The sequence below is a fragment of the Poecile atricapillus genome, chromosome 23, assembly GCF_030490865.1.
Source record: "Poecile atricapillus isolate bPoeAtr1 chromosome 23, bPoeAtr1.hap1, whole genome shotgun sequence".
NCBI lineage: Eukaryota > Metazoa > Chordata > Aves > Passeriformes > Paridae > Poecile > Poecile atricapillus.
In genome coordinates, this window is record NC_081271.1 from 6,924,085 (window position 1) to 6,984,798 (window position 60,714).

At 52.8% G+C, this 60,714-nt stretch overlaps 1 protein-coding gene across 1 annotated transcript; it reads right to left on the reverse strand.

The window, feature by feature from the left end:
* Nucleotides 1-1,005: 1,005 nt before the first annotated feature.
* PKP1 (plakophilin 1) lies at nucleotides 1,006-48,109 on the reverse strand. Its single transcript, XM_058855870.1, has 14 exons — nucleotides 47,908-48,109; nucleotides 40,173-40,273; nucleotides 28,832-29,247; nucleotides 19,910-20,054; nucleotides 16,749-16,956; nucleotides 15,909-16,086; nucleotides 13,744-13,858; nucleotides 12,485-12,640; nucleotides 12,211-12,387; nucleotides 9,749-9,902; nucleotides 9,137-9,323; nucleotides 4,063-4,147; nucleotides 2,493-2,592; nucleotides 1,006-1,514 (listed from the first exon to the last, which is right to left on the reverse strand). Exons 1-13 carry the CDS (start codon nucleotides 48,107-48,109, stop codon nucleotides 2,521-2,523), a joined length of 2,196 nt encoding a protein of 731 aa, XP_058711853.1. The 3' UTR covers nucleotides 1,006-1,514; nucleotides 2,493-2,520.
* Nucleotides 48,110-60,714: the final 12,605 nt, after the last annotated feature.

The following is a 60,714-nucleotide window of genomic DNA, read 5'->3' on the forward strand; positions in this document are numbered from 1 at the left end:
CCCTGGCAGCCCAGGAGGAAAAGCAGCTGGAAATGATCTCCCTGTGTGGGCAGCAGCTCCCTGTGCTCCAAATGGGGACGAGCAAGGCTCACCTGGACCTGCAGCAGAGCAAACCTGACCTTCAGAGGGGCTTCTTTAGTGGGCACAAATCACCCTGTGGATGTCAGCTGAGTGTCCTGAGTCCCACCAATTCAGGAGCCTGACACTTCACTTCAGACTGCTTTTCCATTTCCAAGCTCATAACCCATCCTTCCCAAGCACCTCCTGAGCCCCTGATGTTTGAAAAGCAGGGCCCTGTTCCCCTCCACCCTTTGAGGAACAACAACCACCCCAGGCAGCAAACACAGCCTCAGCTTCTCACTCCCTGTGAACCTGAGCTGTGTCCCCTCCAGGGGAAGGATATTTTTCTTCTGGAGAGAGGAAGGTTGTGAGAATTGAGTTGCTCTGAAATGAGCTCAGCAGTTCCTCATCACAGCCTCAGTATCAAGGCAGATTAATGCAATTCAAGATCCCAAGAAATAAAACATTTCCAAACCTGACATCATACAAGTGCTCACGTTCCTTTGCACATTAATACCAGTTCTTTACATTGATCAGTAAAAACAAAATATGATTAAAGAGGCCACATCCCTCCCTTCTTTCATTCCTGTGGCAGTCAGTGATTCCAGGGACAGAACACTTGGTCTGTCCTGCTTAACTTCTCAAATACCACCTTTGTCCAGGTACAGTCAGGAGCTGGAATTGTTCTGATGCTCAGAATGGATCAGGACCTGGTAATGTTCAAGCTCTGCAGCTGTGTCCCAATTGTCCTCTCACAAACAGCTCCAGGGGAGGGTGATGGAGGCTTGGGAGAGAATCTGCAGGTGTCAGTTTGCTTCTTGAGATAGAGTTCATGTGACAGGAAAGAAAATGCTAACAATTTTCAGAGAAAAATCCTAAGCAGAGAAGAAGCCCTTGCTCATAACTGTGAGGAATAACCAGCCCTGGGAAGAAGAGAATCCTTGTGTGTATCTATTAATAATGGACAGATGCAAAGGGGAAACTCCACCTAAAATTGACATTTTTTGTTTGTCAATAAAACCATGTTGTGACAATTTTTTAGCATGGCAGTGATTGGTGCATGGATAGGGTGGAGTTGGAATAAAACCCTGCAAGGGGTTAAACTGCACAGTCACCCTGACTTTGGGTGGGAAACAGGGGACCAAGCTGGAGGAAGATCCTGCTCCCCACGTGTGCTCTGTGTGTGCTGCCTGCACACACCTCAACATCACACCCAGAGTTACACAGACACACTCTTGGCAAAAAAATAATTATTGACATCGAGAAAGTATATAAAAGTCCCTTCTCCCCCCTAAAAAGAAGAAAATGCTTAAAAATATCAGTGTCATCCACATGAAATCCACGTGTTTGGTTTGCTTTACAGTTGAGTTGAACTCAGAAACTCTCTACATCTTTAACATCCTAAAGGAATCATGGAAGTGTTGTTCTTCCTGGACATGAACTAACTCCAAATTCTGAAATGGAAAAAAAAATAAAACAAAGAAAAAGCAAACCCCCAGACAATTAAAGCATTCAAGAGATCTTTTCATTACAGCAAACCCCAACTTTTAACCTTTTAGCTGAGCCTGACTGCAGTTTCTCCACTGCCCATAGCTCTTTACCCTGGACTTCCACTCTCCTCAGAGTCCCAGTGAAAACATCCCCACAAAGCAGGAAGTGAAATCTGTTCCTGGGCAGAGGGAAGGAAGGAAGGAAGGGGCTTTGGAACTGTTTTCTCTTGCTTTGATCACAAGGACCATGCTGGAGAAGGGAGCAAATAATTCCCTCTTCATCACCTCTGACACTATCCAAGAGACCTCTGGTATTTTCAAAGTGCTTAAAGCTTTTCCCTTCAGTGGGAATCATGAATGAAAAGTGCCAGATGGGTTAAATCCTCATCTCAGACTGAATATAAACCCATAATGATACCCTGGAAGTTCTGCCCATGGTTTCTGTTCCCAGGATTCTCTATTGGGATTTTCAGTTGGCAGAATGTGGTTCTCAGTTCTGACCTGAGGTTGACAGGTGGATTAAGGGCTCAAACAATTGCTGAGGCTGAAGCCATGGAGGTGCTGGCACTGTCTGGATAACACTGCTCAAAGCTCAGGAGTGAGGGCACTGCCAGGGAGAATCCCAGAGCCTCACCCATCAGCTTTTGGAAAAATGCACTGAATCAGTGATTGTGTGGCAAAGGAAGGGAGAGGCACAGGAAAGCCCAGCAGCTGTGTCTGTCCTGTGACATCTGTGCTGAGCATCTCCAAAATGCACAGCTGGGCTGTGAGGGCAACATCTGGGCCCAGGGACAGCACAGCCTCTGCCCTCTCATAGAAACAGACTGGGCTGGGAAGATTTGGGATGAAAATCTCACAAATGCACTTTTGGGGTGATCAAAAGTAACAACAATCTCAAAGGATTCCTGTGCCCCAGATCCACCACAAGGGCCATGTTCTTACCTGCAGCCTGAATGTGCATGGTGAGGCTCTAAAATCTGGAGGACAGAGTCCTGAAGGTTGTTCCAGCTAAAGATCCCATCATGTTCTTATCAAAGCCTTGCTGGAAAAGCAGAAACATAAAGTGCAGTGAGTGTGTATCAGTTTCTACACTGAGAGCAGCTACTGAGCAAAGTGTGCTTCATTCCCAGCCAACCTCCTCTGTCAGCCCTGTCACCCTCACTGAAGAACTCCATGAAACCACAGAACCAAGGAATGGTTTGGGCTAAAGGGAAAGCTCATCTCATTCCACCCCCTGCCATGGGCAGGGACACCTTCCTCCAGACCAGGTTGATTTTCCTTGCATTGCCTTCCATCAACCCAGAGCTGGACCCCTCCAGGGTTTTGGAGGAAACTTTTATTTAATCATTCACTGAGTATTGTTTCATTTAGTTCCTCACCCTGGAAAAAGAGCAGAAGTCTTTGCATGATGCATGTACACCTGCAGGCTCCCATCCTCCACCCCTGATGTTGACTTACACAATAAACCTCTGTGTGAACACCAGAGTGACTCAGTCACACCAAAATGAGCTGGAACAGGCTGTGAGCAGAGCCTGGCACAAAACTACCCCAGCCCCTGTGCAGAGAGTCCCTGACTGTCAACATGGAAACAGAACCTGGATGCTCTGCTCCAGCTGCTCCCCTTGCAGGGATTCCTCCTTCTCTTTAATTTGGCCCTGAACTCTTTGCAGGTTCTGCTGCTGCTCTTGAGTTGGAAAAACCTGGCTTGTTCAAAGAAAGCCACTGGGACCAGGAGCTGGGAACTGGGAGCTGGGAGCAGCCAGAGCTGGGAGCTGGGAGCTGGGAATTGGGAGCTGAGGCTGGGAATTGGGAATTGGGAGCTGGGAGCTGGGAATTGGGAGCTGGGAGCTGGGAATTGGGAGCTGAGGCTGGGAATTGGGAATTGGGAGCTGGGAGCTGGGAATTGGGAGCTGGGGCTGGGAATTGGGAATTGGGAGCTGGGGCTGGGAATTGGGAGCTGGGAGCTCCAGGTGGGACCTGGACTGGGGCTGGAGCTGGCTCAGTGCATGTTTGGCTCTGCACTTTCCCAGCTTCTGTTGCAGGGAGCAAAGCAAACCCCAACCCCTCGTCTCCTCTTGGTTTGAAAGCTTGCCCTGACTGCAGGGGGATGTAAGCACAGGGCAGGGTTATGGACACAGAAGAAAATGGGAGGAAAGAGAGGAGGGACCTGCTGGGACCTGCTGGGCTGCAATGAACGGAATCCCCTGAATGAGGGTGAAACACCCAGAGAGCCCCAGCCCAGAGCGAGGGGACAGTGCTGGGGACCATTCCAGCACCATCCCAGGGAGGAAGGTGCCAGACAGACACGTCACCATCTGCTCTGCTTCCAAAGGGGGTCCCAGCAGTGACCCCTGCACCTGCTCAGGTCCCAGGCAGGTGCCCAAGTGCCGTGGGCTGCTCCTGGGTCCTGCCCTGCTCCCCTCTGGATCAGAGCCTTTAGCAGATCCCCACTTCAGCAAGGGAACAACCCAGGGCTGCTCCTGACTCCCAGAAGCAGGAGTGTTGTTCTTACCTGCTTGAGCACGCTCTGGAGCTCCCTGTTGGACCAAAGGTCTGTCAGGAGAAGTCGAGCAGCTTCAGCAGCCTTTGGACAGGAGCTGGGAAGATGAAAGCAACAGGAGGATTATGGCAGGCACAGAGCAGCACCCCACAGACACTGCAGAGACAAATCCAGCCCCAGCTGGAGCCTGGCTAGCCACAAACAGGACTGGAACAGCCTCCTGCTCCCTCAGCAATATTGTGTGACAACAACTGTGACCAGAGCAGGGCAAATGAAAGAGAGAGAAGTGTCTGAGTGGGAAAGTGAGCATAAAACTGAGCTGAGTCTGAAATGTGAGAGAGGAAAGAGAAGGGAAACGGTGCCAGCCCTTTGCTGGAGTCTGCAGGGACAGTGTGGGTGGATCCTCTGGGAGGGGGCAGAGGAGCGGGCTCGGAGCTGCCTGGAGAGGACGAGGGATGGGAGCCTTTGCAACAACATCTGCAAGGAGCCCAGAGCCCTGAGTCAGCACAAGGGAACAGATACCTGCTCACGTAACAGCTCGAAACCGTGACTCACTGCAGGACCTTTCATAGCTCTGGAACATTTCATACCCAGATATCCCCTCCCTGCTGGCTCCCATTCCCATCTCCTGGCTCTGGGACATTTCTGCTCTGGGTTCAGGGCAGCAGCCCCAGCCTGTCCCACCCAGGGCCATGGTGAGGAACAGGACCAAGCTCCCTGTCTGATACAGCTCCACAAAGCCTTGTGTCCTCAAAACATTCATCAAATAGTCCCAAAGCCCGCAAGAAATGGGGCCAGTGAGGAATCTGGGACATCAACTCCACACTTGGAGTGTGGGAGGATGGGGATGGAACACATCCAGTAAGGTTTGGGGCATTTCTGGGGCACACACAGCAGCTGTTACCAAAGAAATGATGGAGTTTAAGTTAAACTTCAAAGGTGTTGTGCAGCTCCTGGTGTTGTGTAGAGGGCTGGAGGACAGCCAGAAATCCGTGAGCAACGCTTTGGGACAGAAAAAAACAGGTTTTATTGCCAAATCTCTTCTCTAGTTATAACCAGAGATTGGTTATGCTCTGTCTACAGAATGACAATGTTTTAAAACATTTTTTGCCTGAAATGTTGTCTGTGGCTGAAAAGCCATTAAATCCCTACAAACCCAAGGGTAGCTGTGATCAGATGGGCAAAGCACAAACTGAACTCTCCATGATTTGTAGTTTCAAGTTGTTTCTCTCTTCCTAAGCCAGAGTAATTTTCTCCTATTTTTGAAATAATTTACTTCTAATGATACTAAATATGTACTTTTTGCCACTATGTCTCTAGAGAACACCTCAGAAGTTTTGTATTTTCAAGCCAAAATTACCAGCATCATTACCTGAGTCATTTATGAATTCAGGCAGAAGGATTTTAAACTCTTCATCTGAAGGACTGGCACTGACTGTTTCTTACAGCACTCACTGCTCTCATTTAGGTATTATTATATTGAGAAGCTCAATATGAGCTGGTGGAGCGGTGATGTGATAAAGTAGCACATCCCAAACAAAACAGTGTGAATATAGTAGTGGATAACACAGAGCAGAACACCAAGGACAGCTGATCTGGGGGAAAAATTCCTTAATAACAAATTGCCTGAAAAACAAAGTTGATTTTAAGTACAGTCTGTGTTTTACAAATAGAATTATTCATGAGAAATTGTGGAGAGGCAATGAAGATGTCCCCTGGTGGTGATGGCAGGAGTCACCCAGCTCCAGACTCAACAAAACAAACAAGACACAGTCAGAAGGAGATGGTGGGGAATGGGGAGAAACAGAATGGGGGCAAAAAAGACAAGAATCTTATCCATAAATATCGAATAATGGGGAGAAATAATCCTTCCTCAGAGGAAAAAAAGTTCAAAGAACTTCATGTGTGTCACTGAGAATGACAATGAATTCCCACAACAAGGATTTCTTCAGATTGTGAAGAGATTATAAAATTGATATCAAGGTGCAGTCTTTGGAAGAAATGGGAAATTTGGAATGTGTGGATGGGAAGGACTCTCTGGCACAGGGAATAATCAAGAGCAGACCTGAATTCCTCGAAATATTAATTTTGGTGAAACGCTGTGGTGGAATTGAACTGCAAAATAAAACTGCAGCAGTAAAGGTGTGAAAATTGAAGGAACAATAAGAAACAGAACTAAATCCATGGTAAAGGGATGAACTGCAAATATGATGCTCTAAAGCACAGGGAGAGAGAAAAAAGCTTTGAGTGCAGCCAGTAGTATTAATGAGGAGAAATTTAATTTAATTAGTGAAATTATGTTGCTTGAAAATGAGTAGAGAAATGTTTTTCAGACAGCTGGAGAAGAAAAATGAAAAGGAAGCCAAACACCCCAACAAATCAGATCCAGTGGCTTGATTTTCAGAAACACCATCAAAAACTGAAGGAAATATTCAATATTTTGGCCACTTGGATTAAAAATGATGTAGACTGAAGGAACCCCATTTGTCCATGAATCCCATGCCATAGAAGAGAGCATCTGCAGGAGACACAATTCCTCAACTGGGATGCTCCAGGAAGAATAAACCACATCCATCAGATAAACTGCTGAACACTTTCTGCCTTTCAGTCAGAATCCAGCTATGAGAAACACGAGGAGAAAGAAACGTGGGAAGGGAGGAGAACATGGGAAAGGGCAAGATCCATAAGTCCCTGGGCTGGAGCCTGGAGTGCCTTGCTGAGCTCTGAGCTGAGGCTGTTTGAGCAGGTGGAGCTGCTGGTTTGCCTTGACAGCCCAGCTCAGAGCAGGGCAGGGGCTGAGGGGGGCAGAGCAGACACCAAACCCAGCCTGGGGGTCAGGAATGTCCACAGGGAACTGAGGCAGGCTGACAGAGGAAACTGCAGAATCCTGACAAGGTGCAGGGTGTCCCTGGGCTGGGTCAGGAATGTCCACAGGGAACTGAGGCAGGCTGACAGAGGAAACTGCAGAATCCTGACAAGGTGCAGGGTGTCCCTGGGCTGGGTCAGGAATGTCCACAGGGAACTGAGGCAGGCTGACAGAGGAAACTGCAGAATCCTGACAAGGTGCAGGGTGTCCCTGGGCCCTCCCTGCCTTTGGGTCACCCCTGAGCTCCCCTCTCTCTCTCTGCTGCCTGTGGTGCTGGGGAGGAGGAGGAGGAGGAGGAGGAGGAGGTTGATGATGTGTGACACATTCAGAACCACACTGGGGATCTGGGGGCTTCAGCCAGCCCCAGGAGAAGTGGGGAATTACTGATTTCCACTGTGGAGGGGAGAGGCTCTTTCTGATGTAGGACTGAACAAATCCCACCCTAATTTTTCGTGTTTATTTTCACCCTGTGATGCAGCAAGAGTTGAAAGTCTCTCCAACATCTGCTCTACTGGAGCAGCCTGAAATAATATGGCTTGGGACAAGTAAGATTAGTCCTGGATATTCTCTTTTTCCCTAAGAATCGAAAAGCATAAAAATCTTTGAGGACAAAAATGAATGATGGAGGCAAAGGAAGAGCTCAAGTTTTGGACATTGTAAGAACTGGGGAGTTCCTTGGGAGGACTCTGTGATCCAGGCAGGACTGGAGACACCTCCAGAGTTTGGTAATTCCTCACAGCTCAGGAATGAATTCAGTGAGTGCTCACCTCCAACAAAGCTCATCCCCAGCAGCCAAGGCAATTAAAGTGCTCCCAGCCCAGCTTGGGCAAGGCTGTGCTGGAGCAGCAAATTACTGAGCACTGCTCTGAGGGAGCCACAGCAGGACCTCAGCACCAGCAAACACCATTCAAAACAAGGAGGGCTTAGGAGAGGGCTGGGTTTCATGGTAATTGGGCTCGTTGGAGAGTGGAAGCAAATAAAAGCAGCAAATAGAGTGATGATCCTTGGCCCAGGCCCAAACTAAACAAGGAGGTTCATGTAATGACTGCGAGTGTCTCTGACCTGGAACAAGGGCTGGATTGGAAGAGCTTTATCAAAGGATGATGAAGGCATGCAAATGGATTTTCACAACAGAAAACAATGGGTTACCTGTCTAAGGCATTTTAAAACAAAGACAGATGGCAGCAGAGATGAAAGCCTAGGAAGGAGAGAACATGGTCAGAGATAATGGAAGTTTAACATCACTTTGGCCAGAAATGAACACAGAACTTGGCAAGGCTTGACAGGCTTGTGCTGCAGGGAATATGGATAACAAACAGGACAGAAAACCAAGTCCCAAAATAGAATGAGGTAAAATATGATGAGATTGCTCAGCTGGTGTAAAATACAGGAGTAGACCAGGGAGGTACTTAAAATAATTCCTGTGTATGTTCTCCCAGAGCTGCATCTTGAGGAGGATGATTTAACAAAAAGATGAACAGATTTGCACATGAAAGTCCAGCACAATCTTTGTGTACCTGCAGTGTTGAACCTCAGACCTGACCTTCATGACAAGGTTTGAGAGAGGTCCAGGAGCCAGGAAGTCACTGACACCCCCTGCTCTGAGGGGTGGAATTTTTCACAGATCAGAGAACCCCAGAATGGTTTGGGTTGGAAGGGACCTTGAAGATGATCCAGTCCCACCCCCTGCCATGGCAGGGACACCTTCCACTGGCCCAGGCTGCTCCAAGCCCTGTCCAACCTGGCCTCTTGGGCACTGCCAGGGATGGAGCAGCCACAGCTTCCCTGAACAACCTGTGCCAGGGACTGCCCACTGTCACAGGGAAGAATTTATTCCTAATATCCAGTATTAATGTCTCCTCTTTTAGTCTGAAACCATTACCCCGTGTTCTGTCACTACCTGCTCATGTAAAAAGTCACTTTTCTCTTTCATAAGCTCAATAAGTACTATTTTTAAAAGAATTTGAGATGTTGGTGCTTCAGTTCTTTTCAGAATTTCCTAAAATTCAACCAGAAAGTTTCCAAACATCCCTTTGCAAACCCCACTCTGATGGCTCCTGCCTGTTTCCAAGAAACCAGTGCTGAGGGTTTCTGCCCACCAGCATGCCCAGTTTCTTTATGAGGAAGGAATAATGCTCTGTTTTGGCTCCAGAGGGTGTTTGGAAGGCTCTGGGGTCAGCCTGGCTCTGCCCCTGCCCCTGCCTCGTGCCCCACACTCACCCATTCCGGCACAGGCTCACTACATTATTTAGCAAGTTGCTGGACAGGTAAGACTTTCCCAGGTGGGGGTTGGACATGATGAGGTTCCTCAGAGTGTAACAAGCTGAAGTCATGATCTCTCCATAGCTGCTGGTGTTTCCAGACTGGAACGACAGGAGACGGGACACATCTGGGAGCACCTGGTGAGCTAAAGAGGTGGAGGAATGTTCCAATCAACAATTAAACACAATCTGCCACAAGTGAGTTATGCTATTTGTGTTAACACCAAGCAGAGTTATCTCTGCAGGGAGCCACTGGAGGTGTTGCACAGCAATGGCATCACGGGGGGATTTTTCCAAGACAAAACGAGGGCTGCAGGCCTTTGGAAGGGCCACAAGCACTCAGGTCAAATCAGCTCCCAAAGCACTGCCACCCTCGTGGTCCTGCAGGATTGTCACTGTCTGTGAAGCACAGCATGTGTCCCACAGCACTGCTGACTGTCATGGGGCCAGAGGAAGTGACACTGCCCTGCCCACTTCTGGAGCTTGGCTGTCTCCTTGTGGGGCTTACAGAGCGAGCTGGGCACATGCCATGGAGCTGAAAGCTGGGATCCAGCACGGGGGAAGGACTTACCCATGGTTTTGTGGAGCACAGGATGCCTGGACATGTTGCTCAGCAGAGAGGCCCCAGACCGCACGACCTCGGAGCTGTTGGACTGGAGCAGCCGAGCGATGCGGGGCAGCCCCTTCTCCTTCATCCCAATCAACTGGCTCATGGCATTGGACATCTGAGGGACAGCAGAGATGCCCATGACTTCCAGTGCCAGGGGAAAACAGCTGGGTGATGCTCAGGGCTGGAGGAATGTGACTGTACCATAAAACGAGCGCTGCACTTTCTCCTGCTGCCATAATCCCACTTACCCTGTCAATTTTACCTCTCTCCCCCACAGTTATGGGAGCCTGGAGAAAAGGAGGCTCAGGGGGCACCTTCTGGCTCTCCTCAACTCCCTGACAGGAGGGTGCAGCCAGCAGGGGATCAGGCTCTGCTCCCAGAGAACAAGGGACAGGACAAGGGGAAATGATGTCAAGCTGCCTCAGCGGAGCTTTAGATTGGATGTTGGGGCAATTCTTCACCAAAGCAGTTGCCAAGCAATGGCACAGCTGTCCAGGGCAGTTGTGGAGTCACCATCCCTGGGAACATTCAAAAATATGTGGATGGGGCACTTGGGGACATGGGTTAGTGGTGAACATGGCTGAATAGTTGGACTTTGTGATATTAGAGGGCTTTTCCAAGTTGAATGATTCCATTATGCTGTGACATTTGAAAAGTCAGCCTCTCATCTGCTGTGATGCAGCTGGCTCTGCTGTCCTCTGGAGCCCCAGTGCAGCAGTTGATCACTCAAGTGACATTCCAAAAGCTGGAGAAGTTTTGCTTTCATGTCCATGTTGCCCTTCACAACCCCCTGGCAGCTCCCTGGCCTGGCCCTCCACAGCTCCCTGCCATGCCACAGTGGGCTCTTGGGGAGCAGGAACAGAGAGTGCATGGCTTTAAAAAACAGTCTGAGGACCAAAAATATTCAACTCAGATGTGATCTTGTGCTTGTAAAAGTAGAAGATCTCAGGATGCAGCCAGGGCAGATGAGTTCAAGCACATCCCCTGAGCAAACTGCCCTTTTTGACGGCACTTAAACTGAACTTCTCAGCTACTGCCCCACCAGAAAGGCTGCAGGAGACACATGGCCATGAACAGTGACATGGGAATGGAGAGAAGAGGCTGGAAAACATATGCCCTGTTTCACATTCACACCAGCAAGACTGGGGTGTGGAAAGAGGTGGAGGAATGCTCCAGTCAACAATTACAATGTGGAAGCTCATCCCCAGATTCCTTTTCCATCAAATGACAGCAAACTCAGCAACTCCAGCTCCAGCTCTGAGCTGGAGTGAGACTCTTGAGGGGAGGAGCCACTTCTGCACATCCAGACAAATTTCAGCCATTCCATTCCAGGAGGCTGAATTAAGTTGCACTGTCAGAGCTGGGTTTGGTTGTTTGTCCCTTGTGCAATGTTGTAGATTGCTGAATTTTTTTTCCCCTGGAGCACAAAACTCCAGCCCCATTTCTCTGACCAGCTCTGCCCATACATGACAGCCTCTTTCCACCTTCTGGTTTGTGCTGCTGCTTAGTTAAACTGCCAAAAGTCAAGGTTCCCAATTATTTAGCATGGAAATGGTTGTGACAAAAGGCCATCAGAGTTGGCAGGTTAATGCCATGCCAGCAGGGAAGGCTCTGAGTGAGTCACCCGTGTCTCTGGGTGGGACACTCCCCACACGTGACACACCTCTCCTACCTATGGAATCATTATCTCTTTATCTCCCCATCCATCTTATTTAAACTGGGAGTGATGGAGTTGGGCACAAACAGACAAGTCAGGGGCTGTCCCAGGGGAGGCAGCCTGCAAGGACGTGCCCGGGGCAGTGACGTGGGCCCCGAGAGCCGCGGCTGTGACGTGTCCCCCACGGTGCCACAGCATCACCCAGCCCCTGGCACCTCCACGCTGCGTGCCCATGGGTCAGGACATATGTCACAGCTATTTTACAGGCAGCTCTGAGGTGTGGACAAGCCACAATCCACAGCACAACCCACCCTGTCATTAGAGCCACCTCCCCTTGGAGCACAGCACGGGTGGTGGCTCAGCCCTTCCTTCCCCTGCCTCTCTTCACATCTGGCCATGGGTGCACATCTGGGCTCACCCTCACTGCTGCCCTGGGGGGGGTGCCAGTGCCAGCAGCTGCTGGCAATGTGACCAACAGACTGGGGAAACTTGGGAACCCGGTGTATGGGTCTGGGACAGATCCTTGGGATGCAGATTGTAGCCCCCCATGAGACCCTGAGTTTGGAGTTAATAAACACCCCACTGGATCAAACACTATGGAGAGACTGGCTGTGCTGCCCTGAGGTTTAAGGAGGACATTTCTCTGTTTCATGGCTGAGAAGTGACCGTGATCAGTGACCTCAGAGCTCTTCCCAGCCTTCCTGACTGATTCCATGGAATTGCTGACACATTTCGGTGCACACATGAAGGGGAGGGAAGCTCTTACCAGCCCTCGGCTCGCAGTGAGGTTCTGCAGAGCTCCAGCACAAGCCTCCAGGGTGGCATCCTTCTTGCTCTGATCCATCAGGGACAGGTAGGTGCGGATGGCATCTGAGTGGTACAGCCAGCTGGGGCCTTTGGGCTTGAAATCCTCCTCGGGAAGAGGGACCCCATACTCATCATTCTGCAAAGACAACAGGGAGCTGAGATCCTGCTCTTCCCTTGCAGCCCCTGCCTGTGGCTGAACACCACATTCCCAACCCCTCTGTGGCACATCCTACCTCCATTTTGCCACTCCTGCTGTTGAAACAGCCCGTCAGAGTTTTGTCCATGTAAACACTCCGGGCCATGTGGTTGAGCTGGGTGTATTTGTTGGGAACCTCAGCATCCAGGCGGTAGGAGAGATTGTGCAGGATGCAGATGCAGTTCTCCACAGACTGAAAAATGCAAACATCACATTAGGCAGAAAACTATGGGGCAGCACCAGAGAGGACATGGACTGGGCCATAATAATAATAATAATAATATTAATCAGCTTTATATAATAATAGAATCAGCTTTTTAGCACCACAGATGCTCCTTAGCCTGGTTCAGGGAGTGAGGGATGGAAGGGAAGGAGCTGGAACAGATGTGAAGAAAGGATCTCAGTGAGCTGCTGACCCAGAGAACTTTGGGAGGCCTCACTTGCCACAGACAAGTTGGCAAACAAGAAAAGAGAATGTGAGAGTGGCTGGATCACACTATGAAATTCCAAACCTTGAAATCCCCCTCTTGCCCGAGGTGATTTCCAATGACTCTCTCTGAGTCACAGCTACAGATCAGGTGACAATTTTTATCAAGAACAGGCTTTAAGGCTCTTTTCTCTGGATGCCAGAGTGCCCAATAGGAAGAGCAAGGGAGAATTTTGGCTGGATACCCATAACCAACACTAGAACCTGTGGTTACATTTCCAAAGAGCTGTGTTTTGTGTGTGCTCCTGGAAAGGGGCTCCCTGCAAAGAAGGGTTTGCTCAATCTGGAAAGAATTCAAAATAACTTTGGTAACTTTGAGGGTTACACCCAAAAGGTGTCTGCAAACACTTTTTTGTCCAAGGCAAGTGCTGTTCACACACAGCCATCAGTCACAGTCAGGGGACTGGCAGAGAGATGCTGAACTTGGTGCCAAGCTGGGGATTATACACTTGAGTCCTGCTGGATGAGGAGATGTGGGGGGTAAAGAGCAAGAGATGGAGATGAAGATGCTGGAAGGTTCCAGGGAAGGGGAAGGTTCTGGGGAAGGGGAAGGGAAGGATCCTGGTGATTCAGGAGCTGAAGTATTTTACTGTTCCTCTGTAAAACTGTAAATTGTAAAGCCCAGCTCTACTTCAGGCCCAGAAAGCTGAGGACACACAACCCTCCAACAGATCCCACTGGGGTTTGGAAGCACAAGAGCAGCCAGAGAGTCCAGCCACCTGTGGTGCTTGTTGGAAAGGGATGCTGAGGCATTGCCAGGGCTGCAGTTGTTAAGTGTTAAGGGCTGGAAGCAGGGAAGCAGCTGGTACCTTGTCATCAGGGCGGTTGGAGGCCACACAGTTCTGGGCGTAAGTCATGACAGAGTCGATCAGGCCGGGGTAATTCCTCATGGTCTGGCGCCCCATGTCTGCAGAGCTCAGGTTCCTGAGGAAGCCACAGACAGCAGGGGAAGGAGAGAGGATGTGTTAACTCTCTTCTGCCCATGGCTGTCATTAAATTCATTTTTTTGGCAGCTTCAGCTGAACAACTGCTCCTGTTCTGGAGGCCTTTGGTGGGACTGCAGCAGTGCACAGCTCTCTTGCTGCTCTCTTTAGGACTGATTTCACCTGGAACATGTCCTGCAAGGAGCTCTGTAGAGAAGACACCCTCCTAGGGACAATCACCAGCAGGAGGTTGCCTCAGAGGCTTGGCATGTGCTACTACACAGACACTGCCTCCTGAGAGGGGTTTCCAAAGGGAAGACTGGCTAAAGTCTGACATCTGGAGTTGTGATCATCAGGAAGGTGCACAGGGTTGTAAGCACAGACCTACCTAAGGTCAGCAGCAAGGTCTGTGTGGGAAACAGGGTGGAGATGCTGGAGAACAGCAATGGCTCTGGCCAGAGGGACTGACACATCTGTGAGGTCAAAATGGCTTCCTGGACACTGGTGGCTGTCAGGACAGGGGAGCTTTTCCAGTGACAAGATATGGGTTTTGTTGTTTTGTTCTGGCTTTTTATTGTTTTTTTTTTTCCTTCCCTATTTTATTGCCTTACAGCTTGCAAATGAAAAACAAAGAGAGGTTGGCAGTGGTTGTGAGATATTCACTGCAGGCACTCCAGAACTGGATCTGATGTTCACTGTGATTTGCAGCCTCCTCATTACCATGGATTCATCTGCAATCCAGAAATGCTTGAGCAGCAATGGCTTGGGCCCAGGGCAAAGCCAGGGCTGTTCTCATCCCTGTGTTCTGATGTGGCAGGGCAGTGACTCAGAGCAGTCCTGGCTCAGCCCTTGGAGCAGGGGCTGTGAATCCAAGCCCCAGCTCCCCTCACTGTCCCTGCTCCTCAGTCCTGCTCCTCCAGGCCTCTGGAACTCCCTGGCTGACCTGCAGCTGCCAGTCTTCTTTGGGCTGTTGGGCACTGCTGCCACAGGCTGGGATCCATCTCAGGAGGCAGAGCCTACCTTCAGCTAAACTCCACGGGCTCTTTACAAGCTGTTGCCATTTTTTTCACCCCATTTTAATGGGATATTTCATGGTGTTTGTAGGCTGGGATGGCCTTAGAGCAGAGCAGCTCATACCTATCGTACCCCACACATCTCGAGCTGCAGCTGCTCGGGGGAGCTGCCTTCCAGGACAGGGAAGGAGGGAGCAGCACTCCCTATCTCCCAGACACGGTTCCCAGCCACAGAAGCCGATGGTATCAGGTCTCCAAAGGCCCTGCCATGATCAGCCTCTTGTTTCATAAGCAGCTCCAGCTCCTGCGAGCTGCATGTCTGGGAAGGGCGCGGCTGGCACTGCCTCCCTCGGGGAGAGCTTCCCTTGATGAAAGCACCTCATTATACAGGGCAGGTTTTTTGCCCCACTTGTTCCCATTGAGACAAGGAGCTCACATCCAAGTGGAGGAGGAAGGTAGGAGAAACAGCAAGTCAGGGCGAAGATCCTCTACAAAAGGGCTCTGGCTTCCCGTGAACAAAATAAATAACTCTGGGCTCAGTCTGCACCTCCTGCTTCATCTCCTGATGAAATGAGCCTGGAAAAGTCCAGGGCAATGGGACTGCTCTCTACTAAAACACTTACCAAAAGAAGTGGGAAAATGCTTGGTTTTCCCACATAGAGAATTCTGTAATTTTTTCACCTAAACCCCAAACCAGTTTGTTTTCTCTGGAAGCCTCAAAACTGGCAAAATCTGTCCAGTTTCCTGGTCTGAGCTAAACACTGCTGGGTTTCACTGATGGGTGCACAAAACAACTTCCATATTTTTTGAGAAGAGACTTAGCAATAACAAAATTATTAAAAATAGAAAGCTACTAGAAAAGTATTTTACACGTGATTTTTTTCTGCATCTTCTCCTAGTCAGGAGCACTTTCTCAAGGAGAATTTTTCATTAACACAATTGTAATGAGCATGAATTCAGCTCATTGTAAGAGGATTTAGATGGCTTCAGCTTTTGCCCACAGACACAGTTGCAGTCAGTCCCTGCCTGGTGACTCACCTCAAACACCCTGTGGCATTGAAGAACACTTCTGGGTCAATAATTTCTCGTGTCCTGTTGCAGCTGCCATCAGACCAGCCCGAGAAAGGGATGATAACACAGTCTGTCAGCACGGGCAGAGCCTCCTGTATCAGCTCTTCTTTTAGCTCATCAGTGGAGGAGAGGTTCCAGAGCAGTCCTAGGAAGGAGGTGGGACACAAACTCAAGCACAGGGTTGTGTGCATTATGTACTTTGTTTAGGTCGGGGTGATTCCAGCACCAAAATCCTTCTTCCCTTCACTCCTCTGAGCTGAGGGTGCAGAGGCTGCCCAAAACCCCAGTCCCTGTCCAACCCTATGGGAGACAGGTAGGATGGGTCCATGTGGAGGTGGGCATCTAAGCATCCTCCCTCCTTCCAAAATTGCTGTTTATTGCCATGCACTTGCAGGGGACAGCATCTCTCCAGGGATCTTGGAAAGGCTTGCACATAAAACCTGGGACACAGCTGAGGGTGACCTGCACCAAAAAACACCCATCAATTCCTCAGGCAAAGGTGAGGCACCAGTGAGGAACCCAGCCAGCCCTGCTGGGGTTGGCAGCTCCCTTGGCCATCCCTGGGAATAGCAGGGGCCAGGTGGGAATGGCAGGGTGACCATAACTGGGAGGGGGACCCGGGGCAGGTACTTCCCCAACAGGCACTAAGGAAGTGAGGAACCCTTAGAGAACATGGAAGGGCCAGGATCTCCTGTGCCTTCTGGTTTAGGTCACCCTTTGGTGCAGAAGGAGCAGGAAATCCCCGCTCTGTGCTAGGGGAGCACCAAGGCTACGGAGCCCTGGCAGAGCTGAGCAGACTCTGGGTACCTGTGAGCTGTTTCTGAATTTCAGTGTTGCCTGTCCTGCGGAGGAGGCTCACACACTCCCTGATCCCGTTCTGCCGCCGGGTTTCCATCTTGTTGGTGGGGTTCTTGAACACCAGGTTCCGGAGGGCTCCGGCTGCCGCCCGCTGCACGTTCTGGTTCTGGCTGCGGAGCAGCTCCACGAGCTTGGCAATGCCCCCCAGCCGATAGACCTGGCCAGGAGAGACATGGCACAGACACAGGACATGAGCAGGGAGAGACATGGCACAGACACAGGACATGAGCATGGAGCACTGGCACAGACACCTCCATGAGCAAGGAGCCCTGGCACAGACACCTCCATGAGCCCTGCACCAGGACAGACACAGGACATGAGCATGGAGCCCTGGCACAGACACAGGACATGAGCATGGAGCCCTGGCACAGACACCTCCATGAGCAGGGAGCCCTGGCACAGACACAGGACATGAGCAGGGAGCCCTGGCACAGACACAGGACATGAGCAGGGAGCACTGGCACAGATACAGGACATGAGCAGGGAGCCCTGGCACAGACACAGGACATGAGCAGGGAGCCCTGGCACAGACACCTCCATGAGCAGGGAGCCCTGGCACAGACACAGGACATGAGCAGGGAGCCCTGGCACAGACACCTCCATGAGCAGGGAGCCCTGGCACAGACACAGGACATGAGCAGGGAGCCCTGAGACAGACACAGGACATGAGCAGGGAGCCCTGGCACAGACACTGGACATGAGCAGGGAGCCCTGAGACAGACACAGGACATGAGCAGGGAGCCCTGGCACAGACACAGGACATGAGCATGGAGCCCTGGCACAGACACAGGACATGAGCAGGGAGCTCTGGCACAGACACAGGACATGAGCATGGAGCCCTGGCACAGACACAGGACATGAGCATGGAGCCCTGGCACAGACACAGGACATGAGCAGGGAGCCCTGGCACAGACACCTCCATGAGCAGGGAGCACTGGCACAGACACCTCCATGAGCAGGGAGCCCTGGCACAGACACAGGACATGAGCATGGAGCCCTGGCACAGACACCTCCATGAGCAGGGAGCCCTGGCACAGACACAGGACATGAGCAGGGAGCCCTGGCACAGACACCTCCATGAGCAGGGAGCCCTGAGACAGACACCTCCATGAGCAGGGAGCCCTGGCACAGACACCTCCATGAGCATGGAGCCCTGGCACAGACACCTCCATGAGCAGGGAGCCCTGGCACAGACACAGGACATGAGCAGGGAGCCCTGGCACAGACACAGGACATGAGCAGGGAGCCCTGGCACAGACACAGGACATGAGCAGGGAGCCCTGGCACAGACACAGGACATGAGCAGGGAGCCCTGGCACAGACACAGGACATGAGCCCTGCACCAGGACAGACACCTCCATGAGCCCTGCACCAGGACAGACACAGGCCATCAGCACATAGCACAGGACACTGCTGGGACAGGGACACCCAGAAGTGCTCCTGCAGTGCCAGGGGTCAGACAGTCTATCCTGGGGGAGCTGGAAAAGCAGAGCCAGGGAACCAGGGCCAGAGATGACAAGTCTAGTTCAGGCCATAGGTCATGAGCACAAAGCTCCTGGCCTGAAGGTTGGAGCCAAAAGCTTAAACTGCAGGAGTGGTTGTCTGTGAGTAATGGCCATGGACAGAGTCCTTTGCTGATGGAAATGTGCTCCTGCAAACTCCCATCCACCTCCACAGTTTGCAGCGAGGGGAAATGCTGCCCTGCCTGTGTGCCAGAGACCATCTAATGACATGCTGTGGTCATTTATCTGCATCCTGAGATCACAGGCTGGGCTCACAGGGATGGTCATGGCCAGTGTCACCACTCTCGAGGTCAGCCAGAGGCAGTGCAGGGAGCCCAGAGCTGCAGGACACCACACACAGCACAGGGAGCTCTGCAGGTGAATCCCTGCAGCTGACCTCTCCAAATGCTGGGTGTTGGTGCTGTGGGATGTGCTCTGCACTGGCCATGATCCTGCCTGGAGCCCATCCTGGCACAAACACCCCCTCGGCTGAGGTTTGCTGACAATGAACGAGCGCCTCTCGGGAGGGAAGGAAAACAAGCGTGTGCTGGGATGAGTCACAGACCTGCTCTGGCACATCCTTCTGGGAAGGATGGGACGGCCCAGTGCTCACAGAGGGTTTGCAACGGTAACAAAGGGTGTGGCTACCCCACAATGGGCCACCTGAACGTGGGCTGGGCACCTGCACTCACCCAGGCACAGCCAGTGCACAGGGACACAGCCACACCAGGCCAGCACCTCCAGCTCCTCTGCTGTGCCAGGACAGGGCTGGCATCTAACCCAGGGTGAGGATAAACTTTGGTGACATCCCTGCTGCAGCAGATCCATCCTTCAGTCTGCCTCCTTTGCTCCACAGTGGCAAAGGAATTGAGGAGTAAGAGCATCAGAAAAATAACCTGTGCTATAAGAAGGGCTTCTTTGTGGTCAAGTATCACAGAATCACTGAGGGGTTTGGGTGGGAAAGGACTTTAAAACTCATCTTGTCCCACCCCCTGCCATGGCCAGGGACATCTTCCACTATTCAAGGGTGCTCCAAGTGCCACTTCCAGGATGGGGCAGCCACTACTATGAATGTGCAAAATTATCTTTGTACATGAGCACTAATTAACCCATTGGCTTAGGTGGCTGGAACAGTCTGGAAAAGGGCTGGGAAAAAGGCTGGCAAAGGGCTGCAGGGTCACTGACCAATGCCCAGAAAAGGTCACAGTGAGACTTAAAGCAGCTTTGTCTGGCTCTGACCCTGCAGCTCTGAGATAGTGAAAGGTTGATGTGGAATTGGGTGCAGCTGCCCCCAGGAGAGCACACTGGATGGCAGCGTCCACACTGTCAAACCCCTGTGCCACAGCAGGTCGTGGTGACAACAGGAACAGTATCCTCCTCTACCCAGAAACTATTCCAGGCATTAAATCCTGACCAGCTGCTGTCGTGAGAAAGTGGGAATTAACAGCTGAAAAATCTGCTTAATTAATACCTGAGCCTGACTAATAAAACACCCTCATAAAAACCAAGGGAACCTATGGATCCTTGGCACTAAGGAAAGCCAGTCCCTTCCCTCTCTTGCAGCATGAGCCCTGGTGTGGCAGCAGAGCCCTGCAGGAGGGTGCTCACCTCTTGCTTGGCAGACTCATCCTGGAAGCAGGTGTGCTGCAGGTAGTACGCCCCCATGGCCTGGTACTTGTCATCAGAGGAGCACAGGAGCTGGATGGCCTTCTGGATGGTCATGGTGCCAGCATCAATCTCATCACCACAGATCCTGTTCCAGAGACAAACAGAACCCTGTGAGTGCTCAGCCAAGGCTGCTGTGTCAGCACTAAGAGTTACTGGGAAGGAATCAATGATAAAATCACATTGCCACACCGAGTACACAGTGCACCTCTAGTGGATTTCTCTGTCTCACAAAAAAGAGAAGGTGAAAGATGGAAAAGACACAGTGAAGAGCACTAAGGGTAATAAATTCCAGATCCAGTTTATCCACAAGCAAAGGAGACAGGAAATGAAAGCTGGATTGAGGTGGTAGATGTCTGATCATGTCCAAAGTGGAAATTTAATGAACAGAGACCCAGCTCACTGTTCCCCAAATAAAGGAATGAGTGGACAGGAGTGAAACCATCTGCCAGATCATGAGGACAAGGTAACACAGCAGGTGGTTTTCCCACAGTGTGGGATCCTTTGATGTGAGAGGTGGTAGAAGCAGAAATGTGAGAGCAGCTGATGGTCTGGGGAAGCTCAGGCAGATTCCTCAAGAAAAGGCCTGTCTGGAGTGATGGGATGGACAAATAGGCAGTTTATGAAATGCTAATGAGAGCTCTGAGACATCCTGCTCCCAGGGGATGTTCACACTGGCTGTCTCTAAGCTCTTATAAAAGCTGATCACTGTCATCATCCCTGTTAGAGGTAAAGAATGTGCCTGCAACTCCAGAGGAAGGATATGAATTCCTCTGGCTTGGGGCAGGACTGGAACCTCGGGAGAAATACAAACATCTGAAGGTTCTTCCACTTGTTTAAAAATCTGAAGGTCCTGCCTTTTTTGGCTTGTTCTTATTCAGTACCATGTTTTAACCACATCAAATTAGAAAATGGTCAAAACTTTCAGACTGATACAGGAGGTCTGAACTGCAAAGTTTGTCTGTGCTTCCAGTTATAGGAATTAATGTAATTGAAAGTTCCTGTCTCCTCTCAGCATCCTTGCAGCTGAATCCTGCAGAGGCTGCATGGGGATCTCAGTTCAAGGCAGTGGTGGCTGCATTAATTTGCAAGGTCCAGGACTGAGGAAAGTCAAATCCAAATTCCTGTTTGGTTTTACTGTCAGCAGTGATGGGACACAAATGGGAAAGGCTTCATTAGCAGTGGATGGAATCCAAAAGGGTGAGGGCTTTCCCAGGCTGTGCCTGGCTGATGATGTTCCCTGGGACTGATGGGGAGTTTTACCTGGAGATCAGGAGATCAGTCCCTGATTGAACCACATTTATTTAAACACATTTTTGCTACACAATACCAGGGAGTGACTCTGTAAAGGGACTGCTCACCTTCAGACACTGCCACAGACCAATAGAACAGTGATTTTTAGTAAGTTCTTTAAATAAACCCATGACATTTGAAGAGTTAAATTTCACCACAGGACAGCAGCACTTCCAGACATGGGATGGACTGAGTTGCTTTGACTGCGCCAAAGAAATGTGAAGAATAAAGGTCTGGAAAGGACACTTGGTCACTACCAGCAGCACTTAGAGTGAGATAAAACATTTATCCTTATGAATCCAAGGGTTCCCCTCCACACAGCACAGAGCAGGGAATAATATGCACAATTTCACACAAAAGGCATCATGAAGGACTCTGGTCTCCACTGCCCTCACTGCACAAAGTTACAGCCAGCCAGCATCACTCATTCAAGCATCTGTGGAGTCAGTGGAAAGAAATCAGTACTTCCAACACCTTGCCTTTGTGTCTTGGACATTTTTCCTAGGAAAGGAAGCCCTGCCCTCTGAAGACACCTCTGCCACTCTTGGTATGCAGGAATGAGAGGCAACAGTCTGGGGATGGACCTTAAACATTCCATATCTAAGGCTGGGTGAACCTCATTCCACTTCTATTTCTACACTGCAATAAAACATCACTTCCTCATAAGACTTTTCATCAGTTTGAACTTCTATCAAAACCTGGCACCGAGGAACTTCCATTAAACTCGCAACGTGGAGACACAAAACTGGAAAGACAAAGGAAACTAAAAATTATGGAGCCCCAGAAATCCTTGGGCTGGATCCAGGATGTGATTTGCTCTCAGGATTTTTTCATGCTCCTGGGACAATTGAGCTGAGGACTGATGGATCCTGTGCCAGAGAGGAGCTTCTCCTTTGGTTACTGGAACCTGGACTAGAGGTGTGTGAAGAGAGGTAGATTGGTAAAAATACCAGGTCAGTGGCCATGTAATCATAGTAATATATCTCTCTTGGTAATTATTGAATCATATGCTTTTTCTTATTGAATCATGTGCTTTTTCTGAGACAGAAGGATGTCCAGCTGCTTAAGGAAGGCAATTCTCTTCACATCCACTACACAGAAGTACAAACCCTCTCCAGCTGGGAAAAACTGGGCATGCAGGTGCAGTTCTGTGGGAGAAGATGGGGGAGGTTCCCTTTTCCCTGCTGTCTCCTCTGCACAAGTTCACAGCAGGTCAGGCCCAGTCACACTGCCCAGGAAGCAGCAGGGATTCCTCCTACCTGAGAACAAAACCACCCTGGCAAAATCCAGCAAAGGGGAGATTGTTCCTCAGCCAGTCAGGGATATTCCCAACCAGATCCACACTGTGGGAACAACAACCTGCACCAAGACAAACTCTTGGACTCAGCCATCTCCAGCCTGGGCAATGTGACTGGTAGGAAGAGCTCCAAAGGTTGTTCTTCCACAAGAAAGAAGCAGACTAGGAAGAGACCTCAGCTGGAAAAGATTCAATGGAGACAAAGATCAGATCCTGGAAAGAAAGGGAAACAAATACTGAAGAGGATGAGTATCAAAAAAAGGCAAATTCCCTCAGATTTCCTGAGCAGATTGGTTTGTGTTAATTCCCATCTAAGTTCCTGTCCTGCTTGTTAGGGTTACAAGTCTCAAGAGAGAAGGAAGCCAGAAAACTCTTAACAAATTCCATTGTTCATTAATAAAATCAGAGTAGAGACTCTCCAAACAGTGTTCAGCACATCCCAGCATTCTACCCCAAATAAAAACAAACCAAAGTGAAGGTGTCATTCATTATGCTCACTTCTGCTTTCACTGTGGGGCTTAGCCCTGAAGAATTAATGTTTTGATATTGATCACCTTTAATTACCCCAAAAGACAAGAGATGGATCAGAAAACACCCTTGGTACATTCCCTATTTCAATAACTCCTGTCTTCTCTCTGCAGGACTCCCAGGGGAGCTGAGGGAATGGCTGCAGGGGACACACTGTCCCTGGGCTTCAGCCACAGCACAGGGACTGCTGCAGCTCACACAGGGCCACCTCAGGGTCACCAGAGCCAAATGTGACACTGAGAAATCCCAAAGGGCTGCCCCAGTCTTTACTGCCACCTCCACAGCTGCCAGCTGAGGCATCCAACACCTGTAACTGAGCAACCCCAAGGTGCTGGGGATCCCCAGGTACCTGGAGAGACACTCGCTGCCACATGATCTCTAATGAGGTGTTCCAGTCTCCTCCTCCACTCCCAGAGAACTCCAAAGGGGAGAGCTCCACATCTCCCAACGGGGCCAAAGGTAAGTGTGGGTTTGCAGGTGGCCATTAAAGGCTCCTGATCCAGATCAGTAAACCCTCACCCCGAGAGTCTCTGCAGACACCCAGCTCCCCATTCCATCCTCCCAAAGGAGAACACCCCCAGTCCTTCTCCAGGGGTGGGATGAGTCTGGGCCCTCAGCATGTCTCCAGCTCACACATCTGGGGTTCCCTGAGATCAGCAAGAGGTTGGATCTGTTAGAGGTAACTCAGGAGCTGTCTCTGAATTCAGCCCCATTGGCCACCAGGCACCTCAGCTCACAGAGGCGTCTCCTGACGTGGTGTGACCAGCTCAGGCACTGCAGGGCCACAGACACCACTGACACCACCTTGCCCAGCCCTGGCTGTCCCATGTGGCCCCTGAAGCTCTAAGCAGAGCTAATACAATGTCAGTCCTTGGTGGACACAGTTTCTCGTACCCCAGGCTCCAGCTGGAGGGGCACAAAGACTCAGGATTTCCCAGGAGAATTAAACATCCGATTGTTTGTTACTACTTCTCATCGTTGCTCCCTGAGCAATGACCCAGCAGGATGTAGAAACTTTTATCCTGAGTGGGCAAAAATAATATCAATAACACCAACAACATAACAACATGTGATTTAGCCAAAAGCTGTTTGCTCAGGGTGCTACCTCATCACCTGAGCATGCTGCAAGTGCCACCCAGCAGGGGAAATGGCTAAAAGTGGGCACATAGGGGTGGGTGGTCTCCATCAGCTGCTGAAACCACTGGTGCTACAGCCTCCAGGGTGAAATGCTGCAGCTCTGGGGGATGTCACAAGAGATCAACAAGGAGAAGTGTTCTGTTGACAACAGGGAGTCCTGGACAACAAGAAAATTCCTCCAGTTCTACCAGGCTCCAGAAATTTTGGCAAAATATGAGTGCTGCTCATTGAGAGTGGTCTCTGGGCAGGAGCTGCTGGAACAACCCTGAACATCTGAGCCCAGGCCAGAGGTGCTGAGCTTGGAAATGTTGATCCAGAGATGACATCATGATTACCAAGGCTCAAGGCTCTGAGTGGTTAGAGAGAAGTATGTCTGGAATTCCAGAATCCCAGAATCCCTGATGTTGGAAAAGACCTCTGAGACCTTCAGGTCCACCCATGGCTGATGGTCTTGTCATCCAGCCCAGAGCACTCAGTGTCACATCCAGGTGCTCCTTGGGCACCTCCAGGGGTGGGGACTCCACCACCTCCCTGGGCAGCCTCTTCCAATGTTTAACAACCCTTTTTGTGAGGAAATTCTTCATGGAAGAAATGGAATGGACATGAGAAGGTCCCTCTCTGCTCACTGAGGCAGAATCACAACAACAGGGCTGGTGGAGGAGAATAAACTGACTTGAGTTTTCAATTGTGCTCAATCTCCTGATCTGACAAACAGTGCAGAACTCAGATTTCATCACCAGAACCAACAGCATGGGGTGAGTAAAACCCTGTGTCATGATTTAGTTTATCAGGGAATCACAGAATGGCTTTTCCTGAAAAACAGTTCAGTGTTACACTGCTCATCAGGCAGCTGGAAGAAAGGGGCTTTGGTCAGAATTGCTGCTGGAAGAGGGAGGACTCTGAGGGATATCAGTTATCAGAGGCAGTTCTGCCCTGTCTCATACAGCAAAAGCCAGTTCAATAAGTGGCAGCCATCATACGATTAAGAAGAGTTGCAGAAATTAAATAACTTTGTCACCAAATGCAGAGGGACTGCTCAGCACAGACAGTTTGGCACTTCTTGCACACTCAGAGTTTTGATACCTGTACACCACTCTTAGCACCTGAGAACACTCAGTGACCCATTTTTCCTCTCACACCATCCAGGGAGATGAGCTCCACAGCAGAGGATGCCTGAGCAGCACCACTCCTGAGCCAGTACTGACACCATCCATGGGCATGATGGAGTTTGTATCACAGACAGACCCAGTGGATCCCAGGTCCCACTGCAATCCCTCTCACAGCAATGGAAATCACCCCATGGATCACCTCAAATCATCCCATGGATCACCCCAGAAAGCATGGAAAGCATCCAGCCCTCCCCTGGGACTTGCAGGCTGTTTGCAAACCTGCAGACAAGACATGCAACACATCCTGAAACAGGAGATCTGCAGGACAAAACCTGAACACAGAATTCTCCATGTCACAAAGGCACAAACTCCACCTGGAGAATGACCTGAATGGAAGGACAGAGCCCCAAACTGGGGACTGGCAGCAGCTGTGACCCAGCTGAGCCCTGTCCCTGCATTTGGAGGTTAATGATGGGATACCTACAAGCAAAGCTCTCCTTACTCAACATCGGGGGAGCCAAGGGAAGATTGGAAATCTCCAGATGGAGAATCCTCCAGACACAACAGCCCTACACAGCAAGGAGAGCCCAGACATGTTCCTGACCCACCTCAGGAGCCCCTCCCCAACAAAAGCACACTGAGGGCAAGGCCAACAGTGCCCTGCAAGACACTTCTGAGGGCTAAGAGACATCCAAAAGAGTAATTTTTCCAGCGAGGACAAGTTCTTTGTATATCTCCAATGCTTTAAGGACAGCTGCTCTCAATCTCCTCCCCTCTGAGCACAACCCCTGCACCAGCCCAGCTCTGCAAAGCTTGGAGCAGAGCAGGGGCTGTGCCACAGCCACATCAGATTCACCCAGGGGACACAGCCCCAGCTGAGCCCACAACCTGAAGCCAACTTGGAGCCAACTTTCCACAGCAGAACCAGTTCTGCCAGATGAGCTGTGCCCCAAGCCAGGCGTGTGTAAATGGAGCCACTCCCTAACTAAGGGCAGCCAAAACTGGAGAGGATCCCTCTCACAACAGCAGCTCTCCTCTTAGAAAATGCCATCATTCTCCAAGTGACTTCTCCAAAGTCAGAACCAAGCCCCTGACTGTGGCTTTGGCCAGAACCTGCCGAATTGCTCCAAAGCTGTGTCCTCCCTAGGAGAAGGCAGCTGCAGCCCTGAGTTCAGGCATTCTGCCACTCTTCCCACTACACTTTTCTGCTCTTCAGTAAGAAATTCTCTAGAACAAGTCCCTTTCAGTTTGTGTAACATCTCTGGTTCCCATTCCAGAGGATTTACAGAGCTGCTGACAGCAGCAAGCCAAGGCCACCAGTACTCTGGGCTGGCCAAGGCTGATTTGGCACATGTCAAACATGGGGTAACTGGGCACACGGGCAGCCAAGGGTCCAGGATAACATTCTGATGGGGCAGTAACGTCTCTTGGCATCCATGCTCTGGGACACAACCTCCTCCTCAATCCCAAAGGATGTCCAGTAACCTGGGACATTCAGATGTGGAAATAGGCATGGTTTGGCTCACGCTGCTGACAGGAATTTTCTCAGTATCTCCATCATCCCTTGGGGCAATAGCTCAAGAGTTCCAGGCCTTTGGTGGGAGTTGTGACAAAGCCTGTGAGCCCTGGCAAGCAGTCTCATTCTTATCCTCCAGTGGGAAATTTCTCCTTGGGACCAGGGACCACCAGGAATGAGTTTGGGAGCTTTTAGGGTTTGTGTGACAAAATTCCCTCTCTGTCAGGGAGTTGTGAGAGCTTCTGGGCTGGTGCAGAGCAAGTCTTGCGTGATGGTGCAGCAGCCCTGGGCACTCCTGTGGAAGCTGCAGCCCCTCCTTCTCCAGCTCTCACTGCAATGTCTTGCAGTTCAAAACAAGCAAACCATGGTCTTCCAAGGCTTTGGAGACTATGGTTCATGCAGACCAAGTCTCTCCCAAGACTGGAACAGAACATGGCTGGTGTTCCAGAGCTGGAGGTAGCACAGGGCACTGGGGCAGTGTTCAGTCACCACCCAAACCAGGTGATTGTCAGTGGGAGCTCTGCTCCATTCACAGCTGCATCCTTGGGAGGGTCTGAGCTCACTGCTGTGTTTTACACTGTTGTGTTTTACACTGTTGTGCTTGTACACAACATCTAGAAGAAGGGATCTGATGCTCAAACATGATGGACCATCCTCCATCTCTATAGATTTCCTACCCTAAATGGAACTGGATGCTCTGGCTCCCCTTTCCTGATTAGTCAGATTATTCCAATTAGGATATTTATTTCAATTTATAACTCAGTTTTTTTCTGGAACCCAAATGAGACCTTTTGGGCAAATGAAGCAGGGGCTGGGTGGAGAGAAGAGAGAGAAACACCACTGCTTAGCAGGCTCTCAGCTCTGCTCTGAGTCAGACCCTCAGGGACTGACTCCTTCCCAAAGAGGATTTCTTTTGGGTAAGTTTTCTGCCGGCCTGAAGCAGCAGGACAGCCAGGAGAGACAGCCTGACTGCACACCAGAGCTTCTGCTCTTCACCTCCCCATCCTCACACACACCAGAGCTTCTGCTCTTCACCTCCCCATCCTCACACACACCAGAGCTTCTGCTCTTCACCTCCCCATCCTCACACACACCAGAGCTTCTGCTCTTCACCTCCCCATCCTCACACACCAGAGCTTCTGCTCTTCACCTCCCCATCCTCACACACACCAGAGCTTCTGCTCTTCACCTCCCCATCCTCACACACACCAGAGCTTCTGCTCTTCACCTCCCCATCCTCACACACACCAGAGCTTCTGCTCTTCACCTCCCCATCCTCACACACACCAGAGCTTCTGCTCTTCACCTCCCCATCCTCACACACACCAGAGCTTCTGCTCTTCACCTCCCCATCCTCACACACACCAGAGCTTCTGCTCTTCACCTCCTCATCCTCACACACACCAGAGCTTCTGCTCTTCACCTCCCCATCCTCACACACACACACCACAGCTTCTGCTCTTCACCTCCCCATCCTCACACACACCACAGCTTCTGCTCTTCACCTCCCCATCCTCACACACACCAGAGCTTCTGCTCTTCACCTCCCCATCCTCACACACACCAGAGCTTCTGCTCTTCACCTCCCCATCCTCACACACACCACAGCTTCTGCTCTTCACCTCCCCATCCTCACACACACCAGAGCTTCTGCTCTTCACCTCCCCATCCTCACACACACACACCAGAGCTTCTGCTCTTCACCTCCCCATCCTCACACCATTGTGGTTTAATGCCACCACAGACACTGAGGGATCGTGTTGCCCAATGTCACAGAGCAGATATCTGCAGCGAGCCAGTCCTATCAGCTCCCCTCCACAGCCCAGGAAACGAAATAAAGGCTTGAAGAGTGACTCATGTGAGCCACTTTGCTGCAGGATGCGCTGCTGAGGGCTCCCCAGCGGCTGGAAGGCAGCTCAAGGCCTGGCTGTGGCGGACAGAGCTCCCCAGCACTGCCCACACTCCCTCAGGGGCCCAGCACTTACTTGGAGCTGGACTGGGGCTGTCCATAGAGCCCGTCCTGCTTGCAGCTCATCACGGGCTGGGCATACACCACGTCGGCCTTGTTGCTGGAGGGGCAGGACAGGGCCCTCGCTGGCATTTTTTTACTGGTCCTGCTGGTTCCCTGCTGGGTGCTGCAGCTGCTGTAGATGCTCTGGCGGTTGAGGGTGGCCTTGTGCTCCCTCCCGCCGTGGGCCTTGCGCAGGGTCCCGCGGGGCGGCTCGCAGTAGAGGTCGGGCTCGCTGCGGCTGCTCTTGATGTTCTGCACGAAGCAGTAATCGCTGCCGGCGCGGGGGCTGCACGGGGCCCTGCCGTGGGCCCGGCTGGCCCAGCCCTCCATCTGGCTGTAGGAGCTGTAGCGCCGGCTCTCCGCGTCCCGCTTCAGGGTCCCGTTGTAGAGCTGCGAACAGCAAACACAGCGGGTGAGGCCTGAGCACAGCCCGGCACCGCCGGCCCACCCTGCCGGGACCTCCGGCCCACCCTGCCGGGACCTCCGGCCCACCCTGCCGGGACCGCCGGCCCACCCTGCCGGGACCTCCGGCCCACCCTGCCGGGACCTCCGGCCCACCCTGCCGGGACCTCCGGCCCACCCTGCCGGGACCTCCGGCCCACCCTGCCGGCACCGCCGGCCCACCCTGCCGGGACCTCCGGCCCACCCTGCCGGGACCTCCCCGCTCCCCTCTGGAGCTCTCTCCAGCATCTCCAGGGGAGCTTATCCAACCTGCAGCCCTCACAAAGGACACAAACCCCCCTCTGTTTATTACACTGGATATCGGGGATGCTGAGGGATCGGGATGTGGGATCCAGGAGCTTTAAAGCTGACCCTGACAATGCTTTATTCCCCACACGGGGTCTAAGCCACCCTGTAACTCCACTGCACATCTCTCACCATCATGGAGCCCCATTCTCACCTTCCAGCACTGCCTGCGTTTATTTTTAATTTCCTTATGCTCTTCTCTTCCCCTCCCATCTATTAGTTCCTTAGAAAGGGAGTAAAGGGAGTGAAAAATGAGTAAGAAGGGATTTTTGAATCAAACTCTGCCAAGAAACAAGTGGAGACAATGAATATCTGCTTATGAGTTATAAGGCGTGTAGTATCTGCTCAGATAATGGGATGCTCTGGGAACAATGGGGAATGTGCAATAAAAACTGAGATGACTAAGACAGGATGTAAAAATGAAGGGATAAAAGATGGTAAAATAAACCATCTACAATTAGCAAAACAAAAAGATGGCTTTAGCTGCCCTGCTGTCAGTTCAAAATGCCTTCACCACTTCACCAGAAGTCATCCAGATTTGCATCAAGTTTGCCACACCAGAATTGAATTCAATCTTCTTCTGCAATGTTAAATCTTTGGGATGTCAGTGCTGGCTTGTGGGAGCCTGCAGGGTTATGTCCAAATGAGACACAACTCATTCAGGTGTGTACTCCAGAAAGGAAAATAAATGAAACTGTTTTAGTGCTGTTTGCCCCATAATGCTGAGTTTGTGCTCTGCATCCCCTCAGCAATCTGGCAAGGAGATCTCCAAGACATACAGCAAACACAGATAAAAAGAACTAAGGAATAAAACTGCCTGCCCCATCCCCCTTTGATTATCCTGGGAAAGCTCATCCCTGGTCTCCTGTTGGATCAAAGTGGTTTTTTCTCATCCAGGTCTAAGCAGTGACACTTTGGGTGACGTTTTCTGCAAAGGCCACCCAAGGGTCCCTTTGGCTGGGAGAGAAAAGTCAAGACTGGCTGCTAATAATTTCCTTGGAACTGTAAAAAGCCTGTGCCTGGTGTAATAGTTCATGTCACTGAAAAAAAATCCAAATTTCCTAACCTAGAAACACTCCATGGAAGAGAAATAGGAATCTCTGCTGGCTCACCCTGAGTTCCTCAGCTCTGCCCTAACTCCATCCCAGCCCCAGCACACTCAGCATCATTCTTGCCTCCAACACTCTGCAGAATTGTCATTACGTTAATTAATTAAGCCAAATTTTTCCATTAACAAACTGATCTTCAGGAATGCAGGAAATCCTCTTGGCTGTGTCTCTGTGGAGCTGCAGAGGTAACGGCTGAAATCTCTGGAACCACCTGGGTGGGACTAAACCCTTTAATCCAGCTCTGCTGATGCCCAGATCACTTATTTGAGTCGTTTTCAGACTTTCAGATGTGCATCTGAACAGGTGAATTGCTGCAAGGGGAGAAAAGGGGAGCAGCTTCTCTCTGAGTCCCCTCCAGAGGACACAGAACAAAGCTGTGCTGAGTGGGGCAGGTTTGGAGCCTCCTGCAGAGCTCCTGGGGTTGGGAAGGACAGGTTGCAGGTGCAAAGAAGAGCCAGGGTGAGGCACATCACAATATGTGATGAGTCTTGGGGGCTCTCTGGCAGTGGGACAAGCCCTCTGCTGCCCAGGATAAAATCCAGGATGGCCATACACACACACACACACAGACACACACACACATATACACACACATACACATCACATACACACACAGACACAGACACAGACACAGACACAGACACACACACACACACACACACACACACACACAGACACATATACACACACACATATACACACACATACACATCACATACACACAGGGCTCTCTCCATCCCAGGTTTGCTTGGGACGCACACACAGCAACAGCAAAGTGACCTCCAATGAAACCATGATCTACCACATCTATCCTTCTGAGGTGATATCATCCTCATTTCAATTCATTTTCCTGGGCTCAGGAACCCTGGGGACAGTGAGGGATGGACAGGGCTGCAGTGGGATGGACAGGGTGGACTTTGTGCTCAGTGGAGCCGCTGGCAGCGGCGGCAGGACAGAGAGCAGCTTGTTAGATGTGAGCCTGGCTGGTTTTCTTTATGAGTCAGTTTAAGCTGGGATTATTCTGTAGAGCTGTCAGAAGCTTGGCAGAGCTGTGGAGCCCCTGGGCATCTGCTGAAACCGACTCAGGGAAGGCTGGAAGAGGAACTTGTTGTTTATCTAAAGCTGAGATTTGCTCTGCAGTGCACTCACTGAGGGGAGGGGGGAGTGCATCTCTGTTTACTGAGACACAATCATGGATTCTAGATTTCCTGCTGGGTTTTAGAGTGGCTGTAGCATTGTCCTCCTCCTTGGCAGCCCCGAGCTGGGTGAAGCTGTTTGCAAAGACACCTTTCTGCAACACAGGAGCCCTGGGCTGCAAGTCCGAGCAGGTCCCGGCAGGGCGGGGGAGCCTTTTGCAAACTCATGGGAAAATCGTTCCCGTGTGATGTGAAGCTCATTACCAAAGGCAGTCCATGACTTTTATTGCTGATTCTACCAGATGCTTGGCTGAGCCCATTTTAATCTCTTTCAAGTGGCACGGACCTAATTGGTATCTCAGAATTCCTTTTTGCAGCAGGAGCCTGATCCAACGGCCCCAGATCGATGAGGATTCTCCTGCCAGCTCCAGCAGACCTCAGACCTTGCCCAAGAGTCTGTGAATCCCTGAGTGGCCAGGACTGACCTGATCCCTTCCTGTTCCTGGCAAAGTGCCCTGTCTGTGCCTTGGAGCAGCTTCCCCACACTAAAAGCCAAATCCCTGTGCTGGATGCTGACCCAGCTGAGGCAGGGACCGTCACTTCCAGCACTGAAGCAAACGTGGCCAAGGGAATGGAATTCCCTGCAGCCATCAGTGAGCCCATTCAGTGAGCCAGGATGGCCAGCAAGGAAGGAGGGAAGCACTGTGTGTCAGAGATGCCATCTCTGAGGGGGAAGACGATGCTGTCACACAGTCTGTGGTTTGAAGAGCCGCCCGACAACATCTCCCAACTTATGCTGATGCCACCCTGTGTGCAGGGAGCTCTCCCTGTGCAGAAGAGCAGCAGTGAAAGGGAAGAATCAATCTGCCCTTCAGACCTCAGCAGTGCCCAGATTTCCTAATGCCATGGATTGCACCTGCCCACTTCCCATGGGTGTGTGCATGGTGTGCCATCCACACCTCTGCCCTTCAGGAGTGTGGGGAAATGCTGGGAAAGACCAGGAATTCCCCCAGAGTGGGGTGGATCCAGGAGGCAGTGATTCCCTCTACACTGCAGGATCTGGGAAGCATCTTGAAGGGCTCAGGCTGTCACTGAGGCACTTCCCATGGGAGCTGAGATGTTGTAGCAGCTTGGAAGGTGTTTGCTTCCAGCACACAGCTCCTTGGCAGCCCAGAAAATCATCCATGTCCTGGGCTCATCCCCCAGCGTGGGCTGCAGGGAGGGTGAGGATTCTCCTGTCTGCTCTGCTCTTGGGACACCTCACCTGGAACACTCTGCACAGTTCTGGTGCTCCGAACACAAGGAGGACACGGAACTGTTGGAGCAAGTCCAGAAGAAGCCACCAAGCTGATAAGGGGACTGGAGCACCTCCCCAGTGGAGACAGGCTGGGACAACTGGGAATGCTCAGCCTGAAGAAAAGAAGGTTGTCTGGAGACCTCACAGCACCTTCCAGGATCTGAAGGGGCTACAGGGAAGATAGAGAGAGACCCTTCACCAGGAATTAGAGTGACAAGACAAGGGGGAGTGGCTGCAAACTGCCAGAGGGCAGCATTAGATGGGATTTTGGGGAGAAATTCTTCCCTGAGAAGGTGGTGAAGCCCTGGCACAGGCTGCCCTGTGGCTGTCCCATCCCTGGAAGTGTCCAAGGCCAGGTTGGGCAGGGCTTGGAGCAGCCTGGGACAGTGGAAGGAGTCCCTGCCCATGGCAGGGGTGGAATGAGATGATCTTTAGGGTCCCTTCCCACCCAAACAATTTTGTGATCCTATGATCCTATGATTCTATTCCAGCCATTCCACCAGGCCCTGGCAGTCCCCTGTGGCTTTAGGATGCAGGAGGAGGCAGGTGCAGCCAGGCCATCTGATATTCTGAATTTCAGCCTGAACAATTTCAGCCTGAACTTCTCCCCACTGTGAAATGAGTCTTGTCTGTATGAGGCCAGGCTTGGAGCTGTTCATTCACAGTCAGACAGGGAGGGCAGGGAGGAAGGAAAGGCACTGGTGCTCCTGTCAGGCCCAGGGGGGAAGTGCTTCCCTTCCTGGCAGCAGCACAGATCTGCCTTTAAATTAATGACCATTTGTGGATCTCCAGTTCTCAGCCTGCAGTATATTCTAGGAATGACAAGTGGAATATCCAACACATGAGACAGGTAAACAAATGTCTCTAACCTCTTATTTCAGCTGGAATAAAACTGCTTATAGAGAGAAAGTCAAAATGGCATTTTCCCAGCCATCACCCATGAGTCCTCTTCTGTTTTTTTTCTTCCATAAAACCTTTGGCTTGGCAGAAAGAGTCTCTGTCCTCCCTCTATTTTCCAGAGAAGCAGAAGCATGGAGCAAGGTGCAGCAGCCTGTGCCTGGATCCAGCTCTGCCTTCCCACGTCAGAGCCCTCCCAGAGAACTGGGTGGTTCTGATTCTGCATCTGAGGACGCCATCAGTTCATTACCTGCCTGGATGTTTTTTCCCTTGCAATTTGTTTGTTTCTAGAGCAGCAGACAGAGAAGTGAGGGCTCCGTATAAACACGTCAGGAGCAGGTTTCTCCCAGGCTGGAGGGCAAAGCACGGGAGATGCAACCTGAGCAGGTCCCACCCTGAGTGCTGGGTGGGGAGAGCTCCTCACGCTCCTTGCGAAACCCTCCAAGTGCTGCTCCCTCCGTGGCAGGGAGAAAAATTGCAAAACCAGCAAATACATTGTTTATCTATTTCTGAAATGCTCCTTCCCACCTCTCCCAGGAGCTGCCTTTCCTATGATTTTTCATCTCTTTTTTTTTCTCATTCAGATGAGATTTATTCTTGCTGGTTCTGTTTGTTCTGGCCAAGAAAGGCAATGTCCAACTTGCTGTTCCAAAGCCTAAAGCCTCATGCAAACCTCCCAGGGACACCAGGCTCTGACCAAGCCATGATGTGCAGTGACCTTTGTTTTCTCTGGCAAGATTATCCAAACCTCTCTCTTCTGAGGTTTTTTTAAGGTTGGGTGTATCGTCACAACAAACAACAAATTTTGACCTGAAATCCTTATGGAACAAAGCTTCCAGTGACAATGAGAGGTTTTCTCCAAAGAGGCAAAGGCAGGCAGAGACAACAGTGATCACCTCTAGTTCAGATAATGCTCTTGGAGAGAAAGCTCTGACACTTCCTCCCACAAAGGATTTTTGGTTAAAATTTTCCTACAGTCTCTGGTGCAGAGAGATCACCAGTGTGTGTTTCTCATTAGTGCCATAACGGATGTAATTCCTACAGGTAACTGCTTTAATTCAGCACCATCAGGCCAGCCAGATATTCCTTGGTCTGGGAACAAGGCTGCTCCCAGAAGAGCTGCTAAAATAACACCTGGGCCCTCCCTGGAAGAGAGACACTGAGGGGCTGGAGTGTGTCCAGAGAAGGGAACGGAGCTGGGAAGGGGCTGCAGCCCCAGGAGGGGCTGAGGGAGCATCTGGGGAGCTCAGTCTGGAGAAAAGGAGGCTCAGGGGAACCTTCTGGCTCTGCACAACTCCCTGCCAGGAGAGGGGAATCAAGCTCTGCTCCCAGGGAACAGGGACAGGACAACTGCAAACGGCCTCAAGCTGTGCCAGGGGAGGTTCAGGTTGGACATTAGGCAGAATTTCTTCATGGGAATGGTTGTTAAACGTTGGAATGGTCTGCCCATGGCAGCAGTGCAGTCACTGTCCCTGGAGGTGGTCAAGAAAATGACCTGGCACTCAGTGGTGATGGGTCAAAGGTTGGACTCGATGATCTTAGGGGTCTTTTCCAATCTCAGTGACCCTGTGATTCTGTCACAGCCCCAGCTCAGCTCTGTGGGGATGAGGATCTGCTGGAGACACATCTGAGATTCCCTCTGCATCACATCCAGGGTTTGTTTGCCCTCGCTGGGGGCCGTGCTGGGGGGACACACCATGAACACATCCACATCATGTGGGGGATTTCCTCCTTGTGGAAGCAGCAGCATGGAGAGCAAGGTGGGTTCTGTCCCTTGTCCTGGTCCTGCCTCATCCTGGTGGTGCAGTGGGATTTGGGAATGCCCTGACTCCCTGCCAGTGATGGAGCTGCCAACCCAGCAGAGCCAGGCAGGAGCAGGGTGGGCACTGAACCTCAGAGGTGTTTGCTGGCAGTACCCCACGTGTGTCTGGGATTTGGCTGTGCCTCTCCAAAGCTGTGCCCGCAGCTGGGGTGAGCACTGAGGTCCCTGTAACCCCCAGAGCACCCAAACGTGGCTGTGGCTTTGGAACACTCTGCAGAGACTCCATTTCTGGGGTGCCCTGAGCTGTCAGGGTACGTGGCTGTGGCTCATGCTGAGCCCTTCTGCCATAACTGCGCTGCTCTGGGTACCCAGCCCAGCTTCCTTAACCCTCCCCCAGGTTCATCTGTGTGAATCAGGGTCACCACCGACCCTCCTGTGGGACCTGAGGTGCTGCTCACAGCAGGACACAGCTCCTGAGGCTGGAGGGCTTTGGGAACTGCTGGCCACTCACAGCTCACAGGAGGTGACAAATATCCCCAAGGCTCCACAGCACCTGGGCTGAGGCATCACCCTGGCACAGAGGGGTTTGCAGTCACAGGTCCTCCCATTCCTGCATCCCAGGGTGGTGTCTGAGCAAAGGAATCCCCCAAGGCTGAACACCCTTGAGGGCTGTGCCAGCCCCTGATGCGTGAGCCAAGGAAGAGCAGCAGCCAAGAGTGCACCCCCTGCCCTCCAGGAGCCTCCAGGTGGAGTGGCCACACTGGCCCAGTGCTCCTTGCACTGGCAGTGAGAATAGTGGTGCTGCAAACAAGGCATCCACAAGGGGAATGAACAGAAAATAATCTATAATGGGTGAATGGAAAGGTTTAATCCAAGGAATTCTAAATTAGAAAAGCCCTCTAAGATCAAAGAGTCCAATCATTAACACAACACTGCCACATTCATCCTAAACCATGTCCTCAAGAGCCACATCACGAGTTTTTGAACACTTCCAGGGCTGGGAACTCCAACACTGCCACAGGCAGCCTGTTCCAAACTGACTGATCCAGAAAGAGCTCTTCCTCCAGATCCACCATTTCTCTAATATTTGAACATCAGTCTTACAAGGTTGGGAAGAAACCACAGGAGTGAAAAGTTTGACATTTCTAAGAAGACACAAAAGAAGACAAAAGGAGGAAGTGAAGGACAGCAGCTTCCCAGAGCTGTGGTGGGACAGGACACCCTTAGTGTCACTGTCTGAGGCAGTGCCTTAGATTAGGGCACTCCAAGAGCGGTGTCTCAGGTGCTTGTGCTGTGGAGCAGCACCCTGGACATGGACTCCCTGCACATCTTTTTAACTCCAGGGGGATTGGGAGTCAGGCATTCCACTCAATATTACACTGGGTCACTTCCCTGAGGTTCCTGAGTTTGGCTGTGCACCTCAAAGGACTTTGCCACTTTTCAGACACATTCACAACACCAGCTCCAGCTGGAAATAAGTCCAGCAATTTTTCCTTCAGAAACAGATTTTTGGCTTTGTGTCTTACAACCCAGGAATTACAAACAGGAAACATTTTTTTAGGAAGTCCAGAACCCCCACAGACTTCAAACAGGTCTGTAGAGAAAAGCTGAAGCTATCCCAAACTGGAGGCTGGTGGTAGATGTGTGGAACCTTTAAAACTTTCTGGAAGAAGCAGAAGGGAGGAGGCTGCTCAGTGTGGTTGGGGAGTCTGGTGTGGAGCTTGTTAAGCACATTTAGGCTGGAGGTTATGTGTTCCAAAGTGCCAGTGGCAGCTGGGACTGCTTGCCCCTGAGTGCAGTCATCTTCCTGTGCACTCCTCTCCCTGCTCCAGCCAGCTCCAGTGGCAGGAGATAGGGATCCAGGGGGGCTGATTCATCCTGACCTGACAGATCTCCCAGATAGAGCAGATGAATCACAGCCTCTACCTCTGTCTTTGCTGGCCAGGGGAGGAGTCAGACGACTTGTCAGGGCTAAATGGCTGATTCTCAGATAGACTCAGATAAAACAAATTTTACTGTGAATCCCCACAGGTCCCAGTCCTTTTTGCTAAAGTAACCCAGATCCTGAAGACCCTTATCAAAAATATTTAGAATTAAAGACTTGCATGACACTTAAATTTGGAGAAAGACCTTCCCTCCTCAGTAAGTGCAGAGGAGTCTCTCAGAGAACAGACAGAGCTGCCTAAACCCTGGGTGAGCCTGAAGGGACTGAACTGTTCTGTCTACAGGACTCTGGTGCCTAATGGAGATCCCTACCTTCATCACCTTCATCACCTTCATTATCTTCATCACCTTCATCACCACTTCCAGCTGTTTGCCAGACCACCAGTCACATTCCCACCTACCCAGCATTTGTCCAGCTGCCACAATGATTTGGAACAAGATGAGGAATTAACAACAGGAAACAACAAACCTCACACCAGCAACAGGAACTGCAGTAGCACCTTACCAGCATGGGCAGAGCTGGGCCTTGTCTTCCTCCCTCTTTAACAAAAACCCATCTACAAACCCTTGGAATGGCTGAAACAGAGCAATCTTGCTTGGACAAAGCACCACAAACTCCATTCAGGAATCACAACAGGCAAACAGCAACATATCATCAAGTCAAAGCATCCCAACTGTTTGACTTGTGAAGCTCAGACGCTTCACAAGTTCAGGAGCTGCCTCAGTTGCACTTTTCTGGTGGCCACAAGAACCCTGCCTGGTCACCATGGCTGGACCCTCTGCAGGACTCCACCACTGTCTTAGGGATGGAGAAGGACACCTGGATGTGTGGACCTGTGCCCTGACCCATCCAGAATCCCAGAACAGTTTGGGTTGGAGGGGTCCTCAAGGCTCATCCAGTTCCACCCCCTGCCATGGGCAGGGACTCCTTCCACCATCCCAGGTTGCTCCAAGCCCTGTCCAACCTGGCCTTGGACATTTCCAGGGATCCAGGGGCAGCCACAGCTGCTCTGGGCACCTGTTCCAGGGCCTCTCCACCCTCACAGGGGAGAATATCCCATCTATCCCTGCCCTCTGGCAGTTTGAAGCCATTCCCCCTTGTCCTGACACTCCATCCCTTGAAAATAATCTCTCTTTAACTTTCCTGTAGCTCCTTCAGGTACTGCAAGGCCACAGTACGGTCACCCCAAAGCTTCTCTTCTTCAAGCTGAACAATCCCAACTCTCCCAGTCTTTCCTCAGAGCAGAATTCCCCATCCTCCTGATCACCTTGGTGCTTCCTCTGAACACACTTTTCCCTTCTGGGGACAGAAGCCCCCCGGCTGGGATTTAACCAGCACAGTAAAGGACACTGAAATGGGCCAATAGACAGGCTGGAAATAAACATTTCAAAGACACTTCAGCGCTCACAGTTTTCCTACCAAGCACCCAGTAATGCAGCTCAGCAAGTGACAGCACTGCCTTGAAGCCATCATGTTACAAAGGCCATTAGGAAAGACCCAGATAAATCCTTCAGAAGCTGAGGAATGCTGGTGCTCTGAACAGGCAGAGGATCTGGCAGCCACCAGGAAAAGCTGCAACCCTGTCTGTGTGCTTGGAGCCACCAAAACCTTTCCTGGTTCAAGCCTTTGATGGCTGACACGAAGCTGCTTTACAGTCCCAGGGTTGTTGAAAGGAGCCTTTTGCTTTTCTCATATTCAAATCCCAGATCTGTGAATTGCCCCTTTCTACTTTAGAGCTGATGAAAAGCAGGGAGGAGAGAACACAGACCTGAAATGGAGGGGCAACATGGGCAGAAGCTGTCCCAGTGGACTGTGGAATGGTTTGGAGTGATTCCCATGTACCAGGGCTCTGTCACCAAGGACCAGGAGCTCTCTGGCATGTCTACATACACTGCACAAAGACAAATGCCATCTCATCCGTGCTTTTTCTGGAAATCTGCAATAATTTTTTGGAAATCGCCGTGGAAGAACCGGACCCCCTGTTTTGCAATCATGGAGAATATCTGGAAGGGTCTGCAGTAGCACTGAGGTTGGGAGCAGCACCACAGCTCTAATGTAAATCCCCTGATCCACATTCATGGCATCCACAGCCATGTTCTGGTGCACAGGAACAAAGATGTGCTCCAGACTTGAACTGATAGTCTGAACCCAACCCTGATCCCTCTGGCAGCTTCCAAACTCTCGTGCCATTGAATAGCACCCCACAAATCCAAACGAAATCTTGTCCACTCTAAAATCCCCACATAAAACAGCTGTGGGGCCCTCAATCCTCCTCCTGCACTGAATCCTTTGCCAAGAGAGCCAGGATCCCTCTCAGGCGAGTTTCTGAAGCACTGGGACCTCCCCAGGTAACTGTGAGAGGTTCTTGGTGTCCAGGTCAGCTCAGACCATGCCACAGTTCCCAGATGAAGAAGAGTCTTACCGGGTATCCCCAGCTGCTGTTCCCTGTCTGGGTTTTGGTGTAGTAGCTGCCCCGGGATGTCCCGTAGCCATAACCATCAGCTAAACCATCATACATGGAACCTGCAAATGGAAAAGGCATGGTCAGCATCAGAAAACATCCCCAGGGGAAAGGATTCCCAGCAGGCCCCTTCCAGAGCACAGAGCTCCTTTTAAACAGTGAGTTTAGTCAGAGAAAAGTGGCAGTTCCAAATCTCAGCAGGAACATGGGGAACACAGGAATACATGGCTGTATTCCACAGGCAGCAAGGGGAGCCCTTGGCTCTGCTGGGAACTCCAGCCCTCACACCACACATCCCATAAACCAGCCCAAGCTTTGCAGCACAAAAACCCAAATGCCATAAAACCCAAAGCAGAGGAGCAGAAAGGGTCAGAGAGAGGGGCAGTGTCTGACATCATGGAACCACAGAATCCCAGAATGGTTTGGGTTGGGCCTTAAAGCCCATCCCATCCCACCCCCCTGCCACAGGCAAGGACACATTCCCCTATCCCAGGTTGATCCAAGCCCTCTCCAACCTGGCCTTGGACACTCCCAGGGATGGGGCAGCCACAGCTGCTCTGGGTAACCTGTGCCAGAGCCTCACAGGGAGGAATTCTCTCCCAAAATCCCATCTAACTCTTCCCTCTGGCAGTGGGAAGCCATTCCCTGTGTCCTGTCCCTCCAGGCCCATGTAAATAATCTCTCTTCATGGTTCCTGTCAGTTCCTTCAGGTACTGGAAGGCCACAATTAGGTCACCCCAAAGCTTCTCTTTTCCAGGGCTGAACAATCCCAGTTCTCTCAGCCTTTTGGCACAGGTGAGGAGTTCCTCTCCTCTCCTCTCCTCTCCTCTCCTCTCCTCTCCTCTCCTCTCCTCTCCTCTCCTCTCCTCTCCTCTCCTCTCCTCTCCTCTCCTCTCCTCTCCTCTCCTCTCCTCTCCTCTCCTCTCCTCTCCTCTCCTCTCCTCTCCTCTCCTCTCCTCTCCTCTCCTCTCCTCTCCTCTCCTCTCCTCTCCTCTCCTCTCCTCTCCTCTCCTCTCCTCTCCTCTCCTCTCCTCTCCTCTCCTCTCCTCTCCTGTGGCCTCCAAGCTGTTGTGTGACAGGAGCCTGATGATATTTTGTGCTACATGTCCCAGAATATCTGGCTGTGGAAGACTTGTAGTAAATACAATTTCCTTCTCTGAAGGCAAAAGCCACCCCTGACCCTTCCACATCTGAATCCCACCAATCCCAACAGCAGGAGCAGCCTGAGCAAGGCCTGCTAAAATCAATCAATGGTCATTAGCAAACAGCATGGCTAAAGGAAGATCAGGTTTAATTAACACCTGGGGATCTAAACCAGCCAAACACTACAGATCCTCACTGCACTCTCTGGATTCCAATCTCATCTCTAAAAGATCACTTTGTGTGTCTATGCTTTCTTCTCCTGAAAATGCACAGAGCTCCATCATTATTTTTGGGATGCTGGGGGAATAATTGAGACTGGATCTCAAATATGTCTTTTAAAGATGCAATTATCTCAGATCAGGAGGAAGCCATTGGCCATTTCTCCTATTTCTCAGTCCTTTAACCAGAGTTTGGATTTACCTACCCCAGACCTTCCAAGAGCTCTCCCAGCAGTCTCTGGCACTGCAACCTTTGGATCCATTCTAAAAGTATTTCACTCAATGCCACATTCATCACTACAAGACAAATGAAGTGAATCCTTCTCTTTCCACGATGGAATTCCCTTCAGCCCCTTTGGATGGTCCAAAAGAGTTCAGGGTGATTTCTGTTTCATTTTCAGAAGTGCTCAATAATTGTGGCATCCCAGGTCCCGTTATGAGGAAGTGTAAACCCTACACTCCAATTAACTTCCAGGGGAAGCTCTGAATGTCTAACAAAGTACAAAATCAGGACTTACCTGTCCTAACTTATGCGCCTAAACTGGTGGGTAATGCCAGAAATATCCTAATCTCTGTGATTGTTTGATAAGACTCATCTCTGAGATAAACTGGATAAGCTCGACCACAAAGGCCCCGGAGCCACTCAGGTCTCCTCCAGCCACTGATCCTTGGAATAAACCTAATTTATTGCCCTGCCTGAGGCACCCAGAACCTGTTATGGTGATTTGGTTTGTGGCTAAAAATTCTTGCATTTTCTCAGGAAGATGATTCTTGTGGATGTGGTGTAAATAATGACATTTGCTTTCTATTGTCAGCAGGACTGCACCTGGAGAACATCCCTGGATGGAGAACAGGCAACAGCCAGGTCAGCTCCCAGCCCTGCACCTGGGCAGGAAACCACAGCAGCTCCTTTTGCAAAGTCTGGAGACTCACTGGGCACTGCTCCTCATCAGATCTCCCCAGCCCCGGGTGCCTCATGCACGTGAAGTTGCACAGAACTCGCTGATCAGGCAAGGAAGTGGCCCTGGAAATGCAGCAGGAGATTCAGCCACGTCCTTCACCTTGTGCTCCCTCTCCAGCCTGGAACTGCCCTTCAGCTCCACATCAGGACATCAGTGTTGGGCCTCAGCAGCAGCAAAGCAGCGCTGGAAATGCTGAGTTTGGGCCAGGTGATTCCCCAGGACACGGAGTTATCTGATAACCATAATCCTGAGCAGGAAGGTAAAGCCATTCCATGATAATTTCCTGGGAATTCCTTCTTCACATCAGCCTCTCGTTGACTGTAAACATCCTGGAACTGCAGGTGGGAGCACCCAGAGCATTTTCCTGAGTGAGCAGCTGTAAAAAGGGGTTTTGTGCCTGACTTACGAGACCAGTCCTGCCTGGGGACAACACTTTTTCTTTCAGTCTCTGTTCCTGCCATGCACCCCAGGCTTTGGGGTAGAGCAAGGAGACACCCAAAATAAGCCAGTTTAGGCACATCTGTAACTTTCTTCAGTAAATTCACTGCTTCATGGCCGAATTCAGGAGATCAGGCAGTTGGTTCAAGTTTATGTTCTCCAGCGGTGGAAGGGTTGCCTTCACCTCCCAGAACTTATACATAAGAGCTTATAAACACATAATTACACAGAACCTCAAATGTTCCAGGCATTTTGAAGTCACCCTGCAGGTTGGAGAAGATGCTTCTCCTGCCACCACTCAACTGAGATTTATTGCTTGGAGAGCTCAGTCTTGAGGCCAGGAAGAACCTGGGGATTTTCTGACAGAGGTGGCTGAAGAAAACCTGATCTTTGTTTGTGCAGGTTTGGACACTTCTCTGCTTGGTTCATCTTACAGCTAGGAGCTGTATCCCCAGCCCTCAGGACAGGAAAGAGATCCCTCTTTTCAAACACATCAAGAGCAAAGACCACACAACCTGGTTACAGGTCCTTGGAATTTAGAATAAACCCAGGCAATCACAAAAAAACCCCATCTGGGCCAGGGTGGAAATGTTCTTAGTGGAAGATTCCCCCCTCCTGCTTTTTTTCTGGCTACATCCACATGTCTGTGTCCCTGTTTAGGTCCCTGAAGGGCCCATGTGCACTTGGGCAAACACAGAACCACGGAATCACAGAATCACTGAGGTTGAAAAGCCCTCTGAGATAAGAGTCCTGCCATTCCCCAGCACCACGTGTTCACCACTAACCCATGTCCCCAGTGCCACATCCACACATCTTCTGAACACTTCCAGGGATGGTGACTCCACCACCCTTTCCACAAAGAAATTTTACCCCATATAGAACCTGACCCTCCCCTGGCACAGCTCGATGCCATTCCCTGTCCTGTCCCTGTTCCCTGGGAGCAGAGCCCGACCTCTCCTGGCTCTCCTCTCCTGTCAGGGAGTTGTGCAGAGCCAGGAGGTTCCTCCTGAGCCTCCTCTTCTCCAGGCTGAGCCCCTTTCCAGCTCCCTCAGCTTTTTCTCATGACAGAGGACCCTCAACAGCTGGGACAGAGCTGGAAAGATGTGGTAGAACCACACAGATGAGTTGCTGCCTCTCAGTGACCATGTGGTCAGAAAACAACCCTGAAGGCTACTCAGATTCCCCCCTCCCCAAATTATCATTCTCCCATGAGAGAGAGAAAACCTCTTTTATCTTCAGTAGGATTCATGAGGGTAAAACCCAATTACTGCAGATAAGAAGTGCAAGACCTTCCAGTGCACCTCTGTGAGCCCCTCTACACTGCTCCCACTGACCTCATCCCCTTCTCCATCCCTGTTATCCATTATTGCACAGCAATCTGAGGCTGCCATCAAACCCAGGGTAGCTGCTTTTGATGAATTATTTCCTTTCCTCAAAGGCAGCTCTCCTCTCTTGCAGCTGCCACTGGTGGAGGAAGAGAGCTGTGTCCAAAGTGCTGCTTCCCCAAAGCCAGCTGGACACACAGAGCAAATGTGGAGATTGTGGAAAAGAATGTCTGTTAATAAATATTAATCTGTGGCAAGGAAAGGCAAGACAAGAACCAGTCACTGGCAGTGCAGGCTTGGCAAGGTAAATCATAAACTATGCACGGCTTTAAACAATAAGGATGATTAAACATAGGAAAAACACAGGGAGAGTAGAGGCCTGTGGGAGGCACAAAGCAAAGCCTGGGTGCCTTCTAGGAGAGAAGTGTCAGTGAAATCCCAGACAATGAGATTCCTGCAGGAATGACAAAACTCCAGTTCTGCCTTCTGGCCTATGAGCTAATGGGCTTGGGGATTTTTTTGTATCCCAATAATCTGAGGTTTGTGGAAGAGTGGGACCTTTCACTGAATCATCTCACGCTGAGGGAACTTAAAGACTTTTTATCCCCCAAATCTCCTCTTCACATCAGAGTCCTGATCCCCTCCAAAGCCAGGTGAGGTCCCATCACTGAAATGACCCTTCACTTCACCACAGCCAGCACAGAAACTTCTAAATTCCAGCTCAGCCTTAGGACAGTTGGACCTGACACTCCTTGGATGTGTCTCTTCATTGACAAATCACTGGCAGAACTTTCCTTTAGCTAGAGAACTTTGCAGAGCAGAGTTGATGGTTACAAGGAGCTGGTTCAGCTTGGCCTGCCCTTTTCCTCTGCCATGCCACTGAAATTGATTTTCCCTGGAAATGTGCATTACTCAATCTAGTTTGGTATTGCCATGGGGAGAAGGACAGGTAAGGCCTAGAGCAGACCCCACAGACCCAACCCCCAAGGAGGACAGAGCCCACAGACCCCCACAGATCCCAGATCCACAGCTGGGATCAGCTGTAGCTGCTGAGGCCCCACTGAGTTCAGGTTCCTCCTCACTGTCCCACCCCAGTGCACACCAGTTTGGACCCACATTGGCCACCTTGCCCTGGGGGACACCACATCTCCAAAGTGGCCACAGCACCTTGACATGCTGGACTCCACCAACTCATTTATGGCCCCACCAATCACTGGGATAGTGAGGGAGCGTGTGTCAGCCCCTAAAGGAACTCCAGTATTGGGATACAACACCTCCACTCTGCTGTGTGCATCAGGGCTCTGTGTCTGTGTTCCCCACCTTACACACACCAGGACATGGCTCCTGCAGCTCAAACCACAGCTCCAAACACAGCAACAAACCTGGACCTGGCCCAGCACCTGCCCAGCCCCACTCTGGGACTGTCTGGGAACGAGGGAACAAAGGGAACAAAGGGAACAAAGCACTCAGGCACTTGTCAGGGGCTTTGGGAATTCCCCAGCTTGTGTTGCCTCTGAGGAGCATCTCTGAGAAATCCCAGGGGATGCAGGGAGCTGAAGTTGGATGAGGGTTTGGACAGGCAGAATCCACTCCTGACAGACCCACACAGCCTCTTCGTGGGAAGAACTGATTTCTCTCACCGGGGCTGCCCACCTGATCTTTGGGCAAGAGCAGTAAAACCCAACACCTGAAAGCTGAGCCTGACCCACTCCAACACCAACCAGGAGACAACCCTGGGAATAAACAGCAACTTCTCATCCTGCTGGGATTCCATCCAGGAGTGCACTGGGATGAATCAGCCCCCAGGACCTTTGCTGGCCAACCACCCCAGTAGGAACAAGGTGGGGAGGGGGGGCTGGGCCCTGGGAGCTCCTGGGAGTGGGATGTGACTCAGCTTCCCTGGGACACAGAAACCAGAGCTGCACATCTCCACGCAATTCCCATTCCCAAACATTCTCCAAAGTGTCTGGAGGAGGGGTTTAGCTTGTTGAGCAAAACAGGCAGTTTGGGAATGTGCTGGGTTTTTTTCCCTTTCCCAGAGGTTTCACCTGGGCTCTTCTCCAAGCAGGATAATCCCCCTTTGCCTCCCTTCCTCCCTGCCTGTGGATCCCTCTGCCTGCTTCCCTGTCCCTCCAGAGCCCTTCAGCTCATCCTGCTGTGTATTTTATTTTGTCAGGTCTGTCACTGTAACACCTTAAGCAATAAACTCTCCGGAGGTGGGAGGAGATTCCCATTTTCCACTTTGGTGGCAGAGGAAAGCTCTCCTTGCCCTGGTCCCCCTCAGCCATTGGAGTCTGTCCACAGAAACAGAGGAAGCAGGGATTTGTTCCTGGCAGAGCCCACCTGCCCTTGCTCTGGGGCTGCTCCATTCCCTCTGTTCCAGCAGCTGCAATTCCCAGAGCAGGGATGGCTCCTGTGGAAGCACCTCCAAACTTCCCCCAGCTGCCTACAGCCACCCAGCTTCTCTTGCTAATCCAGCCCCAAGCAGGTTTCTGGACCATGGCACCTCACAGCACAGGGTTCAGCCTCACAGTGCAGCTGGGAAGAGCTGCTGGACCAGGCACAGCTCCCACAGGAGGTGTCAGAGCCTGCCCAGCTCACCCAGGACCCCTCTCCATGCTGCTCACTCCAAACTCAGCTGAACACTCAGTCCCAGCTCCAGCACCCCAATGGCCCCCAAAGCCCAGGGATTTCCTCTCCCTGGTGGACTCAGACAGCCCAGAGCTCTCTGTAGCTGCTGGAAAAGGCATCAAGAGCCAGGAGGTTTTGCACAGAGGTTGTCACAATCCCCTGAGTTTGCAGCTTACAGCTGCGGGAAGCTGGGCTTTACTTCCAGATCAGCCTTCTCCAGAGCCAAGGATGGCAGAGAGAACGATGTGAAGCCTTGATCTAATAAAGAGGAGGGGTTTCCATGGGGACACCTGGCTGCAGGACCCGGCTGATTGCTCATTTCTGTGGCACACACTCAGTGCACAGAGCTGGAACCCCATGGGCAAAGCGGAGGGGGCTGTGAAACACCCAACCAACCAACACAGGGACACATCTCCCAGCTCATCCCCTTCCAAGCACTCCCTCCGGGGGTCCCAGAGACTCCACACTCCTCAGCCTGCAGATGGGAGATGTGTTGGGAGCTGCAGAGCTGAATCCTGAGCCCAGGTTTGTGTCCAGGCTCCTGCCCTGCTCCAGCGCAGCGCTCAGGAGGCAGCACAGCCCCATCCCCAGCCCCAGAGAGCAGCACTGTCAGCTTTGCCCATCCACAGGAGGGGTGCTGGGGAATCCCAGCCATGGGGGCATTTGCAGAGGAAGGATTTGCAAAAACAGACAACTACTCCAGCTTTAGAGGCGGGGAAAAATTGGTTACAGCAGCACGGTGAAATGTCCTCAGGGATGTGGAGCAGAGCAGCACTGCCGGGATCAGCTCTAGCCAGGGCAGAGTTGATGCATCCAGCCCTGTGTCCTGTCCTAAACCCTTCATCCAGCGCAGGAGATGTCGGCACCGCCTGCCTGAGCCAGGAGAGGAGCAAAGGGATCCGTGCCCGCTCCACAAAGGCCCCCAAAGCTCCCCAGAGCAGCAGCTCTGCCCCAGGGACCCCTCTCTGCAGGACCTTACCTCGGTTAGAGTGGCCCACGCTCGACGACACCGACGACTTTTGCTTCTGCCTCTTGACCGTCATCATCACCTGCTCCTGGACCCGCTGCTTGCCCGTGCCCTTGGTTTTCAGCTTGTGGTCCGAGGGCAGGGCCAGCGTGGAGCTGGCCTGCTCCTGGAAGCACTCGTAGGCCAGCGCGGTTTTGAGCGGGGAGTGGAGCATGGCTGGAGCTCGCAGGGGCTGCACTTCACTCACACGGACAACACGAGGCCACCGAACTGTGCTGGGCTTATTCCCCCAGAGCCCTCCTTGCCATACGTGCCCTGGCCCGGGGTGTGTGAGGGCTGCTGCTCGCAGCTCGGCTCCCCGGCGTGTGAGAGGCAACACCCTCTGCCAGACTGGATATACAGCCCTGCCCGCACACACCCCCGCTCTGCTGCGGGCCTGCCCCCAGCCCCTGCCCAGCCCCACGGCCCGGGGCTCCGGGGGGATCCGGGGGGATCTGGGGGGATCTGGGGTACCGGGGGGATCTGGGGCACCGGGGGGATCTGGGGGGATCTGGGGGGCTCCGGGGTACCGGGGGATCTGGGGGGATCTGGGGGGATCTGGGGGCTCTGGGGGATCTGGGGTACCGGGGGGATCCGGGGTACCGGGGGGATCTGGGGTACCGGGGGCTATGGGGCACCGGGGGCTATGGGCACCGGGGGGATCTGGGGGCTATGGGGGGATCTGGGGCTCCGGGGCACCGGGGGCTATGGGGGCTCTGAGGGCTCTGAGGGCTCTGGGGGCTCTGGGGGCTCTGGGGCACCGGGGGGGCTATGAGTCACCCGGGTCACCTTGGGGGCTCTGGGTCACTGGGGGCTCTGGGTCACCTGGGTCACTGGGGGCTCTGGGTCACCTGGGTCACTGGGGGGCTCTGGGTCATGGAGGGCTCTGGGTCACCGGGGCTCTGGGTCACTGGAAGGCTCTAGGGGTCACCTTGGGGGCTCTGGGGGCTCTGGGTCACCTTGGGGGCTCTGGGGGCTCTGGGTCACCTTGGGGGCTCTGGGGGCTCTGGGGCACCCGGGGGGGCTCTGGGGGCTCTGGGGGCTCTGGGTCACCCGGGGGGGCTCTGGGGGCTCTGGGTCACCTTGGGGGCTCTGGGGGCTCTGGGTCACCCGGGGGCTCAAGGGCTGCCCATGGCCAGCACTGAGAAGGGTCGGCTGAGGCTTTGTGGCTCTGGGTAGGAAGCGGCGCTCCCCGGCTCCCCGGGGGCTGCAGCATCTCCCTCCCACACTCTTGGGGGCTGCTCTTGGCTTCCAGGGTTTCCCTCAGTCCCAACTGCACCGACCCCGGTGCAGGGATGGCCTCGCCTGTAGGAGCAGCGCTGCCCACGGTGCCCGTGCAGACCCCAACTCTGCAAGCACAGATTGCAAATCCACCCCTCCGAGCCCAGGAACGCAGGATTCCTGCAGAGCTCCAGGGATCAGGGACTGTCCTGGAGAGGATCCCTGGAGAGTCAGGGACCTCTCCCCAGAGGGTGTCCCGCTTGTCTGAGGGACAAGCCTATGGAGAAATCAGGGCACAGTTGAGGCAATCTTTGCACACAGCTCGGGGTAGCAGGGAGGAAAAGAGGACATTTAGTAAGAATAGGAGATAAAATGGCTGTGCAAGAAATGACACGCCGGGCTGTGAATGGAGCAGAGAGTTCTCCCTTTGCCAAGCCACACTGCAGCAACTCGTCTGCAGAGAACCGAGCACCTCACTGCTGGTGTGACCAGTTTCAGGTCACAGCAAGTGCTGACAAAGCTCCTGCCAAGCCACAGGAGGCTGATAGAGGAGAAGAGGAGCAGTCCCCGGCAGGAGGGAGGATGAGGAGAGGATGAGGAGAGGATGCCCAGGGTAGAGGCTCACTGGGTGCACCAGGTGGACCAGGACCCACCTGGCTGCTTGTGCCAACACTCAGAGGAGCAGAGCCCTTTGTGCTGCCAGGTGGATCAGCTGAGAGAGAAAGGATGTGTGGATTTTCTCTCCAGTGAGAATCAGCAGTGCCCAGGGTCTGACCTGGTGCTTTCACTCCCATCTGTCAGGTTTTGTGTTTCCCCGGTGCTTTGTGTCCACATTTCACGTTTTGTAGGAGCAAGAGTAGCATCAGAAAACACAGAGGGGGCTCCTGGGAAAGATGAGCTTTGTGCACGGTCCTTTTCCATACTCCTCCCATGAAACCCAAGAGTAGAAAGCCAGATTTAGTCAATAAGACACAGGAGTAGAGCAACTGGAGGTTATTTATTTGCTTTTGGTCCCCTCTCCCCACTTTTCTTGACACCTCACCAAGGGATGCAGAGGCCTTACTGTGCTCCATCACCCAAACTGCTGGGACTTTGAGACAGTGCCCAGGCAAGGACAGCCTTGGGTGCTGCCCAGAGCCGGGTGGGTGCTGCCCAGGGCCGGGTGGGTGCTGCCCCAGGAGGGTGGGTTCTGCCCAGAGCCGGGTGGGTGCTGCCCAGAGCCGGGTGGGTTCTGCCCAGGGCCGGGTGGGTTCTGCCCAGGGCCGGGTGGGTGCTGCCCAGGGCCGGGTGGGTGCTGCCCAGAGCCGGGTGGGTGCTGCCCAGAGCCGGGTGGGTTCTGCCCAGGGCCGGGTGGGTTCTGCCCAGGGCCGGGTGGGTGCTGCCCAGGGCCGGGTGGGTGCTGCCCCAGGAGGGTGGGTGCTGCCCAGGGCCGGGTGGGTGCTGCCCAGAGCCGGGTGGGTGCTGCCCCAGGAGGGTGGGTGCTGCCCAGGGCCGGGTGGGTGCTGCCCAGGGCCGGGTGGGTGCTGCCCAGGGCCGGGTGGGTGCTGCCCAGAGCCGGGTGGGTGCTGCCCAGGGCCGGGTGGGTGCTGCCCAGGGGGATGGGGTGGATGGAGTGAGTGGGTGCCCTCCTTTGAGCTGCTCCTGAGCGTTTCACGGGTGGGGTCAGGGGTGCTCTCCCGGCACAGGCAGGAGCAGCAGACCCCGCCTGTTGTTTTCCCCTGCCCCACTTGTTTCTCCTGAAAGCTCCATATCGATGCCAAGCGCTGTTTTCGCAAATCAATGACAGGCTGTCAGCGTCAGGTGGCTCCTACACAACAAAGTGCCAGCTCTCGCAAACCTGTAATGTCACTTGGCCCGGGGCGAGGAACAGCCCTGTCCCTGTCCCCGCGGGAGAGCCGCCTGTTTATCGCATCCCGGCACTGCTCCGGCATCTCCCGCTTTCACAACTCGCCCAAATTGCTGAGCTGGGCTGCGGAGCTGCGGCCAGGGAGCTCAGGGAGGCTTTCAGGAAACAATGGATCCTTGGGACGAGCTCGCACGGTTCAGCCCAAGGGAGGCGATCTCCCGGGATTCCACAGCAGAGTCCGTACCAGTATCTGCAACAGCAAAAGGGGCTTAAACAAAGGCTTTTATTGCAGTTGTGTGCAAAGTGCGGTTCTGGTACGGGGCTGGGGGCTGTCCTTGAGCGGGGCACGGGGGGAATCACCCCGGCACAGCAGCAGCAGCAGCAGCAGCAGCAGAGCTTTCATCCAGCAGCGCCCCGAGCAAATTCCCTTCTCCCTTTGTGTCTGGAGCTCCCGGCGGAGAGGACAGGGCTGAAAGGGACGCAGCCGAAGCCGGGCTGCGATGGGCAGGGAGCGGGGGCTCCATGCCCGGGATGTCACTGGGGATGCTCGGGGGTCCCGGCGCTGCCCAGCGCGGCCGGCAGAGCCCGGCCCGGCTCTGACTCACGCTCCGCACCCACAGGGACACGCCCTGTGCATCTGGGCTCTTCAAAGCATTTTTGTGCGAGTTCCTGGGATTCCTGCCAGCTGCCTGATCGCAATCAAAGCGCTCGCTGGCCCAATGCTGCTCCCAGAGAGGCGCAGGTTCCCTGTTCCAACTTGTCGGGCGCTCCTGAGCTGGAAGTGTCTTCGGCGAGCTCCAGTTCTGCTGGGGGGAATAATTGCCCCCAGCCCTGGTGTCAGGAACTCCAGCTCTTGGGGACCGCTTCAGCACCAGGGGTTGATCCTTCCCCTGGGCAGGTGGTCGCCAGGAGGGGCAGAGGTGCTGGGAATTTCTTGTATTTCCCAGGAAAATGCCGTTTTCTGAGCAGTGACTCATCCTCGCCCCAGCACAGCTGAGACTTTCCAGAGCCTTGCAAGGTTTCTGCAGGAGAGAACCTGCTCTTCAGACTTGGACACCTTGGTTTCACTCTGTCTGCCTTGAAAGTGTTTTATCTGTGGGAGCAGAAAGCAGCATAGGAAGGGGCAGGTGGAGAGCTCAGATCCAACAGAGTAACAGATACAGCTGGATGGGAACGTGGAGCCTCCACTGTGAGAAGCCTGCTGAGACTTGTGGCTGTTCTTGAGCAAAGCCTCCCCTCCACTCCTTGTGCTCGTGTGGTTCTGAGAGGTTTTTGGGGTGGTGCTGTGCAAGGACAAGACAACAGTGCCAGGCAGATCATGGACTGGCCCTTGGCAAAGCAAGGGACACTTCTCCAGCCCCAGAGATCTCCCAGTGTGTATGGGAGCTTGGAAAGAAAGGAAACCCCTGATTTCTCCCCAAAACAAAAGGATGCCTCAGGCAGAGCAGCTGCATCCGGCCAGCTGAAAACCTGGGCTTGGTAAGGGAGACAAAAGCCAGAAACATCACTGAGGGGTTGGGCTTGGTAAGGGAGATAAAAGCCAGAAACGTCACTGAGGGGTTCCCTGCAGACACGTGGGATGTGGGACTTAGGAAAGGGCTGCCCAAAGCAGGGCTGAACCAAGTCAGGACCCAGGTGCTCCAGACATTGGCCAGTGCAGGTTTGGTGGAGATTCCACAGCCTCTCAGGCCTCTCTCCCAGTACTCAACTGTCCTCATGGTGAATTGTTTTTCAGGTATTGAAAAGGAATTTGCCATGTCCCAGCTTGTTCCAGTGGCCTCTCCTCTTCCCATGAACCTCAGAAGGTGTGACTCTGTCTTCACAGAATTCCAGAATGGATAGATTGACTTGGAGCTGACCTCAAAGCTCATCCAGTTCCACCCCCTGCCACGGGCAAGGACTCCTTCCACTATCCCAGGCTGCTCCAGGCGCTGCCCAGCCTGGCCTTGGCCACTGCCAGGGATGCTGCACAGCCAGACTCACCTGGGGACCCTGCTGGCAAAGCCCCTCCCTGCTCCAGACCTGGCCCAGCAGCCCAAGGACAAAGCCTGAGGTGGAGTTTGGGTCTGGGAACAAAGAGCCAGACTGAGCCCCAGGACACTGCAGAGAGCTCAGCTCAGGATCCCTGGAGCTGGCCCTGTCCCAGGGACTTCCTTGGTGCCAGAGACACCTCCGTGGCAGGGTGTGACATCCTCAGAGAGGACATGTGGGAGGACATGGTGCAAGGAGGAGGAACTCCTCGTGCTCGTGGCACGGTCAGGGGGTGCAGCCTGTTCTTGGGGCCCAGGATTGCTGCAGAGCATCCCCTGAAGGTGGGCCCTGCTGGGAGCTCAGGGTGGGAGGCTGCCCTGAGTGTCTGGGTCTGACACGTGCCTGGTTGTGGTTCCCCCTCAGGCCTGGGGTCCTGTGGTTGCCCATGGGGACATGCCAGCCCTTCAGCAGGTCATGACAGGCTGCAAGGGTCACTTTGTCCTGTCACAGGGAGGAGCAGAACATTGGGATCACAGCTTCACAGTGACACCATCTCCAGGCCTGGCCTCCTCCTCGTGAAGTCCAGGAAGATTTTTCTGCCACTGCCAACACAGGTCAGTCCTTGCCAGATGAAAACATTGGGCTGACCCTGTGCCCACTGTGTCCTGGCACTGCTGCCCACCAGGACGTGCCATGGGAGATGGGTATCACTGGATCCATCATCATCCCCTCCTCTGGAAAAGCAGCTGCTCCAGGACTTTGCCTCTCCAGCCTCCTTGCTGTCTGCACTGGGAATTCCTGCTCAGCACCTGATTCCTCCCTGGGGTGGGATGAACCAGCTCATGCTGATGGGGACTTTCCTCTTCCTGTGTGCATCCTGTGGGATCCCACTGCAATCCCTGAGGAGCCTCTGCTGCTATGAGGAGCCCTGGAAAAATGAGGAGAAAAGATGGTTGAGAAGAGAGCACAGACAGATTCCCAAATTACTCCCAGGACCAACTGAGCAGCACCAAACTTCCACCAAGGAAGGCTCTGGATGCCAAGGGCTGTGGCAGCATCACTCTGGGGTTTCTCACAAGGTGGGACACACAGAGCAGGGCTTGGTCCTGTCCTCCATCCCACCCCAAAGGCCTGGGGGTCCTGTGGTGCTGGGGGCAAAGCCAGGGAGGAGGGGATGAAGACAGCACTGGATGCCAAGTGTGGGGCAGGGCTGCTTCTCCCAGGTTTTATTTACTCCCTTGGCTCCCACTGAGGGCTGGAGGGAAGGACTTTGGTGATCATTCCAGCAGGAAAGGATGAACAGGATAACCTGAAAACTCATTCTGCTTTCTAAATAACCATTCAAACCCTGTTAAATAAAAACTACTCTGAACCACCCCATAGGTTTATGCAAATCATGTTACTGACATGATTACTGAAGGGTATCTTTTATTTTAACACTGAAACCCAGCACCAGAGATTAGAGATCACATTTGAGGCAAATCAGCACAGCCTGCAGATTTCTCTGTTTCATTCCTGCTTTCCAGGAACAGTCCACCCTGGATTGGCTTTGCCAGGTGGACAAGAATCCACATATTCACCTTCAGACTCAACAGGGAAACAGATTTTCCAAGAGAATTTGTGACCTGGCACCTGAACCATCACCAGGGAACAGTGTTAGAGATGAGCAAGGAGCTTCCCTGACATCCAAGCATCCAGGTCATTCCTGCACAGTTGGTGCTGATTTTCCAAATTCCTTCTGCCAGGTCTGTCCTTGCAGAATCTCCTCTGGGTTGGAGATGTGCTGAAGCATCAGGCTGAACCTCTGCAGTCCTGTTTCTGTGTGTGAGGGGAGGTTGAGCACTGCCAGTGCTGCCCCTCTCCCTGTGGCTCCACATTCCAGAGCACGGATAACCCAGGCTGGGACAGCCTGGCTGGGCTCTGAGCCCTGGCTGGAGGAGCTCAGAGCAGCTGTGACCTCCCCTTGGCCCTGCCTTAGGGATTTATTCCATCTCCCAGGTGCTTGGCTGAGCTCCTGCTCCTCATCCCAGCAGCCCCAGGCGCTGCAGAGGGAGCTGGTGGCACTCGCTGGTGAATCCAAAGGGGAGTCAGAAGCACAAAAGGCATTTGATCCTCAGGCAGGGTCTGATGTTTGACCATGTGAGTTGGTTTGGAAGACAGGTGTCTGCCAGGGAGGGCAGGAGCCTCCCTTGGAATGAAAAATGTAAACTCTTCCCTCTGAATTATTGTAATTTTGAAATCAAGGGGCTCTCAGGGAGAGATCTGGGGATAGGAATAACAGTTCTTTACTGGTGTGTATAACGAGGCACACAAACAACAATAACTACAGCATTAACAGCAGAACAGAACCAGGGAGCCCGGGACAGCTTTCTCAGTGAGACAGGAAGGGACGGAGGAGAGGCTTTGCTTCACAAACCCCTGGGGCAGTGCTGGTGCTCCTGCAGGGCTCTGAGGAACACTCAGCTGGAACAGCAGGGATGAGCTGAGATCCCAGTGAGGATCAGCAGCTCCATGGCTCTGCCACGTCCCGGCAGGACAGGGGCTGTGAGGCCCACAGACGAGGAAGGAGAAGCAGCAGCTCTGTCTGGGTGATGGTGAATTCCTTTCCCCAAGCAACAGCAGCTCCCAGTGTGCTGCTCTGAAGCCAAAGAGCCCCAGCAGCTGCCCCAGCCCTCCCTTTCACCTGCCTCCCCTCTCCCTGGGCCAGCCAAACTCTGCATTCTCAAACAGCCAGTAAGTGCCAGCAGCCAGGTGTCCCCTGTCCCCCAACTAACAGGGAACATTCTATAGGAGAGAAGGAACAAAAGGAAGGACACCTAACCCCCAGGACCATGGCACAAAGCCAGGGAGAAGCAGAGGAGGATGATGCTGCAGAGTGCATCCCTGCCCTCCCACCACAGCTCTGTTTGGAATGGAGAAGACTGATCCAGTCACCTGTGCAGGAATGTCCCACACAGCCTGGTCCTGGGGGCAGGGAAAGCAGGGGCTGCTTGGGCCACACTTCCAGGCTGCCAAAGCCAAGGGAGAATTGTCACTGCCAGGGGACATCTCTGGAGCTCCACGTGTGGGAGCTGCCCCTGCCCTTCAGGCCAGGGAAATCAGAGAGGTCAGAAGGGCTGTGGGAGCTCCTGAGCCCCAGGTCATGGTCAAAGCAGGACCCAGAGCTCGAGTGACTCCAGTCCTTGCCCTGCTGAGTTCTCAGACAAGATCCCATCCTCAGGCTGCTCTCATGGGAAAAGCCTTTTCCTTCTGCACAGTTGGAATTGTCCCTGTTGCAGCTGCTGCACCCTTGTCCTTTTCCAGGGCACCCTCCAGGGCTCTGGGCCTTCCTTCCCGAGATGGATCAGGAAACCTCTGGGGAATCTCTGAGGAACTTCTGTGCAACCTCTGCTTCTCCAGGCTGGAGCCACCTCCTCACTCAGCCCTGGGTTTGGTTTCCTCTGGCACCAAAGGTCTTCCCTGAAAAGTGGGGGTTTAAGCAAATGAACCAACAATTCCATGGACTTAGAGAGAGCTTCCATGCACAGACCAGGAGTGAACATTATGTAACCAAAACTGGCCAAGTTGAGCCATTTTAAACTCCAAACATCATCCAGGGGACTGCAAACCCTGCTATGAGAGAGGGGACTGAGGGGTCTGACAGCAAAACACGGCTGATTTGGGGGCTTATTGTGGTTTTTTGCCATTTCTGCAATCTCGAGGCTCCTGCTGGGCAGTGGAAGCTGCCAGGGCTGCAGAAGAGGTTCACCCCTTGTGTGGCACCAAGGAGCAATTTCTCTGTGCTTTACAGACACTGCAGCTGCTGAGGTTGGAATCCACAGGTAATTCCATTAAAATTACCTCATTAGGGGTGGCTGAAAAGGAAATCTCGCATTGCTGCTGTAGATCAAAGTGCCTCATGCTCCTCCTGTGCTGACATTTGTCCAATGATTGCTCTGGAGAACCAGGAAGGTGATGGAGTGGCAGCTGTCCTGAATGGCTTTTAATCTTTGATTTAACTTGATTTGGCAAAATAAAATAAAATTTAGAGCCTTCTGGGCAGAAACGGGGTTTAACACAAGATTTCCAGACACTTCTACTCCATATCCACTTCATGTCCTGGGAATTTCCTGCCCTTGTGGGGAGATGAAGAAGGGAGGAAAGAGCCCCCTGCTGCAGCCCAGCAGAAGCTCTGGGAGGAGGGAACCTCCTCAGGAAGAGAAACTTCTTGTTCTTGGCACAGCACATGGCATCCAAAGCATTTGCCCTGGCTGTGGGAAGACAAAGAGCACAGATTTGCAGTTAGGACACTTTTCCAACATTGGCCAGGGTGAGAAGTCCTGTCCCAGTGGCTGGGACAAGGAAACACTGGCCAAGGGGACCCCTACCCACCCATAGGTGTCCTGAGGGTCTGCCCTGCTCAGCAACACTGGAAGAGTCATCACAAGAGGCACAGAGACTGATCTGGGGTCCTTGGCTCATCCATCATCCATCTGTGGATGGGCTCCCAGCTTTGGGACATCCCTGCTCAGAGCAGGCTGTGTCCACAGCTCCTGCTCTCAGACCCTCATGGGGGCTGCTGACATAGTTATTATTCTCAGAGGGGTTTTTCTGTGTCAGAAATAACTGGATGGAAGGTGAGGTGGGCTTTTTATAGCACAAACCCCAGGCTTTGTCCTGGAGAGAACTGGGTGGAACAGCTCAGAAAAAACTGGAGAAGGAGCTGGTGGTGGAGGAGGCTGGGCTGGGCTGGAGCTGCTCCCTGGACCCTCCCTGCAGCACAGGGACACCAGGACAGGGGTGTCACACACTCCAGCCACCAGCAGAGGATCCAGTCGGGGACAGTTTTCACCCAGAGAAACCCAAAAAGCCCAAGGCAGCTGCTGAAACAGCCTGGGCAGCAGCACAGCACCTTCCCCCAGTGCCTGGCCATTCCCACAGGGAACAGGAGTGTCCCAAAGGCTCCCTGTGCTCCCAGCCTCTCCCAGCCACTGTGGGCAGGAGGCTGCACCTGAGCTCTCCCCTGTCCTGGCTGCTGGGGAGGGTTCATGGGGAGAACACTTCCTATCCCTGAAAAGGTGGGGTCTGAGGGGAGAAAAAACAGCTGCTGATAATTTAAGGCAATAATTTTATCCCATGGAGCTGCTGCACTGGAGCCTTTAAGGAGATTACACCCCCCCCTTTTGAGGGGTCACAGTATCCTGCACTGGAGCAGGGAAAGGACCTGGAGACTTTTTGTGCTTCCCTCCCATCCTGGACCATTCAAATCCCTTCCACCATGAGATTCCCTGCAGCACAGAGAGCCAGCAGCCAGGACAGGGGTGAGAGGGAAGCTCCAGACACTGCTCTGTGAGCAGTTTGGATGTGACCAAACACTCCTGTGGTCCCTGCTGGCTCCTGACACGGTCCCAGGGCTCAGCTCTCAGGGCACAGAGGAGCAGGTCAGCGCTGGCCACAATTCCTGCTGCCCACAGGTCCCGGGGCCACCGGCACGGGACTGACTCACACTGGGGATTGTGCTAAAGGCAAGGAGCTGCTCGCTGGGCACTTTTCCAGAAGGTGGCACAGGGAAGTGGTGCAGCCCTGCTGAGCCAGGTGCCCTCTCCTCAGCCTGGCTCCCTTTGGACAAGGCTTCAGAAGCTGTGAGTTCCTGGCTGGACGAGTTCTAAAATCCATCTCTCAGCTCCTTCTCCCAAACACGTGTCCCTGTAATAGAGGAGTTTATCCTCTGATGGAATGAAGCAACTCAACCCTCCCCTTGCATTGCTGAGCCTTTCAACCATCCTTTGATAAGCAGTGTGAGTGCAGCTCCCTGGGCATTGCCACATCCCCTGGCGTGCTCTGCCCTGCCAAAGCTGACTTCCAAGCTGGTTATAAATCAGGCACCACGCTCGGCTTTCATCTGCTCCCCGAGAGCAGCGCCTGCCGTGCCAGGACAGAGCAGCAGGGCGTGGGCAGGGCGTGGGCAGAACCCCCTCAGCAGCCCTGCAGCAGATGAGGAGGAAGAGGCTGAGCTCTGGGGGATGGCAGCAGACAAGCCTGGGGCTCCCTGAGCAGTGACAGCAGCAGGCAAAGAGGGAGCAGAAGATGGGGAAGGGTCTGGAGGAGAAATCACATGGGAGTGACTGAGGGCACTTGTTTTGTTCAGCTGGAGAGAAAGAGCTGAGGTCAAACCTCAGCAGAGGGGCAGCTCTGATCTCCCATCTCTGCTCTCTGGGACAGGGACAGCACCCAGGGAAGGGCTGGAGCTGTGCCAGGGCAGGCTCAGGCTGGAGATCAGGAAAGGTTCTTCCCCCTGAGGGTGCTGGCACTGCCCAGGCTCCCCAGGGAATGGGCACAGCCCCGAGGCTGCCAGAGCTCCAGGAGTGTTTGGACAAGGCTCTCAGGGGTGAACAGGATGGGATTTGGGGGTGTCTGTGCAGGACAGGGGTTGGATGGTCCTTGTGGATCAATTCCAGCTCAGGAGATGCTGTGATTCTCTGAGGCAGCACCATCCCATCAAAAGCACCACACAGAGAGCAAGGGGCTGTACACAGACAAAGAGGGGAGAAAGGCAGAGCTGTGGGCACTGGGAAAAAATGCTGCACAAGCCAGCATGTCTGGAACCTCCAACTACTGCAAGACCATCCTGGAGGGAATGGAATTACCCAGACTGGAGCTTTGGGCCAGGTCAGAGCAAGGAGCGAAGAAATGAGAGGAAATGTCATGTGGAGGGTAACAGAAGTTCCCAGGTGAGAGCCTCTAGGTCTGTCATGCAAATCTGCATCTGCTGCAGAGGCTGAGCCTGCCCAGGGCGAGGAGGAGCCCAAGTCACTGGAAGGCTGAGGGAAACCAGTGTGAGCCACTGCAAGCAATGGCAGTTTGCTGCTCCCAGTGACATTGTTCACCTTTCATTTCACAGAATCCCAGAATGGTTTGGGTTGGAAGGGACCTTAAAGCTCATCCCATTCCACTCCCTGCTGTGGGCAGAGACACCTTCACCTATCCCAGGTTGCTCCAGCCTGGCCATGGACACTTCCAGGGATGGGGCAACCACAGCTTCTCTGTGCCAGGGCCTCATCATCCCTACAGCTAAAAATTCCTTCCCAATATCCCATCAAACCCTGCCCTCTGACAGTGGGAAGCCATTCCCCCTTGTCCTGTCCCTCCAGGCCCTTGTCCCAAGGCCCTCTCCAGCACTTCTGGAGCCCCTTTAGGTACTGGAAGAGGCTCTAAGGTTCTCCCCAGAGCCCTCCCTTCTCCAGGCTGGATAGCTCCAATTTCAGCATGTTCTTTTCTCTCTGAGTTTTTGGATACCTCTGCCCCCCTGGGCAGACTCCCTGTCCTCCATCAGTGCCAGGGTTGGACACAGAACAAGAAACCTGAAAAGTCCTTTTACACAGCAAAACCAGCAGCTGAGTTACCCAGATGTGGAGATGGTATCAAACAGCTCCTTGTGGTGTAACAGGATCTCTTCCATGGATCAAGGTGCTTCCCAAGGCTGCTGTCACACACAGCATCACCTTTCACTGAACTGGTGCTGCCCTCTGCGTCCTGGCTTCAAGGAGCACTCCATGGACACCAGGAGCTCCACCAGGCCCAGCAGGGTTTGGTTTAATCCCACACTGTGGCCCCCATGCTGTGTCCCATGAAGATCCTCAGAGCAGGGATCCAGCCCCCACTGCATTCCCCAGATGTGCCCTCAGCAGGGCAGGGCAGGGCAGGGCAGGGCAGGGCAGGGCAGGGCTGACACCATCCTGCTGCACAGCCTTGCTTTGCCTTTC

Excerpts from the sequence above, each read along its gene's own strand:
- PKP1 (XM_058855870.1), bottom strand. The coding sequence starts at position 48,109 with ATGCTCCACTCCCCGCTCAAAACCGCGCTGGCCTACGAGTGCTTCCAG. Across the intron at positions 4,148-9,136 it reads GTGAGCCTGTGCCGGAATGG|CTCCTGTCCAAAGGCTGCTG; the intron begins GTGAGTGTGGGG and ends TCATCTTCCCAG. Across the intron at positions 2,593-4,062 it reads TCCAGAGCGTGCTCAAGCAG|CAAGGCTTTGATAAGAACAT; the intron begins GTAAGAACAACA and ends CTGCTTTTCCAG.